This window comes from Cryptomeria japonica, chromosome 3 (assembly GCF_030272615.1).
Source record: "Cryptomeria japonica chromosome 3, Sugi_1.0, whole genome shotgun sequence".
NCBI lineage: Eukaryota > Viridiplantae > Streptophyta > Pinopsida > Cupressales > Cupressaceae > Cryptomeria > Cryptomeria japonica.
The window spans coordinates 786,776,719-786,848,807 of record NC_081407.1 but is presented as its reverse complement, the minus strand read 5'-3'; positions in this window follow the sequence as shown (position 1 = coordinate 786,848,807).

Here is a 72,089-nt window from a genome sequence, read left to right as displayed (position 1 = left end):
ATGTGAATGTATGTAATGCAAATGAATATGATAATGCAAATGATTATTTACATAATGAAAATGTGAGATGTGCTAACATGTGTTGTATGCAGGATGTGATGCAATTGTGATATCTATATGTATGTATGAAATGCTTATATGTGGTGATGTAGGTGCAACTATATGAAATGCAAATGTTTTTGGTGTGTCATTATACTCAGTCATGTGATAGCGGGCTACGCGGACTTGAAAAGGACAATGGAAGTCAATCAAGAAAGGGGGATGGAAGACAGAAGATATGAACGTGAAAGAGCTTCTTGTGCGTTATTATCATTGAGCTTTATTATGGCAGAATAGGTTATGACAATCGAGGCATTTGTTCGGCCCAGAAAGTCATTGTACCTATTTGCATGGAGATAAGACAGTCACAAACAAGGAATGCCCCAGTTCATACTAGACTCACAGTGTCCTCATATCCTTGGACAAGTCATAGCATTACTAAAAGACAATCGATAGACAGCAAATGCAAATAGGAGACGATACCCCATCCTCGCCTTTCTAGTCAAAGACATCCTGGAGATAGAATCTCTAGTCAAAGACATCCTGGAAAAGCTAAAAGGCATGTCACCAAAAAGATAAAATCAAAAGAAAACCAAGACTCGACACCAACATCCACTGTAGTCCTCAAGTTTAGTGTCTCTTGTCACTTGTTTAAGTCTTATTCGATTATGGTCACAATGTTCACTTTCACAAAAAGGATAGATAGCACTGAACCATATGTTCTCTGAGTCTGTTGAAAGATTTGATTTTGTTGAAGCTCATTGTTGCTGCTATGTCTCATTTGAAACTGACTGAATCCATGAAACTGATACTTTATTGTGGAGAAGATGGAACTTTATTGTGGACTGGCGATGTAGATGCTGCTTTATTGCAGATTGTGCGCAGATAGACTTGAAGGAAGCTGGAAGAAACTGTACTCCTTGAAACATGTGATGTTCTCAGTTCCACACCCATTACTAGACGTAGGATTTGCCTTAGCCACAGATAGGATCTGATTTATTATGGATGGAAAGGGAGTGAAAAGGGAGGGTTATGGATGACTAACCAATCTTAGGTAGATCAATAACAAGCCATGATGGAAATGCGTAAGTTTATTGTGAGTGAATAGGTTGTGAGTGTGTGCAAAGTGAAAGATGAAAGAGAATCCTGAAAGAGGGAGGAGCAAAGTCTCTACGCATGGCACTGGTGACCCAGTTTTCACCATGGTACTTGTCTAGGGCGCCACCGAAGTGGTTTTCACCGTTGGACGAAATTATTTCTCTTTACTTTTTTTCGATTTTTCAATTTTTTTGTTGTCACAAGGCACCTGTTTGCCAGGTTTTCACCAAGTGACAATTTTTTTTTTGTTTTATAATTTTTTTTGTATTTTTGAATTAGGATGTTCCGAAGAGCTTATGTGTAGAACCTGCGAAGGTGCGTGCTGTTGATAGGATCCTCCAAGGGTTCACCTTCTGTAGTTGAGAGCTGATATGCCCCAGATCCATATACCGTTGTGATGATGTAAGGACCAAGCCAGTTCGGTTCAAACTTGCCCTTCTTATCTCTGTCTTGTTGATTCTTGGGGTTCTCTCTGAGTACTAAGTCACCTACCTCAAATGTGCGAGGCTTGACTTTGTGATTGTAGCTACGACTCATTCTTTGTTGGTATGCCTTGAGATAATTAAAAGCAGTGTGTCTTCGTTCCTCCAGCAGTTCTAGTTCTTGTAAGCGAGAGACCCTGTAGTCTTCATCATTGATTATGTTTCTCAAGGAGACCCGTAAAGAAGGTAACTCGACCTCAATAGGCAAGATGGCTTCAGCGCCGTAGAGAAGTGAGTAGGGTGTAGCTCCTGTAGGTGTGCAGACACTTGTGCGGTAGGCCCAAAGTGCAAGATTGAGTTGGATATGCCAGTTACGGCCAGCGTAATCGACTGTCTTTTTAAGGATTTTAAGAATTGTTTTGTTAGACGCATCATCTTGGCCATTACCTTGGGGGTAATATGGTGTGGAGAAACGATGGGAGATATGGAAGCGGTCACAGAGTTCATGAACATCCTGATTTTTGAAGGGACGCCCATTATCAGTGATAATGGAAGTAGGAATCCCGTATCGGCAAATGATGTAGTTCAAGATGAAGGTAGCGATTTGTTTTCCAGTAACTTGTGTGAGAGGCACGGCTTCAATCCACTTTGTGAAATACTCTGTGGCTGTGATAATGAATTTATGACCATTGGAAGAAGGAGGGTGAATCTTGCCTATGAGATCGAGTCCCCATTGACAAAAGGGCCAAGGAGATGCAAGTGGTTGTAGTTCCTATGGTGGTGCATGTATGAGGTCTCCATGAATTTGACACTGCTTACACCTCTTGACAAACTGATATGAGTCTTTTTCCATAGTAGGCCAGTAGTATCCAGTCCTGATAAGTTTCTTGGCCAAGGTAGGACCACTAGTATGCGGACCACATATCCCTTCATGCACTTCTAGTAATGCAATCTGAGCTTCGTCACTCTCTAAACATCTAAAAAGGGTGCCATCTAGACCTCGTCGGTATAGGATATCAGCTAGAATGACGTATCAAGAGGATTGGCGAATGAAAGTGCGGCGTTGATTGTTCGATAGATCGGGAGGGAAGATATTGTTGCGAAGGTATGTGAATATGGAACCATATAACTGGGATTCAGGACCAACAACACATATCATTTCCATAGGAGTGATCTCGTATGAAGGAATTAGCAAGTTGTCTACCACGAACTCATAGCAGGTCTCATTTTGCGGTAGATCAATTAGCGAAGCAATTGTAGCCATGGCATCTGCAGCGCGATTCCGTTCTCTTGGTATCTGCTCAAACTCTATCTTTGTGAAGTGTTGTTTTAAATCATCGACCAATTGTTTGTAAGGCATTAGTTTTTCATCTTTTGTTTGATAATAATCAGTTGCCTGTCGGATGACCAGTTGAGAATCCCCAAAAACACGAAGTTCTTGGATCTTCCACTGAATTGCAATTCTTAACCCAGTTGTTAATGCCTCATATTCTGCTATATTGTTAGTGCAAGGAAATGATAAGCGGTATGACTTTGGTATAGAATCGCCCTGAGGAGTTATAAAGAGTATACCCGCTCCTGCCCCATGCTATGTGTATGAGCCATCAAAGCATAGTTGCCATGGCTTTGCATGTCATATTGTTAGAATGGACTCATCTGGAAATTCTGACTATAGAGGAACATCATCTATCATGGGAGCATCTGCCAATTGATCTGTGATTGCTTGTCCTTTGATTGCTTTTCTGTCCACATACTCGATGTCAAATTCACTCAGGATCATTACCCACTTGGCCAGTCGTCCAGTAAGTGTAGCTTTGTTGAGAAGATATTGTAGTGGATCAATTCTGGCAATCAACTTAGTCTTGTGAGTGAGCATATAATGTCATAATTTTTGTGAAGCAAAGACCACAGCAAGACATGCACGCTCGATTGGTGTGTAATTTAACTCATATCCCACCAATGTGCGACTGATATAGTATATTGCCTTTTCCTTGCCATCATCAACCTGTTGTGCTAGGAGTGCCCCCAGTGCTGTTGGAGTAGCCGATATGTAAAGTAGCAACGGTTGATCTGGAATTGGTGGCATCAAAACTGGTGGGTTCAAAAGATAGTCTTTGAGCATCTGAAAAGCTTGTTGACAGTTCTCATCCCATTTGAACTTGATGTTTTTGTGTAGCAGGTGCTGGAAAGGGTTACACTTATCTGCAAGTTGTGCTATGAATCTTTGTATGGACTGGAGTCTCCCTTGTAAAGATCGAAGTTGACTGATATTCTTGGGTGGCGGCATGTCCAAGATAGCCTTGACTTTTGCTGGATCGGCCTCGATTCCTCTTTTAGACACAATGAATCCTAGGAGCTTCCCGGAGGTTACTCCAAAGACACATTTCTTAGGATTTAGTCTTACCTTGTATTTTTCCAGCCGATCAAAGACAACTGAAAGTATGTCCAAGTGGGTGTCTCTGTCTATTGATTTTCCCAAAAGATCATCAACATAATCTTCCACGGTTATGTGCATGAGATCATGAAAGATAGTAGTCATCGCTCTTTGATACGTGGCGCCTGCATTTTTCAGCCCAAAGGGCATGACATTCCAACAAAAGGTTCCCCATGGACAAGTGAATGATGTTTTATGTTGATCTTCAGGTGCAATCCTGATTTGATTATATCTAGAAAATCCGTCCATTAAAGATAACATTTCATGGCCTGCTGTGAGATCAACGATCAAGTCAATGTTTGGTAATGGGAAATCGTCCTTTGGACAAGCCTTGTTAATATCTCTGAAGTCTGTACATATTCAGATGCTGCGATCTGGTTTGCTGACAGGTACTAAATTGGAAATCCATTCAGGATAATCAATTGGGCGTATGAATCTAACATCCAATAATTTCTCCAGCTCTGCTTTGACTAGTAATGCCACTTGTGGGTGCATTTTCCTCAATTTCTGTTTTACTGGTTTTGCCCCCGGTTTGACTGTCAAATGATGCATTACCAAATCCAGATCTAATCCAGGCATATCAGCGTAAGACCATGCAAAGTTGATTTTTCGTTCCTTAAAGAAGCTTATGAATTTTGCTCTCTCGGCCTCTGTCAATGATTGAGCCAAAAATATGTTGTGTGGAACCTCTGTTGTACCAATGTTTGTCTTTATAGTCCCCTCTACCAACATGGATGATTTTTCCTCATATGATGCTGGGAGAATGTCAAGCCTTCCATCTTCGGGTGCCTTAGAGAGGTTTTCGCCCTCAGATACGTCCTTTCTTTTTACTTTTTTAGAGTCAGATAGTGCCACAGTGTGGTTTTCACCATAAGACCCTTGTTTTGTTTTTATTTTCATATTTTTGCGACTAGAAGGCCCGACACCCTCACCAAAGTATGCTATGTTGTTGAGCTCTATGGCGTTTCCTTCTTTATGGTCTCCAAGGGGAAGATCATCTCGAATGCCAAGATAGTCGATAATAGCTTCGTCATTTTGAAATGTATCAAATTGTGCTAGTCCTTCATCATCGCAGTCAATGAGTTGGGGGTGAACAAGGGGAAGGTCTTTAGTGTTTTCAGAGTTTGCTGGACGAAGAGTGAAGATGTGGTTATATTCAGGTATGTCAAGGTAATCGTCGAGGTCATCGATGGCACTCTCCTCATCAATTTCGATCGTGAGCGAATCCAAATTGTCATCACTAGTAGAGCCTTCTGGGACAGGTGTCCTCATCCTATGTGATTTCAACCTAGGGCCGTGAAACGAAGACTGTGCGGGATCCTTATGGGTTGGTTCTTGACCAACTCTGAATTTTTTGTAAAATTCTTCCTCCTCTGTAGGTTCGTCTGGCTCTCTGAATGTCTCGGTGAGCTCATAGTCACTGGAGGATTTGTCTGAACCCCATTCCCATTCGTTGGAGTCTGTGGAATAGTAATCCTCTTGTTGAACTTCAGCGACTTTGATTTGTGAGGTCCTTTCTATTCTTTTATTGTGAATCTTGGAATTTAGAAAACCAAGTCCCTTTGAGCGTTCCCTTCTTGTAGTTAACTCAGGTTGTAAGGGTTCCATGACACCTTCTTTGCGTAATCCGAGAGGGCTTTTTCCATCATACCCAAATTTTTGTAGCATTTTAAAGCCTTCACAGAGTTCATGAACATCCTGATTTTTGAAGGGACGCCCGTTATCAGTGATAGTGGAAGTAGGAATCCCGTATCGGCAAATGATGTAGTTCAAGATGAAGGTAGCGATTTGTTTTCCAGTAACTTGTGTGAGAGGCATGGCTTCAATCCACTTTGTGAAATACTCTGTGGCTGTGATAATGAATTTATGACCATTGGAAGAAGGAGGGTGAATCTTGCCTATGAGATCGAGTCCCCATTGACAAAAGGGCCAAGGAGATGCAAGTGGTTGTAGTTCCTATGCTGGTGCATGTATGAGGTCTCCATGAATTTGACACTGCTTACACCTCTTGACAAATTGATATGAGTCTTTTTCCATAGTAGGCCAGTAGTATCTAGTCCTGATAAGTTTCTTGGCCGAGGTAGGACCACTAGTATGCGGACCACATATCCCTTCATGCACTTCTAGTAATGCAATCTGAGCTTCGTCACTCTCTAAACATCTAAGAAGGGTGCCATCTAGACCTCGTTGGTATAGGATATAAGCTAGAATGATGTATCGAGAGGATTGGCGAATGAAAGTGCGGCGTTGATTGTTCGATAGAACGGGAGGGAAGATATTGTTGCGAAGGTATGTGAATATGGAACCATATAACTGGGATTCAGGACCAACAACACATATCATTTCCGTAGGAGTGATCTCGTATGAAGGAATTAGGACGTTGTCTACCAGGAACTCATAGCAGGTCTCATTTTGCGGTAGATCAATTAGCGAAGCAATTGTAGCCATGGCATCTGCAGCGCGATTCTGTTCTCTTGGTATCTGCTCAAACTCTATCTTTGTGAAGTGCTGTTTTAAATCATCGACCAATTGTTTGTAAGGCATTAGTTTTTCATCTTTTGTTTGATAATCATCAGTTGCCTGTCGGATGACCAGTTGAGAATCCCCCAAAACACGAAGTTCTTGGATCTTCCACTGAACTGCAATTCTTAACCCAGTTGTTAATGCCTCATATTCCGTTATATTGTTAGTGCAAGGAAATGATAAGCGGTATGACTTTGGTATAGAATCGCCCTGAGGAGTTATAAAGAGTATACCCGCTCCTACCCCATGCTGTGTGTATGAGCCATCAAAGTATAGTTGCCATGGCTTTGCATGTGATATTGTTAGAATGGACTCATCTGGAAAGTCTGACTGTAGAGGAACATCATCTATCATGGGAGCATCTGCCAATTGATTTGTGATTGCTTGTCCTTTGATTGCTTTTCTATCCACATACTCGATGTCAAATTCACTCAGGATCATTACCCACTTGGCCAATCATCCAGTAAGTGTAGCTTTGTTGAGAAGATATTTTAGTGGATCAATTCTGGCAATCAACTTAGTCTTGTGAGTGAGCATATAATGTCGTAATTTTTGTGAAGCAAAGACCACAGCAAGACATGCACGCTCGATTGGTGTGTAATTTAACTCATATCCCACCAATGTGCGACTGATATAGTATATTGCCTTTTCCTTGCCGTCATCAACCTGTTGTGCTAGGAGTGCCCCCAGTGCTGTTGGAGTAGCTGATATGTAAAGTAGCAACGGTTGATCTAGAATTAGTGGCATCAAAACTGGTGGGTTCAAAAGATAGTCTTTGAGCATCTGAAAAGCTTGTTGACAGTTCTCATCCCATTTGAACTTGATTTTTTTGTGTAGCAGGTGCTGGAAAGGGTTACACTTATCTGCAAGTTGTGCTATGAATCTTCGTATGGACTGGAGTCTCCCTTGTAAAGATCAAAGTTGACTGATATTCTTGGGTGGCGGCATGTCCAAGATAGCCTTGACTTTTGTTGGATCGGCCTCGATTCCTCTTTTAGACACAATGAATCCTAGGAGCTTCCCGGAGGTTACTCCAAAGACACATTTCTTAGGATTTAGTCTTACCTTGTATTTTTCCAGCCGATCAAAGACAACTGAAAGTATGTCCAAGTGGGTGTCTCTGTCTATTGATTTTCCCAAAAGATCGTCAACATAATCTTCCATGGTTATGTGCATGAGATCATGAAAGATAGTAGTCATCGCTCTTTGATACGTGGCGCCTGCATTTTTCAGCCCAAAGGGCATGACATTCCAACAAAAGGTTCCCCATGGACAAGTGAATGATGTTTTATGTTGATCTTCAGGTGCAATCCTGATTTGATTATATCCAGAAAATCCGTCCATTAAAGATAACATTTCATGGCCTGCTGTGAGATCAACGATCAAGTCAATGTTTGGTAATGGGAAATCGTCCTTTGGACAAGCCTTGTTAATATCTCTGAAGTCTGTACATATTCGGATGCTGCGATCTGGTTTGCTGACAGGTACTAAATTGGAAATCCATTTAGGATAATCAATTGGGCGTATGAATCCAACATCCAATAATTTCTCCAGCTCTACTTTGACTAGTAATGCCACTTGTGGGTGCATTTTCCTCAATTTCTATGTTACTGGTTTTGCCCCCGGTTTGACTGTCAAATGATGCATTACCAAATCCGGATCTAATCCAAGCATATCAGCATAAGACCATGCAAAGTTGATTTGTCGTTCCTTAAAGAAGCTTATGAATTTTGCTCTCTCGGCCTCTGTCAATGATTGAGCCAAAAATATGTTGTGTGGAACCTCTGCTGTACCAATGTTTGTCTTTATAGTCTCCTCTACCAACATGGATGATTTTTCCTCATATGATGCTGGGAGAATGTCAAGCCTTCCATCTTCGGGTGCCTCAGAGAGGTTTTCGCCCTCAGATACGTCCTTTCTTTTTACTTTTTTAGAGTCAGATAGTGCCACAGTGTGGTTTTCACCATAAGACCCTTGTTTTGTTTTTATTTTCATATTTTTGCGACTAGAAGGCCCGACACCCTCACCAAAGTATGCTATGTTGTTGAGCTCTATGGCGTATCCTGCTTTATTGTCTCCAGGGGGAAGATCATCTCGAATGCCAAGATAGTCGATAATAGCTTCGTCATTTTGAAATGTATCAAATTGTGCTGGTCCTTCATGATCCCATTCAATGAGTTGGGGGTGAACAAGGGGAAGGTCTTTAGTGTTTTCAGAGTTTGCTGGACGAAGAGTGAAGATGTGGTTATATTCAGGTATGTCAAGGTAATCGTCGAGGTCATCGATGGCACTCTCCTCATCAGTTTCGATCGTGAGCGAATCCAAATTGTCATCACTAGTAGAGCCTTCTAGGACAGGTGTCCTCATCCTATGTGATTTCAACCTAGGGCCTTGAAACAAAGACTGTGCGGGATCCTTATGGGTTGGTTCTTGACCAACTCTGAATTTTTTGTAAAATTCTTCCTCCTCCGTAGGTTCGTCTGGCTCTCTGAATGTCTCGGTGAGCTCATAGTCACTGGAGGATTTGTCTGAACCCCATTCCCATTCGTTGGAGTCTGTGGAATAGTAATCCTCTTGTTGAACTTTAGCGACTTTGATTTGTGAGGTCCTTTCTGTTCTTTTATTGTGAATCTTGGAATTTAGAAAACCAAGTCCCTTTGAGCGTTCCCTTCTTGTAGTTAACTCAGGTTGTAAGGGTTCCATGACACCTTCTTTGCATAATCTGAGAGGGCTTTTTCCATCATACCCGAATTTTTTTAGCATTTTAAAGCCTTTGCCATAGTTCTCACAGGGTATAATAATCTGATCATGTGTGTCCTCTTCAATGTCTTTATAGAGCATTTTATATAAATTTTCTTCTTCTAGTTCACCCCATCTTTGGAAGATGGTAGGATCCCATTTGAGTATCATGATGGAGATTTGCTTGTTAGGATGTGGCCTCCCATATTCCTTTGGAGAACTCATGACTTGTCGTAAAAACATTGTCTGATTCAGAGTGTATTCTCCCATGCCTTTGTCTTGAAACTTTCCTCTAAGTTCACCTTGTTTGGATGTCGAGGGTTTTAATGACTCAAGGTCGATGTATGCCGAAGAAGGAGTAGCCTCACAGTTACTGGGAATGATAGTCTCAGTATGTGATCTCAAGTTATTGCAATATATGAATGGATTTGGATCACCATTGACCGTTACCTCGACTCCATTATGAGGAAACTTAATGCATTGATGATATGTTGATGGGACTGCCCTCATTTCATGAATCCACGGACATCCTAGCAATATGTTATACATGAGATCTAGATCTAGGACTTGACAAACCACATCCTTTGTAACTGGCCCTATTCTTAGGGGTAAGGTGACTGTGCCCTTGGACGAGCGCTCTTCATCATCATAGGCCTTGATGGTGATTTGGTTTGTAGAATTCATAGCCTTGTCAGAATATCCCAATTGTCTTATGGTACTCAAGGTACAAATATTTAAACCTGCTCCTCCATCTATCAGGACTCGCTTTATTCAATGTTTATGTATGAAGGCTTCAACATGTAAAGGTGCATTATGTGGCTGACTTATGGAGGTGTCATCGGCTGCTGTGAATGTGAGGGAGTGTGGAACGGATAGGTATCCCACCATGGCTTGAAACTGGTCCACGTTCAGATCAGTAGGGACGGCAGTGTCTCTCAAGATTTTGTCAAGGATGGCTTTATGTGTAGGGGATATGCGTAAGAGCTCAAGAATAGAGATGAGCGCGGGTGTCTTCCCTAATTGTTCTACAAGGTCGTACTCAGGCTTGGTTGATGAAGAATTGGTATTCTTAGTAGAGGCACCTGGCAATGTAATCTTACCTCGACGGGTTGTAACATGACATTCAGAGGTAGATTCGGACGAAGATCCCACACCCTTTAGGACAATCTTAGGTCGCTGAGGAGGATTCTCAGGATTTTTGTTTTTGATAGTAATAGTAGAGATATGATTGTCCATCGAGATGTGATTTATAGTAGAATCATAATTGTAAGGTGCTCTAGTGTAATTGGCTTGATCATCTGTGACTTTGCCTTTTCCTTTGTCATGTTTTGGGAATGGTTCCTTAAACATCTCATGTTCTTGATTAGATGAATGTCCCTCAATCTCAATATCTCCTCTATCAATGAGATCTTGCACAATGTTTTTCAATCGATGGCAATTACTTGTCTTATGGCCCTTGCTCTTATGGAACTCACAAAACTCATCATCATTCCACCAATTTGGTTTGACCTTTGGTTCATATGGAGGAAAGTCTAGAACTGTGATCACTTTGTTTGCTACAAGCTTTTTGAATACTGATTCAAGTGCTTCTCCCAATGGAGTGTACTTCCTTCGTGGTTTAGAAGTTGTTTGATTGTTCACTTGATTGTTGGTAGAACTTGATCCAGAAAAGACGAACTTTGGTCTCACTATGTTCGCATCAACAACACCATCATTAACTATATTCTTGTTCTTGTTCCAAAATTTTGGTTTGTCCTTTCCTTTAAAGTCCTCTTTGTTTTCTTTGAATAGCTTGATAACTCCTTGTTCAATTAAGACCTTTTTTGTTGCTAGGCCCTTTTCAATAACATCCTTGAATGTAGACAAACAAGCTTTTCTGAGATCATAGCCAATAGCCTTGTTAACATTTTGTGTGAACATTTCTACCATTTGTTTCTGCGGGATTTCGCAAGAACATCTGCTAGCTAAGTTTCTCCATCTTTGTAAAAATGTTGCGAAAGATTCTCCTTCCTTTTGTTTCATATTGCACAAGGTAGTAACTGAGACATCTATTTCTATGTTGTAAGAAAAATGTTGAATGAATGCCTCTGCCAAGTCGCCCCATGACTTAATACCGGGAGGTAATTGAGAAAACCATTCCATAGCCTGATCGCCTAAGCTCTGTGGGAACAACCTCATCAAGTATGTTTCTTCTGCCGCTACCTCAATGCAAGCTGTAAAGAATTGTCTTATATGTGCCTTGGGGTCTCCTCTCCCTCTATATTTGTCAAATTTTGGTGTCACAAAGTGTGGAGGAAACGGAGGCATTGGAATGCTCTTATCAAAGGGATAAGGACATATATCTCTCATAGTGTATGTAGGTTTTGATGTACTCATGTCCTCCACTTTCTTTTGTAAATCTCTTATTTGTTGCTCCAAATTTTTCTTGGGAGGAGATTTATTTCTTGTAGCATACCCCATGTTTGAAACACCCACTTGAGGAAAAGCTTGTTTCATGTATGGATGATACTGATCGTAGACATGTCCATATGGAGGTCTATATTGTTGCGGCACATATGGAGCACTTGGCATAACCTCTTGTTGGGGAACCCCATATCTGTTTTGTGCATATATACCATAGTCAATAGGCCTTTCATTTTCCATTGTGTTGCCCCCAATTTTGACATGAGGTCTCCTTGTGTCAAAATTTTGAGGATGTCCTTGAGTATCCACTTGTCTTGATTGATCCATACCTTGAGCATGTGTTTGAGCATAAGGCCTCCATGATGGTCTTTGAGTGTAAGTATCATATGTTTGAGCTTGTGTATGTGGGATTGCTGGTTTTTGAAGCAAAACTGATGGTGACTCAGGCATCACATTCGGTCCTCTATTTCCTCCACTATTCGGTCTCCTTTGATCCATGTTGGGTTGAGTTTGTTGGGAGGGTCGACTTTCCATAAGTTGAGATAAGTCAAAATCATGCGGTATTTTAGCTCCACTTTGTGCCATCATATGTAAAAAGTACTGTCGATCTCTCCTCATTATCTCTTCAACCAATCTATTGAAATGAGGATTCAATATGGATTCTTCTATGTCTGCTGATAGTATTGAAGAGTTGTCCACGTTGTCATTATGTGTAGCATTGTTGTTTATAGTGTTTGCGCTTTCCACATTTGGATTGTTTCTATAAACACCCATGTCTGGTAATGTAGTGTGCTCAGGATTGTAGAATAAATCATTGTCATACTCATAAGAACTCATGTTTGCGGATTCTTGAGCTTCTTTAGCTATTCTCCTAGATTTTTGAAGGCGGGTTTCAACCATGAACTAGGTGTTTGACCAAGATGTGAGAGACTAGATGAAAAATGACAAGACCAAGAGTTGTATGGAGTGTAAATGAATCTTGAGGTGTACTTGCAATGTCCAAAGTGTAAGACCAAGTATGTAAGTAGTAGAGTAGGTGTGACTTCCAAAGAGAGGATCATTTCTCTTGATGAGGTAAACTGACCTTGACTCTAAGTAAGACCAAATGAGACCCAAAGGTAAGAAACCTTGATGAGGGACCACTTAGCAAAGTGTAGTAGTATGTAGTGTGTTGAAAGAGTATAGTGAGGACAAGCAAGTGACCTTTTTGACTCAAGTTTTAGACAAGTATGAATGTAAAATGAGATGTGAAGCAATGATGGACTGTATGAAACCTTAGAAAAGGCTGAATGCTAGATGAAACCTGAAGAGACAACCTAGGAAGCTCAAGTATGCCGAAACTGATTTCTTTTGTTTGCTTGACTGTTAAAGTTTTCAATTCCTGACACAGACGCCTCTGTATACTTCACAGACGCGATTCCCAGACACAGATGCTTCTCTGTTTGACGCAGACGCTGATAAAAACACAGACGCTATTCTATCCTTCACAGACGCACTTATATGATGCAGACGCGGTTAAAACAGACACAGACGCGTTTCTGTAACCTTAGTGCAATTTTTTCGATCTATGAAGTTATTTTGTTGTGACCAAATCCGACTGTTTGACTATTTTTCGTGACAAGAGGACACAATGTTGATGACTCAATGTTTGCAAACTGTTTAGACTCCAAAAGTGTGTTGTTTGATGTAAAAAGTTTTGCATACACTTGAAGACACAAAAGACATAATGTTTTGTTGTTTTGTCTTGAATGTTTGAGTGTTTAGCATAAGACAAGCACAAATCTTAGGGCTGGCCAAGACAATAGTTGTTGATCCCACATAGGGTTTTACCCCCGAGGCTACGCTATTCAGAGTGGATACTTAGATGCTTGACCTCACTGGCTCCACCCTCGGCACTCACTTCTCGGGTCAGCCAAGCATCAGTCCCCATGAAAACTCCCCATGGCGAACTTTGTATCTCTACTAAGAACCGTATGTGTGTGGGCCGCTACCAGAGGTCCGACCTCCTACCTCAACAACTAGAAGGATTTGGGCATCTAAAACATAAAGGTGCGAGTAAGGGCATCCGCTCGTGTGGCCATACATGCGGCACTTTCAGCTCTGTAAATACAGAAGGCTCCCAGCCGGTAGGGGTTACGCCCTACAAATGATCAAATAAATTTGATCAAACGGGTTTATGGGGAGACATAGTGTCGGTATGAACTAATCAGCACACGTTATTCATAGTTTTCACCATGAATACATTTGATTATAGTGGCTCAGAAGAGGTGGGTTTTCCTTGCTACCACTTGGGTCGTTCTCTTCTCACTAGTAGTCCTAATGACCACACGGGAAGACAGGCCCTCTAAAGATTAAACAAAAAGAGCCTATTGCTCAAAACACAAAAGACAATGATTCAATTTTAGTGCACCAATGGAAGTGTTTGCTAAGCTATGAAAACAAGGCACACAACAAAATTACAAAACCCTAGCTAAGGCCCTGCAACAAAATTGTTAGTAGCTTGGGTTGTTTCAAATGATAACCCCTTCCTGCAAGCACACAAGTTAGGTAAATTTTAGAAAACCCAAAAGACTTTGTCAAAAGGGGCCTTCAACAAAAACGTTTTTGCCTCCAAAGAAAGCTGCACAAACCAGGTTAGCTAGATCTGCAAGGGTTAGCCGAAAATAAACCAGATCTGAAACCCTAAGTACGAAATCCGAAAACCCGAATCAAAGAAAATTGAAAAATTTGCAAAACAGAAAGCACAGACGCAGTTATACCAGACACAGACGTGTCTGTATTACACAGACGCGGTTCTGTGATGCACAGACGCGCTCAAATACCGCAGACGCTTTTCCCAAACACAGACGCGATAAGATCAAGCACAGACGTGGTTTTAATTCACAGACGCGGTTACAGAAACCTACAAAAATAAAATCTGGCAAAAACACAGGCGCGATTCACGATATCACAGACACTTCTGAAACACAAAAACGCGATCCGAACACTCGCAGATGCGGAAAAACCTAAAATTTCATCAAAAATTGTCCGATCTGCAACTTCAAAAATGCAAAATCTGCAACAAAATGTTAAATGCAAAGGGACAAGAGTCCCCTACCTGGCGCGCCAAAATGTGTATGGTGAAAATGGATGACAAATAACAACAATATTGAAAGGCTAAAATGAATCCAACCACTAAACCCTAGCCTAACAATGAACAAAGATCCACCATAACATATGAAGATTACCTAAGACAATGCAAATAACTCAAAATCACAAAGATTATACCATCACATGTCCAATAGGGTTTTGATCTCCATTCTTCCTATCTCTATTGATCTTGCTTGATATATTTGCTCTCAGATTTTGTATGCACAAGAGCTCAACAAAGAATGGAATGTGGTTGCAAGTAGGAACTTAGTGTAGCCAAGTTGCATGAAAGATCATTAGGGTTTGACAATGAAGAAAGCATCTCCTTAAATAGAAGACACAATAAGAAATGGAGGGTTAAGATTGAGAGGTGTAAAAAGAGAGGTCGGCTAGGATTAGAGGGTAGGTAAAAGAAATACCAAAATAATGAAAGAGGTAGGTAGTGTATGAATTAAGAGATGAATGACATGTGTCATGTGTAGAAAAAGATAATGAATTAATTAAATAAATAAAGATTTATTTAATTAATAGAAGAAGTAGGACAATTAAATAAATAAAATATTTATTTAATTTAGGAAAGGGATAATTTAAATAAATAAATGTATTTATTTAAATGAGAAATAAGGCTAGAAGAGGATAAATGAATTAATTAAATAAATAAAAATTTATTTAATTAATAGAAGAATTAGGCTTAGATAATTAAATAAATAAAATATTTATTTAATTAAACTGGACAATTTTGAGTGTCTACAGTATGCATTTCTTTTCAACATGAATGTATGCAATGCAAATGATCATGGATGTCTATTTTTGTTTCTTTTCATATGCAAATAAATGATAATGCAAATGAGTAACTAGAATGAGTAATGCAATTTTTTCATTTTTTTGTTTGCAATAAGATAAATGCAAATGAATGATAATGAATGATGTAATGTTTTCATTTTCCTATGTAATAAGATGGATGTAAATGAATGATAATGAATGCATGAATTTATATGAAATGCTCATGTATGCAGCTAACATCTCAAAACACAAGTACTTGATCAAAGAAATGATGAAAAGAGACCACTTACAAAGAAATGATGATGCTTCCGACTCTCATTCAAAAGATAAAGAGATCATTGTTATTATACCGAAAGCACTCCAAATTCACAAAATGAAGAATGAAATGCAAAATGAGATGCAAAATAAAATGCAATCCTAAACCTAGTCACTAGATTTGAACAACTTAATTTTCATCATTGAGCATTTTACAATTATAGCACGCAGAATAGAGTTCATTTCATTTCATGTGCAATATTAATTATCTTGTCCGCAATGACCCTTTTTTCATTCATATCCTTGGACAAATTACGCATGGACCCAAATTGCACAATAAAAAAATTTCCTCAAAATAGACAAAGAAATGATGGGAACCTCCCTGTAGCATTCAAATAAGTGGAGTCGAGGTATGTGAGGCAATTTCACCTTGATGTGAAGGCTCTTATCATAGACACCCAACTAATTTAGATGTTTCCAGATCATTGGGATCATTCCTTCAAGCAGCAAACAAGAAAATATTATGCCCCCAATCCTTGCTCCTCTTAGTCAAGATAGACTTCCTCGAGTTACTCAGAGGGATAATAATCGAAAACCAATATAAAAGACAACACACAAATAAAATTTTTATGCATAGCTCAAACTGTTTAGTGATTGTTTTTCATTATGTTGTTTTGCTTGTTAACTTAGTGATAAAACTCTTCAGTAGTCAGGAGACAGGTGACTGACTCGGAGTGGATGACCAAGTTTCACTGATATAAGGTTGACTTGGTTGACACTACTTAGGACATGTAATGTGCTTGGTTGATTACCTAAGACTAGGACATTGATTGGTTTCAAGCCATGAAGGTTCCAACGAACCAAGATGTCACAAAAGTGACTGAAATATGTACAAGCGAAAGCAAATATGCATGAAAGAGAGAATGCCAATGTTGTATTGATAGATGGAGTGCTTGGGTGCAAGAGGCGTCTCTTTGCCAGGTTTTCACTTGCTTGGCAGAAATTCATATATATTTTTTTTACCAAGGTGCCTGTTTACCAGGTTTTCACCAGGGCATTTTCTCTCTTTTTTCCTTTTTTTTTCTTCTATTTTTCTTTTTCTTTTTCTTTTTTTTCTTTTCTTGAGGACTTTTTCTGGTTTTTAGGATTTCATCAGGACATTTTCTGATTTTTATGATTTCTTCAAGATATTTTCTGATTTTTATGATTTCTTCAGGACATTTTCCATTGTAAAAGTTGTTGGAACAAAGAATATCTAGGTGAAGAATTTCTTCAGATGGATGGTGTTAATTGGTTCATGGAGCTATTCTCCTTCTGATGTTGAGAGTTGATAGGAACCAGAGCCAAAAGTTGCATGGACGATAGAGGGACCCAGCTAGTTGGCTTCAAACTTCCCTTTGTTATCTTGAAACTGTTGATTTTTAGGATTCTCTCTGAGAACTAAGTCACCAACCTGAAATTATTGGTGTCAAACTTTCTTGTTACATCCTCTAGACATTCTCTTTTGATACACTCTAAGATGATCAAACACAACTTGCCGACGCTCATCCAACAATTTGAGCTCTTGCAATCTAGATATTATATAGTCTTCATTAGTAACAAGACCTTGAAAGGAAACTCTTAGAGATGGTATTTCTACTTCAATGGGTAATACTGCTTTGGACCCATACACCAAAGAAAAAGGTGTAGCCCCAGTAGCTATTCTGATACTTGTTCTATAAGCCCACAGTATAGGATTGAGCTGCAGATGCCAATCCTTCCCAGATTTGTTCACTGTTCTATGCAAGATAGTCAGTAGGTTTTTGTTAGATGCCTCTGCTTGTCCATTACCTTGAGGGTAATATACTGAAGAGCAGTGTTGTTTGATTTTAAACTTCTCACAAAGTTCATCTAGATCTTTGTTCTTAAACTGTCCTGCATTGTCTATTATAATTGATGAAGGTATACCATACCTGTAGATGATATAGTTAAGAATAAATAGAGCTACTTGTTTTCCTGTTGCCTTGATGAGTGGAACTGCTTCTACCCACATAGTGAAGTACTTAGTGGTAGTGATAATAAATTTATGTCCATTAGATGACGTGGGATAAATTTGGTCTATCAGATCGAATGCCCACTGTTGAAAGGGCCAATGTGTCACAAAAGGTATGAGATCCCTTGCTGGAGCGTGTATAAGGTGCCCATGCAACTGACACTTTTCACAGGTTTTAGCAAATTTTATAGCTTCCTTCTCCATGTCTGGCTAGTAGAAGCTAGTCCTTAGTAGTTTTTGTGCTAACTTAGACTATTCGAATGAGATCCACAAACACCTTCATGAACTTCGGATAATGTGTGTTGAGACTCCTCAGTTTCTAGACATCTAAGCAAAGTATTATCTAAACCTCGCTTGAATAGGTCATTAGCAATGATGACGTACCGTGATGCATTTTGGATTAGGTTCCTTTTTTCATTTCGAGAAAGACTAGCAAGGACGACTTGGTCATGTAGGTAAGAGAAAATGTGGCTATAACGAGATGAGTCATGTCCAATAATAGAATAGACTACTTGGGACTCGGGAGAATCATAGGCAAGGTAATGTAGCTCTTCCACTAGCAATTCAAAGCAAAAATTAGACTCTTGTAGCTATTGTATAGATGCCAAAGTGGCCATTGCATCTACCACTCTATTTGATGTTCTGGGTATCTGCTAAAATGATACAGAGGTGAAATATTTCTTGATGTCATCCACCATCCTCTTGTAAGGCATCAATTTCTCATCTTTCATCTAATATAGGTCATTAATCTGGTTGATAATGAGTTGAGAAGCTCCATAGATGTGTAATTCCATGATCTTCCAATTGATGGCCAGCTTGATCCCATTTACCAAAGCTTCATACTCTGCAATATTGTTTGTGCAAGGGAAGAGAAGTTTGTAAGCTTTTGGAATTGAGTATTTTTGGGGAGCAATAAATAGTATCCCAGCACCAAAACCATGTTGAGTGAAAGACCCATCAAAGAACATCTTCCATGATTGATTCATCTAGAAATTCTATATGCAAAGGTTGATCATCTTCCAATGGAGCTTCCGTAAGTTGGTCTGCAATAACTTGTCCTCTGATGGTTGTACGTTCCACATATTCAATGTCAAATTTTGTAAGGACCATGACCCATTTGGCTAGTCTTCCTGTAAGCGTTGCTTTACTGAGAGGATACTTAAGTGGATCAATCTTGGCTACCAGCTTAATAGAGTGTGCCAACATATAATGCCTTAATTTTTGCGATGCAAAGACCAAAGGTAAGCATGCTTTCTCTATTATAGTATAATTCATTTCATGTGACACCAATGCTCTATTGATGTAACAGATAGCTCGTTCCTTTTTATTATCATCTTGTTGTGCCAGAAGTGCCCACAGTGAAGTATCCATAGTTGATATGTATAGGATCAATGGCTTACCTTGAATCAGTGGCATTAATATGGGTGGATTAGAAAGATATTCTTTGATTTATTATAAATGTCATTCACAATCTGCATCCCAGTTGTATTGAATTCCTTTCCTTAATACCTTCATGAAGGGTTGAGCCTTGTCAGATAGCTGAGATATAAAATGCCTTATGGACTGAAGATGACCTTGTAGACTTCTCATCTGACTGATATTCTTAGGTGGAGGCATGTCCATTATAGCTTGGACCTTTTCAGGGTCAACCTCAATTCACTTTTTTGAAATTATGTAACCAAGTAATTTTCCTGATGTGACTCCAAATGCACACTTTTTTGGATTTAAGTAGAGCTTGAATCTTTCCATTCAATCTAATATGAGGCCTAGCTCCTGAATGTGTGTAGATCTCTTCATAGTTTTTCCTAGGGTGTCATCTACATAATCTTCCATGTTTTTATGCATCATATCATGGAAAATAGTGGTTACTACTCTTTGGTAAGTTGCTCCTGCATTCTTTAGACCAAACGACATAACATTCTAGCAGAAGGTTCCCCACGCACATGTGAAAGTTGTCTTCTTTTGATCTTCAGGTGCTATCTTGATCTGATTGTAACTAGAGAATCCATCCATTAATGAATACATCTCATATCCAACAGTCATATCTACTATCATGTCAATGTTGGGCAATGGAAAATCATCTTTTGGACATGCCTCATTGAGATCCCTAAAATCTGTGCAAACTCTAATAGATTTATCTGCTTTTGATACAGGTACTATGTTGGATATCTATTCTGCGTAGTCTATAGCTCTGATAAATCCAGCTTTTAGCAACTTTTCTAATTTAGCCTTGACTAATAGTGCCACATGAGGATGCATCTTTCAGAGTTTTTGTTTGACTGGTTTAACTCCTGGCATAATAGAGAGATGATGCATGATGAGATCAAGATCTAGTCTTGGCATATCTGAGTATGTCCATGCAAAGTTGATCTTCTTTTCCAAAAACATATTGCTGATATATTTTAACTCTTCTGCTGATAGTGATTGAGCTAAATGAATGATATGCGGTATCTCTTCACTCCTAATGTTCATTGGCTGAGTTGGCTCGATTAATATGGAAGATCTCTCTTGGAAGTGACTTGACAGTATATCAAGTACCTCACCTTCAGGCACCTCATAGAGGTTTTCACCTTTGGGTACGTCCTTTATTTTCTCTTTTTTAGAGTCTGATACCACCACAATATGGGTTTTTCCATCAAATCTTTTATTCTTATTTTTCTTGTTTTTGCGACTAAGATACTTGATATCTACTTCAGTCATGTTTTCATTATGTTCACTGGTGGAAGAGTACATGGGTTCAACTACATTAAGATAGTAGGCTAGTGTATAGTCATTAACAAAGGTAGGTACATTCAAGGGTTGGTTATAAAGGGTGCAATCAATCAGTTCTAGATGTATTAAGGGTAAGGTTGGAACAGGGTTAAGGGAGTTCATGGTACTACCATCATTGTTTCAGACCGACCAGTCAAGTTCCAGAAGACTACCCATATGTGTCCCAAAACCAAGAAGAGTCACGACATGATTATCGTTATCCATGTTAATATTTATTGGACCTAATTCAATCGACCTACTTCAGACTGGGCTACATACCATGGTATAACAGTAGACAACATCTCATTGTTCATGACAGAGTAGTCATAATGTGTTGTTGAATAGTTGTTGTCATAGGTAGAGCTCCTATCTGAGTCATTAGAGTCATAGGATGGAGTTGCAGACCCATCTTCAAGTGGTTTAGTGAAGGTATATATAGTATCAACACCCACATCCTTGATGCTGCAAGTTCCTTCTTGATTTGGTTCATTGATTGCTTGCATTCGACACACTTGTGGACATGACTTTGACGATTCTGTTAACCCCTGTCGTCTGTTCCATTCAACTTCTTCTGGACTAATGACTGGTTCTCTTGCTCTAGCTTCTAGTTCTTCTTGTGTGATTCCATACTTGATTTGTCATGTCTCATTAGGAGAATTGGTAGGTGAAGGACTTGCTTGTGTCCTTTCTTTCTTCAGCTGTCGGTCATAGTCTTGTTGTCATTTTAATTTGATTTCTTCTATTTCCTTTTGCATTCTTAGGTGTATCAGCTCTTGTGCGTCATCTGCAATATCCCTGAGTTCTTCAATTGTTTCTGTAGTAGATGTTTCTAAGATGTGATCTAAACCCCATTCATACTCATTTGAATCAGTTTGTGAGTCATCTACTTATTGTCTACCAGTATATGTGACCAGAATGTTTAGTGGTGCAAACAATTCTCTGACTCTATATATTTCATCTCTCATATCCTCTAGAGCATCTACTTCATGTGGTATCATAGCTGATACAACTGGAACTTGATTACCATCTATTTCCTTTCCCTGGGTGGGTAATTCTTTTTGTTCACCGTCACATTCCTCCTAAGTTTGTTGAGTATTAATTTCTTGTATTGTTAGAGGTAGTACCTTTTTCTTCCACTTACATTGATGGCAAGGTGTGTGCTTCTGATTTGATGACTTTCTTGGATCATATCCCAGTCCAGCTTTATCATTGGTCGACTTAGTTTGTAGCTGAATAGGTTCAACAATACCTTTTTGACATTTGCTGAGAGGACCAGTACCTGAATATCCCATGCATTGAAGCATCATATAGCCTAGACCATATTGCGTTAGAGAAATCTCACAATGTCATATTTCTTTATCTGCATTGTCTTCTTTGAAGAGCAATTTAAGGACATCATCCCCTTCTATTTCACCTGCAAGAGAAGTAGAGGACTGTATAAAGGTTCCATCATAAATGACTTTTGGAGTTGAAGTTTGTGGCCTCATGCCCTCTGATGGTTTTCCCAACTATCTTGGTGATGGAGGAAGAGACGTGAGTGAGAGTATAGGCTCTATCTTGTAACCATTCATGCCAGTGTTTGTGATTTTTAATTTCTTTTCCAAATCTTTCAGCAAAGAATCTGAACTTTCAACTACAGAAGCTGCTCTATTATTAGGGACAAAAGCATCAGCACCCTGCATTAACACATTATAGGTATAGCTTGCATCATCCAGAATACCGACTTCAACTCCATTATGAGGAAATTTCAAGCATTGATGATACATAGATGATACTACTTTCATGTTATGAATCCATGGCCTACCTAGTAAGATGTTGTATGAAAGAGGAAGATCCAAGACTTGAAAAATGACATCTCTTTCCACAGGTCCTACTCTGATTGGTAATAGTACTAGACCCTTAGAAGTTCTTTCTTCTTCATCATAAGCCTTGATTGTTATCTTCTTTGTTGGATAAATAACATTTTCAAAGAATCCCAGCTATGTCAATAGATTGTAGGTACAACTATTCAACCCAGTGCCTCCATCTATCAAAACACGTTTAACATGGTGTTTATGAATCATGGCTTCTATGTGTAATGGCTGGTTATGTGGGTGACTCAGTGAATTATCATCTTCTTTAGAGAATGTGAGATAATGAGGTGAAGTTAGGTGACCTACCATAGATTGAAACCAATCTACGTCCAAATATTTAGGGACATTGGTGGTATGCAGAGCCTTGTCTAGAACCTCTTTATGAGTAGAAGAGATCTTAAGAAGTTCTAAAATGGAGATTTGATCATTGGTTTTCTTCAATTATTCGACAATGCTATAACCAGGGGAAGATGATGAAGCTAGTTATTTTGATTTAGCCATGATTATGTATGTTTGTCTATTTGGCAGTTTTGATGTTGTTGGATCAAAATTTGGGGGACTAGCTCTTGGGAGAGAAATCTTCCTTTGAGCGCGAGTCATAGCATTAGCAGCTTGTGCTTGATTTTGATGATCCTGGACTATGATCACATTGCAATATTCAGGTTGAACAGATTCAATCATGTTGATCACATTATCATTGTTAGTGTAAGTATAATTGACTCTAGCTCCTCCCTTGGATTTTGAGGAATCTCCTTGTTCATAAGTGGGTAAGGGATCTTTAAAGGCCTTATGATCAGCATTAGTTGTGTGATTTCCCACAACGATCTTGCCTACATCAATGAGATCTTGGATTTCATGTCGGAATTTCATGCAGTGGTTTATGTTATGTCCCTTGTTTCGATGGTAGTCATAGTACTCATTTTCTCTCCACCATTTGGGTCTAATTTCTGGGTCATAGGGTCAGGAATTGTTTGGCAATGTTATCAGATTATTTGCCAATAAAGTTTTAAAAGTTGATTCATATAACTCATCTAGAGGAGTAAACTCACGCTTAGGCTTTGAGACCTAAGGTTTTTCTTTAAACCACTCTCTTGTTTTCTTTGGGGGATTCTCTGTTGTAGTTTCAACTGCCTTGAGTGCTTGTGTGCCACTGGCTGAGTTAAATATTGTGGATTTTGTTTTTGCTTGAACAATATCTACCACTCCATCACTAACAATGTTCTTGTTATTGTCTTTTCTATATTTCTAGTATTTACTCTTTTCTTTAGAGCTAGAACCTTGCGATGTTTCGTTCCAAAGTGATATATCTCCGTTTTTGATAAGTACATCTTCCATTCTAAGGGTGTTATCTACCATTTTGTTGAATGAAGGGTGTACTTGCATCAAGAAACTGTATTTCAATTCAAGGACTAAGTTGTTGATGAAGATGTCCATTTTCTCAAGATCTGGGACAGTCCGTGAATATCTAGAGAACATCTTTCTCCATTGTTGGAGGAAAGTGAGAAAGGGTTCTCCTGTCTTTTGTCTAGTATTGCAAAGCTCTATCGTAGTGATTGGGTGACGAATGTTGTATGAGTATTGTTGTAAAAATAGTTGGATTAGTTCTTCAAACGTTTTTATCCCTTTGGGTAGACTTGCGAACCATTCCATTGCTTGACCTCCTAAACTCCTTGGGAAAAGGTGCATGAGGTACGTTTGATCGTGCATGAACTCCATACAATTGGCACATAACTCTCTAACATGATCTTGAGGATCTGAGGTACCATAATACTTGTCAAATTTTGGTATCTCAACTCATGAAGGAAATGGAGACATGTACAGGTTTTTGTCAAATGGGAATGGGCATATTATGTCCAAAGAATATTGTTTTGGTGTTTTATCTTTGTTTTCTATTCTTGTGATTGCAGTTTGTAATGCTTGCATTTGTTTGCTCATTTTTCCTCATGATGTCTCTTCCTCTTTAGCAATGACGGCCTCCACATTATAACTAGTATGGAGTTTGGCACCTTGTTTTGCTAATTCTAGGAAATAGTCTTCTTTTTCCCTAGCCATGATGACCTTCATCATTTTCTGGAATTCTTTATTATTCTGACATCTATGTACTTCATCTTCAGGAGGTTTAGGAAGCTTAGACTCAGTTGATGAATCACTGTCAGTGGCATGATTGATGAAGTCATCGTGAGTGTTTTGTTTATTAGCTTCTCTTTCTTGTCTTTCCCCAGACATGGTAGGGGATAGGGGCTGATCGAAGATTGGTATATCGTAAACTGGTATCTGTGACAAGGACAGTATCTATGACAAGAACAGTTTATTGTAAAAGGGGTTTTCTTTGAAGAACAGATTGTCTTTGGTTGAAAAGGGGATTTCTTTTTCTTTGTCCTTTTTGTTGCGATAACTTCTGGTCTGAACAGGCATTTCCAACCAACAGGACCAAGAGCAAGATGTGTTGCAGAAGTCAAGATCAAATTGTAGCTAGTATTTTGTTTAACATAGTAATTAAGAGAAGTAACTTAAGATCTAGTCTGGTTTTAGGAATGATTTATCCCGTGTAAGACGTTATCCAAGTTAACTTAGGTTTGATAAAATGTTCATTTGAACTAGCTTAAAGATGATCGACAAAATCATGCAACATAACGACAGGGGTACACTATCAAGGTTGTTTATTCTCAAGAGGATGGTAACCAATTTTAGGTTTGTTGTAGACTATTTAGACAATTTTGACAATTTTGACTTATAAGATTAGGAATTCATATGACAAAGGATTGGACAGAGACGAGATTCTAACAGACAAAGTTTCAATGACTGACGACTAACATTTTTTGATAAGGATTGATGTTTCAATGACTGAAAGAGACCAGTTTGGACATAGACTGAGTTTATCACTGATTTTATTTGTTGTTTTCTCCAGTTTTGGTATTCTAGTTTTATTTTTAGGGATGAAAACATAGAAAACATGCAAGATATATAATAATTCAATCACAGGACGCTAACCCTATGGAAGTTGTCTTAGAGAAGAAAACCTTTGCTTGCTAACTTAGGTACACACCCAATAGCTAATCAGAATATGGCTGCTAAGTCTCACACAATGGATTCTCAATGTTGTATTATTAGACTCCAAACACTAATGGGGGCACAATATGGCAAGTATCTTGGGAGAGTTACTATCTCTCGTGCACAAAGATTAACAACCTTTCGAAGTGAATCGGGGCAGCTTCTATCTTATAGTTCTTAGTCGGGAATTTCATTTGAAATTACCCCTTGAAGTCACGCAAGCATGATTGAGGCCTATAGCCCAACAAGGTACTGAAACAAGATGTAGTCACATAAATGTGATTGAGATCGAGAGGCCCTACAAAATGCTCGATATGAGAGATCTCAAAGAGAAAACTCAAATAATCCCATCCTCTAAGACTTTAATCACCAGAGGCCTATTTATTATAGTGAGTTGGAATGCTCAGGTCTAGCTGTATTCACTTGGGTCGTTCTCATAGGGTGATTACTTTTTCCCATTGTGATAGGCCCGCTAAAGGTACACAAATCTCAAAACTTAGAAAAAATCTTCGAGGGTCTAGATTTCTGATTGTCTATAAAAGACAAGAGCATACTCTCCTACCTCTTAGATTTTTATGAAAACACGAAAGATAGATTTGTTCTTTAACTAGATAGCAATTTAAGTGCCTAAGGAAATACTAAATGAATACACAATGTTCAGTCGATTCTCCTTAGGCAACCTGCAAAACCAATATGTCAGCAGTCATTTTCTTCTTGATTCTTTGGCAGGCGTATGTTTGATTGATAGATTCTTTGACAAGTGTCCTTAAAAAATTAAAATCCCAAAATTAGTTTCTAAAATAACATAAAAAATAACTATAAAAGAAAATTCTAGCATGCAAACTATAACTTAAGTTAATCTAAGAAGAATTTCCATTTTTTATGACTATCCTAGTTATGATAGTTTTGATAGTACTTCACTCTGTCATTTATAACTTTTGAGCCAGAAATAATTTGGAAACTCGCTTTGGTAGAAATGTGGAAAACTTGGTTTTACAAAATATATTAAAATTTGGGTTAGATCCAACAGTTCAATAAAATGTTATACTCTCTAAACTGAGACCATTTGTGACTGTCACAGAAAAATGAGTAAAATGACAGTCCTGCGCTCTGTAAATCATAACTTTCAAACCCAAAATCTTTAGGAAACTCCCTTCAGTGGACCTGTAGAAAACTTGAGTTTACACACTATATCAAAAATTGTTTGAGATCCAATAGTTCAATAAAAATTTATGCTCTCCAAATCGAGACCATTTTTGACTGTCATAGAAGAATGAGTAAAATAATTTGCACTCTGTCAATCATAAACTTCAAACCCAAAATCTTTAGGAAAATCCCTTTGGTGAACCTGTATACAACTTTATTTTAAACAACATATAAAAAATTGGTTGAGATCCAACGATTCAATAAACAATCATGCTCTCCAAACCGAGACCATTTTTGACTGTCATAGAAGAACAAGAAAAAAGAAAGATTTTTATCTGCAAATTTAACGCATGTTTATTAGTTATAAAAACTAAACATTAAATTTGTTCAAGAAACATTACAAATCTTGTAGTTGTGGGTTCGAGCCCCATGGTGGGCCCCAAAAATGTGTGTGTGAAAAGTGAACCTGTATCTATAAGCACAACACTTCAATCAAGTCATCACATGTATGGTTAATCAGATATAATCAATGAATAATAAACCATAACAAATTGACCCATTGCCTTCTAAAAGATGTGAGTATAAGATTGCTCTCAGATTATAAGCAATACCAGTGACTAGACAACATCAAGACGAAGGATTTAATCTATATGAGTATGATGAATGCTATATGGATGTAATATTAATCTAACAATATTATTGCAATATTAAACTAAATGATTTAATCAATATGAAACAATTAATATGCAATATCTCAATGACATCCTAGAGCAAAAAATAGCATAATAACAATGTATTCTCTAGCCTCCTTTGAATGAGAGATGAGCCTGAATTTATAGAAAATTCAGAAAGATACCAACGGCTAAGATCAAATGATGATGAGCGGTCAAGATTTTCCAAGAGGAAGCACAATCCAGGTGAATTGATGTGATTGGATGCTTTTCTTAGTTTTAAAGGAAATTGAACTAAAATTAAGATTAAATCAAGAAAAAACTGATTTAAAGGAAATTGAACTAAAATTAAGATAAATTCAGGAAAAAACTGATTTATTATCTATTTCATTCAATTTTAATATTTAATTGTTTTAATTGCTTTCTTTGAGATTATTTATCAATTTTTAATTTGTTTTTTCAAGATTGTTTCCAATTGATTTCTTTTCTCAATTAATTCCTTTCTTGGTCAATTAATTCCTTTTTTGATTTATTTTCATTTTTGAAGATTTGTGCTCATAATTGATTTATTTAATTGAATTAATTCCTCTTTCTTAATATGTTTCCTTTTTTGAAGATTTATGGCAATTTGATTTATTTAATTAAATATGATAGGATATTTAATTAAAATAAATAAGATAATTGTTTAAAATGATTTACTTGGAATGATTTAATTAATCAAATAAATATTTAATTAATATTGAGTGATTGATTTTGCCATGTGACATTTGATGATTAAAGAATTAATTGTGTGCTCAAGATTGATTTAATTGCCTTTGGTTAGGACCTTGGTGACATTGTCGAGATTAGGGGCCCATGGTTTAGATGACCATTTTTAGGGTATTACAAGTAGTCCTATATATTCTTCATTGCACAATAAAATTCATACATGACAATAAAATATACATAATCAAGGTTGACCCTAATCCATGTATTGATTTCCAAAAAGAAGTAGGATGTATATATTACTTTAACACTACAATTCCATTTACAAAATATTTTCCTGTTGATAATGATTTTTTATTAAAAAATTGGGGTCCTGAGTATTTAAACTCACCTTTAACAGAGAATACAAAGTCCTCAAATTCAAAACTAAAGCTTCAAAAAATATTTATGTTTGATTATCCAAGCTACATATTCTTCTTATAATGCATGTCTCAATGATGATTGGGACTCTTTAGACTCCAACCTATATGATCCAATTCAATCTAAGATTGACTCTTTTTTTGTAAATTTTAACTGGCATTAATATGACACCCTTTTATTTGATTTAAAAGGGGAAGTGGTTTTGGAGTTGGCACAATTGTTGCCATCAATGACAAAAGGGGATATTGTTGCAACTATGAGTTCTAGTTGTCATCGATGTGAACTTGTTGATTTAGATGTATAACTTTGTAACATTCTTTGGTCTAGACATGGTCAAGTATAATGCAACAATAGTAGGTTATCTCTATGATCACGTAGTTGTGTGGAGTCTATTTTTCAATTCTTGAAAATGCTTGTAAAGATGTATCATGAAGTTTTCAAAGCTTTGGTGTTTATTTTGGGGATCGACAATTTGTATTTAGTCAAGTGTGACTATTCCAGCAACTGTGTACAACAATGTGTTACATTCTTATGCCTACTAACTTAGTTTGTGATGTTGCTTGATTATTTAATGTTGTAGATACTTGTTGATGCTATCTTGGGCATCCATAAGTACTCCTGATGCCGCACATTAAAGTTTGAGTAATATGTGTTGGTGTCTTTTAGTAGAGTTATCATTTGGGACTGGTTCCTATGATCTTTTGGTCTATGCAACAGTGTGTGGTTGCATAGGAGTCATTTTGGATGTGTCAGGAAGGTGTTCCAACATGGTATGCTACCTCATATTTCATTTTTCTTCTACATTGCATTAGAGACTATTTTCAAGTTGACTATTTTGTATTTTCACAATAAATCTAATTAGGACAAACTAATTGATGTTATTTAGGTTGGAGATGGTATATAAAGGATGAAATCATTGTGTAGATGCAAATGAAGTATGTGCATGTTCTGAGAAGAAAATGTGAAGTAGTAAAGAGTTTTAGGAATATAAAAGAGTACTATTGAAGACAATTTTTAATGTGTTTTGAATAATAAACTATGATCAACATTTCAGTGGATGTGGTTATTTGTAGTTCAATCCCATTGATCTTACTCTATCATAATTTTTTGTATCTTGCCCTAAAGAAGTGATCTTGAATTCTACAAGTCATTATGGTAGCTTTCTCTAAGACTGTGCACTTTAGTATAGCAATTAATTTCAAGGGTATTGAGCTCCTTACTCACTAGCCTAAAAATTGAAACTTTAGTATCATATAAGGAGATAGTTCTCACCATGGTTTTTTCTAGTTTGGGTTTTACACATAAAAATCTTGTTGTTCTTGTGTGGTTTCAGATATTTACTTTCATGCATATGGTAGATGGAATGAATGCTAAAAGGTTAAATCTAATCAAGTTTTAATTTATGTTGAATCACTGTCCCTTCTTATCATCTAGTAGTATTCAATAGTTTATGCTATGTTTAACATAGAGAAATGTTTTAGTATTAAAAATTAACTATATTTACCGATATTCTTATAGAAATACTGGTTATAAGTTATTCATAGAGAACTATACTTTCACATTGGCAAAGAATATCCTTGATTATATTTAAAATAGACATACTTGAGTATACACCTATAGCAAAACAAAAAAACATAGTGAAGTGAAAATGAAAATAGTACAAAATTCTTAACTTTTATAATCATTGATAATTCTTTTATCATCAGTTTAAAATATAAAATTGATTAATAACTTAGTTTGAATAAATGAACTAAGAATGCACAATAGCGTATGACAATAAATTAATATTCATTTACTATATTGATTTAGATAGTATTCTATCACATACATGATTTATGTGGGTTTTAAATTGGTGTAAACTCCTTGTGATCTACCTAAGCTTGTGATAGGAGGGATATTTACTAAGACATATTTACTTATGTTTAATGCATGATTGAATGTGAAATAATAATTCTTGATAACTAGTTTGAGATAGAGATATGCAAACATACGACACACATATCCATTTTAGAAGTTAAATTTTTTATATTAAATATCTGTAGAAGAGTAATATTTGTTTGCTTGATGATGATTGTAATGATTTATATGTTGTGATTAATGTAACACATACACACACATATGTTGACATTATCTACCAATGTGACTTCAAAGTTATTTATACTGCAACCGGTATACTAGAAGGTTTATATCAAACTGATACATGGTGACAATCGGTATATACATGGAGTCAACCGATGTGCATATATTTATATATGGATATTCATAACTCAACATCAACCTGAAGATCCAAAGGAGATTATCCAAGGAGCATAAAAGGACAAATAATTTATATGTTTAACTCCAACCGGTATTGTTGGTCCAACTGGTATTCGTTGATTATGTAATGAGTTATCACTGGTCGTGATGAGTTATCCTCACCAACAAATTTTGGTGGTAAATTTGTGATGAGTTATGATTGTTTGACTAGATACATTGCACCTAGGAAATTTTAATATGATTTCTCAAGGCCGACCTGAAATCTAAATGTCTATATATTGACATCACAATGAATTATTTTGTATGAGCGAAGGAGATATGATATGTGATGTTTTGATGCAAAGGTAAAAGTGTTAAGTTGCAGAGTATGTTGGTAATGAAGTTTTGAGCATAGAAGAGGATCTATTCAAGCAAGTTGTGCTACTACTAGATCATGCCATATGTTGTTTTCTAATCACTGCAATAGTCAAATCCCCTAACCAAGTAAGCTCTAACAAGCTTCATTGTACAAATCTTGTAACCAGGTGATCCATTAGTTTGGCTTCAGAAATCCTCTACCGAGGTTACTGCTAATAGGGTACTACCTTTAACAAGATATAGCTTTTAACTAAGCTTTGGGATCTTTAATAGGATTCGCTCCTAGCAGAGCAAAATTTTGTAGACCCTAACTGGTCAGTTATCTATTACTACAGATAGTTAACTTTTGAGTCCCATCTCATCGTGGTTTTTCCCATTTGGGTTTTCCACTTATAAACACTTGTGTTATGGTGGATGTTTTACTTATTCTGCATGCTTTTATATCATTTTTGATTGCATGCATAGTGTTTAACAAACTTGTTAAGTATATCTACCGTTTAGTGTTTAATGTAGTACTATTTTTGGTGTCATTGATTCACCTCCCCCTCTTAGTTCTTTACAAGTCCATCAATTGGTATCAGAGCCTAACTTGTTTAAAGCCTAATCACTTGGAAGGAAACCTTAAATCCACCATGGGGGATATGAGATACTTTGAGATGGCTAGAGAGTTTGAAGCTATTAGAAATGAGCTTGAAACCATAAGGGTCAAACTAAAAGCTTGTCAAGTCAAAAGGAGAGAGCTAACAGAACAACGGTTGGAAATATCTGATAATAGTTTTTTAGATGAGGCCAATATTGATTCTTTAGCTGAGGAAGTTGAAAAACTAAACAGTGAAAATATAAATCTAAGGAGAGAGCTAGGAAGCCTAACTATCTATATGAGTCAGGAACTGGAAGCCAGGAGGACAGCTGAAGATCTCATCAAAGAAAGAGATCATGAGATTGCCAAGATCAAGCAAGAGAATGCCACTTTGCATGAGCATTAGCATGCAGAGTAAGAATAAAAAGAGACCTTACAACTAGATCTTGAATCAACATCATCTCTAAGAGAGACTTTGTCAAAATACAATGAAGATCTTACCAGGAAGCTCACCGAAGCTAATGAGAAACTAGAAAAACTCAACAAAAGTTCTACCTTGCTAGATGAACAAATCCATTCACAAAAGATGAAAGGTGATACCTCTGGACTTGGTTTTAACACATTTGAGAAAGGAGAATCTTCCGATGCAAAGAGAAACATTAATAAGGACAAAACTGCTCCTAAGGCTAATAAGCCTACTGGTAAGAAGGCATTTAATCCTGTTTGCTTTGTTTTCCTTAAAACTAGTCATATTGCAAATATGTGTAGAAACAAACCTAATGGAAATACAAGCTACACTACAAACACTAGGGATATGTCCAAGAAATTTGAATGTTATTGTTTCACATGCAATATGCATGGACACAGATCAGTTGAATGCATATATGGAGCAAATAATCCAATACCACACATGAATCCAAGACCTAATGGAAATTGGATGAGAAACTATAATAATTGAGGTAACATGAACTAGCAAAGACCCTATATCAACCGATTTAGTCCATTTGAGATGGAAAAGGTAATGAATGTCATTTGCACCAATTTGTAACAACTTTGGTCATGTGGCTATGAATTGCAGAAGGAGAACTGGGAGAGGCAATTAGGGACCTTGGAGATCATATGGAATGGCCTGCTATCATTGTCATAAACTAAGACACATGGCAAAAATTTGTAGATCCAGAAAGAACAAACCAGATAATCATTTTGAAGATCAGAAAGGCAAGCAGAAGGTAAATATTGAGGAAACCAAAGAAGAAATGAATTGAATATAGAAAAAAAAGAGTGATTATATTCCTGCAGAAGAAACTAATCCTTCACCAAGTGTGGAGAATCCTGCACCGGCGAACTAAGCCTTTCAATATGGCTAAGGGGAGCATAGCGATAAAATCTACTTCTGGACCCCTTGAGAAGAATAAGTGGTAAGAGAGTGTGAATGCATGTAAAATTTGATAACTTTAGTTTATCAACTGGTTTTTCATCTGTAAATATTGTATGCATCATTATGCGGTGTAAATAGGATTTGTAACCCTAACGGGTAAGCATTTCATGCAGTAGGTAAAAAGGATAAAAGTAAATTTTTCTTTGTTATCTTTACCCTAATGCATTTGAGAGAGAATTTTTTAGCACTTGCAGAGTGAAGAAAAGGTTGCTAGCATATTTTCATCAAAGTTGTATCATGATTTGCATGGGCAAGCTGATTTAAAGGTTAGTGAAGACTGAATTGGTGTGCACTTGAGTAATCAACTGGTAACCAAGGCAGCATGTGTAAACTAAGGTATTTCTTTGGAAAATCCTGATTCTAATCTAGTTTATCTGTAATGGCATCATCATCTAAGCAAGTAGAGAAATTGATGATCACATCTAAACCTATGGAGGTTGTGAAGTCGGAATAGATTGTGTCTTATAATGGTTTATCTCAAGTTCCTAATGGAGTTGTAGTGAAAGGAGATTTGTCTAGTTACATTGATTGTAAGATTGAGGATTTAGGATCATTATGGATCTATTCTCAGTTGAAATCCCTTTGCGATGAAAACAGAAAGATTCAACCCGAGTATATTAGGGTTTATGAGAAATGATTTCATAATACAACTTATTTTCTTGAAGATTTTGAAGAGGAACATATCTGAATTATTCTGAGTCATGTTCATGGGGAAAACATGTATCTAGAGAGGATGCACATTATAAGAAAGGAGGCTATTCAAGAAGTAATTGGTTTTTTCTCAACTGGTCAAGTGCTTAAGTTGAGGAAAATATCAAAAGAGACAGTAAGCACTCTAACCTCATCAACCTTTGATGGGCATGCTTTCTCTATCAATAACATCAGGGACCCAATGATTATATTGGCAACTATGGTTATTGGCTACCAGATATTCTATTCTAGTAGAATTAATAGTGTTCCATCTACAATAATACATACTAATTGTAAAATGATAGCTGTAAATGCCAATTATGACCTATGTGAGAGGCCATAAGGAGCCAATTAATGTTGAATCTTCAGTCTATCGAGAAGGACATCAGTCAAAAGTTTAAATTTGTTTAGTTGTTGATTGGTTTATTCTTTTACTTCCATAATTTTCTACTGGGAATTGGTGATCTTGAATGGTCTAAGGATCTACCGGTAACTGCCCAGATTAAGAACAATATTAATGTTGTGAGAAACACCTTCTCTATAGCAATGAATAAATATTTCAATGAGTTTCAGAAGAAAATGAGTATGAGGGTAAGGTTACCTAAGGATGTAGTGAAACAATTTGCTAAGGACATTATTTTCATAGTCACCACTGATTTTTGTCTAATCGAGGCTATTGAGCCTAGAGAAGAAGAGATGGAAGACATGAGCTATGAAGTCAATTATGACTTATTGATCAGTTATGCAAATAACATGTTGGCATCTCTTGTGGATAAAAAGAAGAAAAGATTGGATACTATTGAAGTTGAATCTACAAAACTTGAAACTAGTAGTGTTTCAACCACAAGTGGAAAAGGTAAACCAAAGAAGGTTCAGCAAGCACCTTCGGTAATAAAAAGCACAGGAGTGACACAAAGTGTCCAAACTAAATAGGAATCGATACCTAAGGTATATTTGAAAAAGAAGACTGCATCAAGGGAGAGAGGTCAGAAACTTATTCTTTAAGAAAAATCTGAGAGTACTGATAGTGAGGAGGAACCAAAGAAAATGAAATCAATTGGTAAAGTGACCAAACTAGTGAAAGAAGTGCCAAAGGCAATTGTGCCTATTAATATCTTAACTTACAAGCCCGAGACTACTTTTGAGAGAATGGTAAAGACATTAGGGAGAAACAGATTTGACAATGTCGAAGGTCATTTTGGTTCATTCTATGAAGATCAGAAGGAAAAAATTGTTCAAAAGGTAATCAGTTATTTGTGTCACTACAATAAATTACCTCATGATCTTGAAAAACATATTTCTGATTCTTTATATTCTATTCTTTTGATTAAATGGGAGGAAGCTGTGAAGCATGGAAAATAAATTATTGATGAAGTATTTGTGAAATATTTTCCCAATTTATCCAAGGATGAGTTAATCAAGTTACTTGATCAGTACAAAGCCCAATTTTCTTTGAAGTCAAGAATATTGAAACTACTTAGCGGAAATGTTCAACCTATTGACATTGAGACTCATCAAATTGCTCATAATATCCAATGGATGCAAGATCTTAATAATTCTTCCAAAGATGAGGAAGAGACTATTGATTGACTAGAAATGGATGAGGAAGAAATTGTACAAGTTTATGATGTCTATCATGTCAAGAAGAAGGATGACACAAATTCCTAATGAGTCATACTTGTTGATGATATATAGGATGCAATAGATTCATCTGGAGATGTGACTACACCTGATATGAAGCCACCAGGAACTTTAGACTCACAGGTCAATACAGTTGAGATACCGACAACTCAACTAGGAGTGGATGTTCTACCAGCAAAAGATCCATTAGTGAAACCCAAATCCCCACTAGTTTCATAGGCCACTCAAAAGGAATCTATTGAAAAGGTTGATACATAGATTTTTAAACAGGAGATGGAGATAGGACACGAGAAAGAGAAGATTGATAAGGTTACATCTTTTGAACTGGTAAGGACATTACTCATTCAACAGACTAATGAAGATGATGATGACTCATCAGGAATTTAGGGCCTATAATTATTGAAAATATGAGTGCATAAAAAATGATGAAGATTGCATCTGTCATGCAATCTAGGGCACAAAAGAAGAGACTTAAAGAGTAGAGAATGGAAGCAGAAACCATTTAGAATATTGTGGATATTCTGACAAGTCTACTACCAGAAACTGCTACTGGGTGTTTGTCAACACCTATTGGCAATCTTGGCTAGTTGGTTGCTGATGCATCGGGTCAACTTAAGACCCTAGAAGAAGCAACACAAACATATTTTGAGAAGAGTTATAGGACGAAGCATTGGAGAGAAGCTAATGAAAGATATCGATACATGGAAGATTTCTCTATCTCTTAATAAGGATTTATTAAGAAAAGCTATTGAATCAGGAGGAAAAATCTTTGCGTCTACTTCTAATGTTTCATTATTTTATTCTGATATCAATAACCGATGAATTGAAACATAGAAAGAGCTTAAGAAGATATGCAATGCATGTGTACCACCATAAGATTCTATTTTTGCTTTTGGCAAATTTGTGGATAATTTGCAAAATAGGCTAGATACCTACGATTTTGAAAAGGAAAAAAGACTTTGATCCCTCAAGGAGTTGAAGATTCTAGTCAGACCCCAAGTGGACATCTTACAAAGAGCCAAAAAAAATGCAGAGGCAATTTTGGCTACCCTAGAAACATGTGCACTTGACTCCATGGAGGAGTTTGGTACTTAGATTATGACCACGATTGAGATCACTGAGAACTTATTAGAGACATGGGAACATGCTTTTTCTCAATTGAAGAGTATCTTTGGTGACATTTTTCTAAGGATTGCACTGCATGTATCTTGATTCAAATTTTCATGTTTTTGTATATGTAAAATATTTTGATACAATTTTATATATATATATATGTATGTATTTTTCTTTTCAAGTTGGCATTGTTGTCAAAAGGGGAGTAAAAATATGTATGTGTTGTAAAATTTTGTATGTTGTATATAGTAAGGGGGAGTAGGAGTAAGAGTAGAAATATATGTGTACTTTATGTGTTAAAATTTTTGTAAGCACACTTGGTGATATTGCTATAACATTTTTCTAAGTGTTGACATCAATGCCAAAGGGGGAGATTGATGGCTTGATGATGATTCTAATGATCTACATGTTGTCATTGATGTAACACATACATGCACATATGTTCACATTGTATACTGTTGTGACTTCAAAGTTATTTATACTGCAACCAGTATAATAGAAGGTTTATATCAAACCAATATATGCATGGATTTAACCGATGTGCATATATTTATATATGGATATTCATAACTCTACATTGACCTAAAGATCTAGTGGAGATTATGCAAGGAGCATCAAAGGACAAATAGTTTATATGTTTAACTCCAACTCGTACTGTTGGTCCAATCGGTATTCATTGATTATGTGATGAGTTATCACTAGTCGTGATGAGTTATCCTCACTGACAAATTTTGGCAGTATTTTTGTGATGAGTTATGATTGTTTGACCAAATACACTACACCTAGGAAATTGTGATATGATTTCTCAAGGCCGACATGAAATATAAATGTCTATATATTGACATCACAATGAATTATTTTGTATGAGCGAAGGAGATATGATATGTGATGTTTTAATGCGAAGGAAAAAGTGTTAAGTTGCAGAGTATGTTGGTAATGAAGTTTTGAGCACAGAAGAGGATCTATTTAAGCAAGTTGTGCTACTAATAGGGGTAAGTGCACAAAGATGGTGGTCAAAAAGGGGGGTATAAGTGGACACTTTTTTTCTAAAATCAGGTGAACCTGAACTTGGAGGCAAAATTTGAAAGTCATCCACTCAAGATATGAAGATAATTAAAGAACAAATATTGTAATACGTTGAATCTAGTTTCCAAAATACTAAACTTTTTCAAATTTGGATAAGATTAAGGGGGTCAAATCCTTCACTCACGAAAAATAGACCCTGATTTTTTCAGAAAAACATAACATAGTGTCTTATGTGCACATCAAAAAAGTCATAGTTAGATTTGGTATTTTGGAAAATCCTTTGGCAGAAAGATAGTTAAGAGTGAGCACTAGAAGATGGGTATTTTTTTGTAATTTTTTGTTGAGTATTTTTTTTTATGATTTTTCCAATCGAGCACATCCTAAAAATTAGGTACCTGTTCATGCACGAAGCATAAGTTGCACTAAAAATATCAAAAATACATTTTATTTTTTTAAATTGTAAAGAATGAAGTGCACTACAATAATATATAATTTTTTAAAAATTTGGATAAGTATATCAAAAGTTATTAAAAAAATGGTGGACATATGTTTGTGAGAACTATGGAGACATTGGTAAAACAAATTCAATAATAATATGTTATTGTTGTTCATATTTTAAAAAAATTATATGGTTAGAAAGCTCAGAAGATGTGTGAAAATATGGTGGCAATTTTAGAAATACCCACTTGATGAAGTGTAAACCTGATGATGGCAAAGTTGAGAAACCAAGTTGATAAAATAAAACACGTCAAAAAGGAGGGAAATGGAGGGAAATCAAACTTCCAAACCATAGCTTTGTCAACCAGGCCTATTTCCAAGCCTAAACAGTCAAAAGCGTGTACGCGCTATTTTAACTATAAAAAGCGCGTACGTGCTTTTAATGTTTGAATTTTGGGAGTGTGTATAATATGATATTGTATATATAATATATAATATTTATATATATGTATATAATAATATATAATATATATATATATGTATATAATAATATATAATATATTAAGTATATATATACACACATATGTGTGTATCTATGTGTATTGTCTCCCTCTCTCCCCCACTCTCTCCCTCTCCCCCTCTCTCTCTCACTCCCTCTTCATCTCTCCCCTTCTCTCTCTCTCTCTCTCTCTCTCTCTCTCTCTCTCTCTATCTTCCCTCTTCCCTCTCTCTTCCTCTCCCTCCAATATATATTCTTTTTGTTTGCATATATATAAGGTGATAAGAAGATTGACAAGGTGGTCAGTTTTCTTTTTCCTTTTAAAGAAGATAGGATATAAAGTAGAACGATTGAAGAAAATGAACGTATTGGTTTCTTTTGATTGTGTGGATGTATTGGTTGGATAATATTTATGGGTCATATGGTGTACTAAAGGGTCATATGGTTTATTATGACCCCTTAGGTGTTGTTATGGGTCATATCATGTTCTATGATCTGTTAGGACACCATATGACCCCTTAGGACTCCATATGGTGTCGTTATGGGTCATATGGTGTCCTAAAGGGTCATATGGTATTCTATGACCCCTTAGGATACCATATGATCCCTTACATGTCATTATAGGTCCTATGGTGTGCTAAGGGATCATATAGTGTCCTATGACCCCTTAGGATACCATATGACCCCTTAGATGTTGTTAGGGGTCGTATTATGTTCTAAGGGTCATATGGTGTCCTATGACCCATTAGGACACCATATGGTATCATTATGTGTCTTATGTTGTCGTATGACCCCTAGGACACCTTATGACCACTTAGGACACCATATGGTGTCATTAGGGGTCATATGGTGTCCTAAGTGGTCATATGGTCTCCTATGACCCCTTAGGACACTATTTGACCCCTTAGGACTCTATATGGTGTCATTATGGATCGTATGGTGTCCTAAGAGGTCATATAGTGTTTTATGACCCCTTAGGATACCATTTGGTGTCATTATTGGTTATATGGTGTGCTAAGGGGTCATATGGTGTCTTATGACCCCTGAGGACTCCATATGACCTCTTACGTGTCATTATGGGTCATAAGGTGTCCTAATAGGTCATATGGTGTTCTGTGATCCCTTAGGACACCATATGATACCTTAGGGCTCCATATGGTGTTGCTATGGGTTGTATGGTGTCCTAAAGGGTCATATGGTATTCTATGACCTCTTAGGACAACATATGATCCCTTAGGTGTCATTAGAGGTCACATTATTTCCTAAGAAGTCATATGGTGTCATATGACCCCTTAGAACACCATATGATCCCTTAAGATGCTATACGACCCATAACGACACCATATGGTGTCCTAAGGGGTTATAGGATGCCATATGACCCCTCAAGATACCATACAACCCATAACAACACCATATGGTGCCCTAAAGGGTCATATGGTGTTCTATGACCCCTTAGGATACTATTTGGCATCATTATATGTCCTATGGTGTTCTAATAGATCATATAGTGTCATATGACCCCTTAGAGGTTGTTAGGGGTTGTATTGTGTTCTAAGGGTCATATGGTATCCTATGAGCCATTAGGACACCATATGGTATGATTATGTGTCTTATGTTGTCGTATGACCCCTAGGACACCTTATGACCACTTAGGACACCATATGGTGTCATTAGGGGTCATATAGTGTCCTAAGGGGTCATATGGTCTCCTATGACCCCTTAGGACACTATTTGACCCCTTAGGACTCCATATGGTGTCATTATGGGTCATATGGTGTCCTAAGAGGTCATATAGTGTTTTATGACCCCTTAGGACACCATTTGGTGTCATTATGGGTTGTATGGTCTGCTAAGGGGTCATATGGTGTCTTATAACCCCTTAGTATTCTATATGACCTCTTACATGTCGTTATGGGTCATATGGTGTTCTAACAGGTCATATGGTGTTCTATGATCCCTTAGGACACCATCTGATCCCTTAAGACTCCATATGGTGTCATTATCGATCGTATGGTGTCCTAAAGGGTCATATGGTATTCTATGACCTCCTATGATACCATATGATCCCTTAGGTGTCATTAGAGGTCATATTATTTCCTAAGAGGTCATATGGTGTCCTATGACCCCTTAGGACACCATACGACCCATAACGACATCATATGGTGTCCTAAGGGGTCATAGGATGTCTAATGACCCCTTAGGATACCATACGACCCATAACACCACCATATGGTGCCCAAAAGGGTCATATGGTGTTCTATGACCCCTTAGGACACTCTTTGGCATCATTATAGGTCCTATGGTATTCTAAGGGATCATATAGTGTCCTATGACCCCTTAATGTTGTTATGGGTCATATTTTGTTCTAAGGGTCATATGGTGTCCAATGACCCATTGGACACCATATGGTATCATTATGTGTCTTATGGTGTCGTATGACCCCTAGGACACCTTATGACCACTTAGGACACCATATGGTGTCATTAGGGATCATATGGTGTCCTAAGGGGTCATATGATCTCCTACAACCCATTAGGACACTATTTGACCCCTTAAGACTCCATATGGTGTCATTATCGATCGTATGGTGTCCTAAGAGGTCATATAGTGTTTTATGGGTTGTATGGTGTGCTAAGGGGTCATATGGTCTCTTATGACCCCTTAGGACTCCATATGACCTCTTATGTGTCGCTATGGGTCATATGGTGTCCTATGACCCCTTAGGACACATGCATGGATCCCTAGGATACCATATGATCCCTGAGAATACCTTTTGACCCTAGAGAGGGAGAGAGGAGAAGGAGAGGGAGGCAATGGGAGAGAGATACACCTAAGAGATGAGGAGACTGAGATAGAGACTGAGAGGTAGAGACAAGAGATAAATGAGAGAGAGAGAGAGAGAGAGAGAGAGAGAGAGAGGTATAGAGAGATCTAAGAGGTGGATAGAGGGATTGGGAGAGAAAGAGAGACCTAAGAGGTGAAGGGAGGAAAGGTGAGAGAGAGAGAAAGAGAGGGTGAGAGATATAGAGAGTCTGAGTGAGAGGGAGGAAGGGGTGGAAAGATATTACAAGAGACCAGAGAGAGAGAGGTTCGAAGAGAGGGAGAGAGGGAGAGAGTGAGAAAGAGAGGTAATGAGAAAGGAAGAGAGGGAGGGAGAGGGGAGAGGGAGAGAATGAGAGAGACACACCTGAGAGAAGGAGAGAGTGAGATAGAGAGAACAAGGATGAGAGGGAGAGACTTCAGAGAGCGAGAGAGTTTATAGAAGAGGAGAGAGAGAGAGAGATATATAGATAAAGATTGATAGCCAGAGATGTGATAGAGAGAAGGAGAGAGACTTGAGAGAAAGAAAATGGAGCGAGAGGGGGAGAGATAAAGAGAGTTAGAGGGAAAGAAATACTTGACAAAGGAAGAGAAAGGGAGGGGGAGGGAGAGGGAGAGAATGAGAGAGAGAGAGAGAGACACTTAAGAGATGGGGAGAGAGTGAGAGATAGATATATTTGAGAGAGGGGGAATGTAGGGAAGAGATGAGAGATATAATGCTGATATGAGCATGCTGATTACTGAAATTTGACTAAGTCTGAAATTTATAAGAATACTCAAAAAAATAGAATCTGCATTATAACTCTTAGAAATCTGGAACCGCTCACAAGCATCCTAAGAATATATACATAAAATATAACTTAAAGTATAAGTGACATTTTATGTATATATCCTACTGAAAAACCTAATGGAATGTAAAAGTGAATTGCATTTTATTGATAGACAGAACCACGTACGTGGTTTTAGTTTTTAAACTGTGTACATGGTTAGTGTGCTTTAAACCACATATGTGGTTAGTATTCTTTAAATCACATACGCGGTTAGTATGTTTTAAACCACACACGTGGTTTACCTTTGGTTAGGCTCTACAAAACGAGCCTAAACACGTATGGGTTCTTTAAATTTGAAATACCTCGTGCGCGTTTTGGTGTTTTTCATGTTGTTTTTTTGGTGTGTCCACTTTTCTGACCACCATCTTTGTGCACTTACCCCTAGATCACACCATATTTTGTTTTATAATCACTGCAACAGTCAAATCCCCTAGCCAGGTAAGCTCTAACAAGCTTCATTGTACAAATCCTCTAACCAAGTGATCCATTAGTTTGGATTCTGAAACCCTCTACCGAGGTTACTCCTAATAGGGTACTACCTTTAACAGGGTATAGCTTTTAATTTAGCTTTGGGGTCTTTAACAAGATTCGCTCCTAGCAGAGAAACTTTTTGTAGACCCTAACTGGTCAGTTATCTATTACTGTAGATTGTTAACTTGTGAGTCCCATCTCACAATGGTTTTTCCCATTTGTATTTTCCACGTATAAACACTTGTGTTATGCCAGATATTTTACTTATTATGGATGCTTTTATATCATTTTGGATTGCATGCATATTGTTTAACAAACTTGTTAAGGATATCTACTGGTCACTGTTTAAAGTAGTATTTTTTTTGTGTCACTGATTCAGCCCCCCTCTCAGTGCTTTACAAGTCCATCAATATTAAATTATTTTCAACCTTGTCAATTCATAATGTCTACATCTCTCTCTACTTGTCATAGTTTGTATTTCATGTCACTCTCTTATAATCTACTACATGGTAGCATTCTAGCTGATTTGGGTCACCTCACAAATCTAAACTATCTTTACTTAGGTAGAAACGACCTTAAAGGTATCATTCCCTATTATTAAGGAGCTTTGTCTACCTAAGCTGAATTTGCATTGGAAGGAGATAATCTCACTAGTAACATTCCCTTCGAACTGGGAATGCTCACTCATCTGAAGGTTCTTTACCTTTGGCAAAATAACTTATTAGGAACTAGTCCCTCTTCAATCCTATACCTAATAATTAAGTACTTCACACTCTTTTGATCTAACATGCTCCTTTCTTCATCAAGAATGTGGGCATGGGCATTACATCCAAAGAAATGAAAATGTGACACTATAGGCTTTCTACCATCTATTCTTTTATTGGTGTTATGGTCACAACTCACTTTGTAAGTGATGTATTCAAAATATATACTATACTACCAATTGCTTCAGCCCAAAATTTGGCTTCTATATGTTTAGAGTGTAACATTGATCTAGTTGGTTCTATCAAGTGAGAGAATGCCACTTTGCATGAGCATTGGAATGTAGAGAAAGAAGGAAAAGAGACCTTACAAAAATTAATAATGAAAATCACATAATCATAAAAAATATTGAGTAGCTAACACTATATTATTTGAATGGGAGTAGATAGAGTAACCTCATCTAATGGAGGGATTATCTTCATTCTCCTACTCATAAGGACATGAATCACAAATGACCATTTTATTGTGATAGTAGACACCTAAAATTTACGACTCTAAAGTAATGTCTAGGAATCATCTTAATGTATAATTAATTTCATCAACAAACTCATTTATTTATCAGAATACTAGTTAAATACAAATAATTAATTATCTCAATCAAATAAATTAAATATCTTTTACAAAATTATTAAAATATTTAAAGTATTTCCACTCAATTATTAAATAAATTATCAATTTTAGTTTTTCTTTTTATATATTATCCTTAGGATATGTCTTCTCAGTGAATTTTCATCTTTGCTTTTATATCATCCCACAAGAAATTTGAGAATGCACTTCTTTTCTCTTCACCAACTTGATGATGCTAGAGGGGTCCTAGTACTCACATGCACACTAACATACTCTCATAGGAGACATAATTATAGGTGTCTTTACTCCTATCACATGTGTGGTTCTCCTGGTTGACTTTATTTCAACAACTTCCCTTAGTTGTAGCTAGCAACTTTTTTTGTACCCAACAACCTATAGGTCAAATACACCTAAAGAGTAGGGTGCACTCATTAGATATGAACCAATTGAGGATAATTATACCTCTAGAAATGCATAGGTGAATTATAGTAAGAAACACCTACCTAATACTATAATTTCTTTAGCTACTTTGTTTTTATAATATTTTTATTCAAGTTTGTTCCTGCCTTGTAAATGTGTATTTTTTCTCTATAGTGACTTTAGGGTGTGCTTTCTTACCAACTACCCTTTATGTGAATATTATACTTGTATTTTAGTAAATTCAAACCTTGTACAATTTCACACTTTGTTTGGAATCCTACTTTACTGTGCTTCTCATGGATCATTTAAGCCTATTTGGGTCTTATAATATCCTATTGTTGTCATATATTAATGTTGAGACTAGACCCTATGTCATGGGTACTAATAATTTACCTCCACCTTCTCTAGTACGTAATTGAGAGGACTAGGGTTCTCAATTCCCTAGTCTAAGTTAAAGGAGTTGAGAAAATACAACACCATAGGAGCCCAAATAATCTTTGCAAGCTGAAAAACCTGTTACAAGGAGAGGCAATGAAGCAAATCACAGAAGGAAAGAATACATAGGAAAAATATGCTCCAAAAGATGAGAGCTCAATAATATCCAAAATGTATTGTCAATAATAATCCTTCTTCATACAATGAAAAGAAAGAACTCAACCTTTAATAGGTCAAGAAACCCTAAAAGGGAAAACCTAGGTTTGCACATAATAATTAATTAAAATAATTAATTATATGCATCTAAAGTTAGCCTAAGTGTAAAAGAGATAAAGGGAACTTAAATAATTAAACAAATAATGTTTAATTAATCAAGTAAATACCTAAATACTCTAACACCCCCCCTTAAGCTAGACTTAGGGAGAAGCTAAAACCTAGAACAACTACTGAAAGCAATAAACATGGGTCCTGACAACAAGGCCTAATCAAGTACCCAAATACAATGAAATCTCTATGAACTAGAGAAATAGAGAAAACCATGTGGGAACAAAACTCTACTCCAAAAAGAGATGGAAAATAATATCACTGAAGCATGAAGAACCTGCAAACTTTGCTGAAAAATAACTGCTGATCTGAAGAACCTCCACTGAACTAGAACAAGACTAGGTAGAGAAGACTATAATTTGCATGAGTGCCCTCAAATGACACTACTCGAATCAGGAGGCAAACAAGGTAAAAACAATTGAAATTGAAGATACAGATGGCATGAGACACCAAAACTTGAAGAGCTAATCAATCAAACCACACAAGTAGTAGAACCAATAGGATAAACCTCCCCATAATGCGGAAGTGGGAGAGGGACAAGAACACTGAAAATGATAGCCAAAAAAACTACATGACGAAGAACCAAGAACATCAAAGGTGTTGAGACACATCATCATGAGGCGAATGTCATGGAAAGAACACTCACTTGACAAGGGAAGATGGCAAACAACAGGCAAACATCAACCCCCTCATGGCACTTGATCAATAGTACATGTACAACAAGACACAAGATATGCAAGATTCCAAGTAAACAATGCATGATGGCACTTTATCTTAGTGCGTTTGCATAAATACAAGCTATAATGATAAGAAGACTGGAAATAGAAATGTGAACCAAAATAGAGACATCCTACTTAGAGAAGAGATCCCAGGACTTGAAACAACCACGATATCCACCAGAGTGCTGAAAAGAAAAAAATTGAATAAAATATTCATGGAGCAGAATCTGGAAATAAAATTCAGATGGCTAGAAAGTACATAGCACATGCTTTCCAAAAATATAAAATTTTCAAAAAACGGAGGTCAGATGCTCATTCTATGGCTCTCAGAGTGAAACAAATAGACCTCACTTTGGCTAGAAAAAACATAGCCAAATAGAAAAATTGGAAAAATATACCAACACCACGAGGTCCGGCTCGGAACTAGCTTTCCGACACCTATTTGTTTTCAAAAAAATGACTTCGTATGTCCAAGATAGAGCCAAAAAACCAAAACCCCCTAAAAAAGCCAAAAAAGGGAGTTTGGTGGCTTGTTTGTGCGGAGGTGGCCAGGGAGTGGTGCTCTGGTGGCGGCCTGGTGGTGGCCCGGTGGCTAGGTGGAGCCTCCCCTGGGGAGAGCTGTATTGGCAGGGAGCTCCAACAGAGGCGATGACAGGGGAGGATTCTAGCGACGGAGAAGGCCAAGGAGGGCTGCAGTGGCGAGGAGCTCTAGCAGAGGCAGTAGCTAGGGAGATCTGTAGCGGGGGCTGAGCACAGCAGTGGGGGCCAAGGAGGAGCCCAAATTTTCTCCATACAACACCACAAAGGAGTTGAGAAAATACAACACCACAGGAGCCCAAATAATCTCTGCAAGCTGAAAAACCTGTTACAAGGAGAAGCAATGAAGCAAATCATAGAAGGAAAGAATACACAGGAAAAATATGCACCAAAAGATGAGAGCTCAATAATCTTCAAAATTTATTGTCAATAATAATCCTTATTCATACATTGAAAAGAAAGAACTCAACCTTTAATAGGTCAATAAACCCTAAAACAGAAAACCTAGGTTTGCACATAATAATTAATTAAAATAATTAATTATATGCACCTAAAGTTAGCTTAAGTGTAAAAGAGATAAAGGGAACTTAAATAATTAAACAAATAATGTTTAATTAATCAAGTAAATACTTGAATACTCTAACATAAGTGGACTAGGGTGTCTAACTTGCCTAGTCCATTCAAAAGAAGACCAAATTCAAATGTGAGTGAGTGTTGATTAATGTCATTTGTGATTTGAGCAGAATGTATTTATTTGCCTATTAGATGTCAGACTAAATTCATAAATAACTTGATAACACTATATAAGGCAATCATTTATATGTTCATAAGCTATCAGACTAAATTCATAAATAACTTGATAACACTATATAAGGCAATCAGTTATATGTTCATAAGCTATAACTTTTAAAGAGAAAGTATTCCTCAATTAGATTCAATCAAGAGACAATCTGAGTACAATGAGTAGCGAGCTATAATGACCTATCTTCAATTCTGATTTCATAATGGACTATATTTTTTTATGATGTTATTTCGTCAACACTTTGAGGATTTTTCTTAAAGAGAATTACTTCACCACCATTATCAATTCTAAGTTATAATCTTGTCAATTGAACATTTTAATTATGATTTAGCCTATGTCCTCCTTGGGGATAAGCTTTTTTTTTTCATCAATCATAGTTGTTGTGGAGGTGGGAACACCAACAAGGGGTTTTACTTAGGAAAGCCACTATGGATCACAACCACTTTTTTTTTTATTTTTTATGTGTAGGTACAAATTAGATAGAAAATAGGATTGCACAAGTGCAGAGCAAATAATGATAGACAATCTCATAATTTGAAGGAGCGAAATCCCTTGGACTAAATTGCCTTACTCTAGTGTCTTTCACTTTTTAGATTATTTTCAAAGAGCTAGACCTAGATAGCATTATGATGTAGAATTTGGAACCTTTTGGATCTCATTACTAAAGCTATGCTTGTATGTTGATTTCTATTATTGTATCTTATTATTTATGCTAAAACTTGTTGGCTTCCTATAATTTAAACTAGTTCATTTACATACACTACATAACCTCAACTCAACCACAAATATAAAAGGATTCATAAAACCATCTAGTGTTCAAGTCTCCTATTAAAATTGTACCTCAATCTAACTTTTTCTTCTAATAATATGCATCTATGGATACTTGAGTCTTAGTTTATATCCTTAGGCTACAATCTTATTTTCAACATCTCATTTTGATGAAAATGACATATCTTATACTTTCTTAACTTTGATTTTTAGTTTTAGGTCGGATATTTACATGAAATTTCCAAATATATATTCAATCATTACATATGTCTTATTGTTTCATATAGATATTCATTTAGTTCAAGCCCTTTTTTACATAGTCTTGCATCTTCATAAGTGAAATCTCTAAAAATATTCTACCATGCTCTTATTTCTTATGTTTCACACTTTCTTTCCTTTTACATTTTCTTTCTTAACGACTTTGAAATATTTTTATGTTTCACATATATTTTCCTTAAAGAATTGGTAAATATCTTGAAAGTTGTGATAAATGTCAAAAAAATTCGGTAGAGGTTTCACATTGTACCTTTGATACCCCTTCTGTGAACAAAAATGAGGTAAATGATTACCCCTCTCCAAAAAAATTTCTCACTAATGAGAACATTTTAGTGTAAGAAGAGGATATTATTAACATTTCTTTCAATGATCTCTCTCTTAAGATGGATGATTGAAGAGTGATGTTGATGCTTCTCCTAAAACGCACTCCATCATGAGGATAATTTGGAGAAATAGGATTATACTTTTTAGGCTTGTCCTAATGACACCTCACCTTCTATTCACTCCAGCAATATCCCTACTAGAGATGAAGCACTGATGAATCATGTATGTCCCTCCTAAAAATTTTTATTACTTTTAAGGATATTTTGGTACAAGAGGATCATATCACTAACATTTTTCTCAATTAGTTCCCTTCTAAAAATGAATCATTGTTAAATAAAGATTTAGATCAAAGTCAAGTCATTACAATTCATATTTTGATCATAAAAATGAGAATGTGAAACCATTGATTGTTGTCCATATTTTTAATAATGTTGAGTGACATCAAAATAAACCAATGTTACTATTAGAGGCATTAAACAAATTGCCAGCGACAAACTAAACAAGTGGTTGTTATCAAAGATTTTAAAAAGGTCCAACTAGACCTCCTAATTTTTATTTCTAAAATTGATAGAAATACTCACCCAAAGGAGTAGAATTAAATAAAAACCTCAATATTGTGAGGTTTCTCACATATGTAACACTTGAAACAATAAACAAGATTCAATTATTCTTCCTACTTCTCAATCCTTTTATCATTTTGGTAAGGAGTATGGCTGTAGAAAATCTTCATGCTACTCTGGCGAGGATGTCCGTTTAGAACGATTCAAAATTCACATGCATAACTATTGGTGTAAATAAATATTCATTATGGATATTATTTTACTTAAGTTAACTTAGGATAATGCATCTCTTCGCAGTTTGGATTTGAGACACTTAGGGAAGTGTGCACATAGGGATAGAGCTTGTAGGAGAAACTCCACCTTTTGTGGTCTTATTTTGCTGTTACACTCCACATTCGGTGGGTCATCCACCTCTTGTGGAATATTATATTATTTATCCTACCTACCCCTAGTATTTCTTACCTACCCTTGTTTCTCATTGAGCCACATGTCATGATTGTGTGCTCATACATCCATATGGCCTTGCCTATATAAGCAGGCATATATTCATTGTATTGTGAATCCAGTTGATCATTTGCATATTGATGAGAATACAATTTGTTCTTGTCATTATTTTGTGTATCTTTTATACTTTTCATTGTGCCCTTGATCTTGGCAAAATCTCACATTGTATCAGAGCCATTGGGGCTTCATTGATTGCTTTTTGTAGACATCATGGAAGGCTTCTATTTTCGGATCTGAGGGGATGCATTTTTTACCTCACCATTGCGTCCGGGAGGTTGTTTCCATAAAAATCAAGTATAAATTCGACCTATTTTGGTAAAAATCATTTTTTGGGTGTGGAAGAAATTTTCTGCACAATTTGGGCAGTATGGTATGGATTTTTCGGATTTTTTTTCAAAAAAAATAAAAATTATTTCCCAGTTTGAAAAGAACTTTTTTTGGAAAAAAATAAAAATAAAAATAAAAATTTGAAATTTTTTTTGGGATCCGTACATTCTGCCCAATCAGCAGCACCCAGTCAGTGCACAGTCAAGCGCCCAGTCAGTGCCTAGTCAACAGTTTCTTTGGAAATTTTTAGACCCCTCTCCGTTGAGCAGTTTGGATTTTTGGGTGCAATTTTTTTTTATTTGGGCTAATTTTTCGTGCTCTTCACAGTGTTGTGGTTATTTTCTGGTTTTGGTGCACAGGGTTTTCAAAATTTTCAGATTCTCTCAGTTGTACCTGTCCAATCCTCAATTTTGCAACTTCAAAGGCCTCGTTTGAGCTCATACGACCTCCTTTTCATGTGCCGTTTTTTTTAAAGTGCATTTTTTTCATATACGTTCATAATCTATGATTAGATTTTAGATATTTTAAGTGGAAATTGTACTTTCAGATATTGGTCTTATTTGGCCTATTTGGTACTTGTAAATTGCTTGGACCTTAGTTTAGATCTCTTGCACTATTAGTTTGAGTCTCTTTTGGCCTTATTGAGGCAATTGTAAAATTGTTATCAGAAGTCCACTTTATCATTTTTTGCAAGTGGCCCACTGTACATGCACTAAGTATAAAGTGCCAAATCATCACTTTGGGGGGGGGGGGGGGTTCTTTGATTGAGTTAATTTTGGGGGGGTGTCTTATGTGATTGTGCCTGTCTTTCCTTGTGATCTTTCATTTTTGTTGCAATGAGTCCTCATAAATTTCCACCTTTAACTCCACATAATTATGCATCATGGAAAATTAAAGAATTTAGCAAATTAATGGAAAAAGGGCTCACACATTACATAGATGGAATAATAGTAGCAACACCTGATCCTAAGGCTAATCCTAATGCTCAATTAGAATGGATCACTAAGAATTGCATGGCTCTTGGAAATTTGTGCAAGTATGTATCAGATGACCTCATCTTTCATATTGAGAAGTGTACTACAATCAAAGATGCTTGGGATATGTTTCAGAAATTGTATGTTCAGGTTGATGAAATTAGAGGTTATAAGGTTGACAATGAGCTCACCAACTTGGATCCCAAGAGTTTTGATACAATCCAAGATTATGTCACCAAAGCAAATGAGCTAAGAGAAAAGCTTAAGGATTGTGGAATTGACAAAAAGGATGCTCAATTGATATTCAACTTGTTAGACAAGCTTGCTCCAGAATATGCAACATTTGTGTCTAGCTTCCAAACTCATCATTTGACAGTGGGGAGTTCCTACATCATGCCTTCATTTGATGCTTTCACAGAAATGTTGATATTGGAATAATCTGAGTTGTTGAACGTGGGGCTTCTCAAGTCTTCAAAGTCCAAGGATTTGGTGGCTAATCAAGGGAATCAAGGAGGTCAAGGCAAAGATTCCAACAAGAAGAAGAAGCAATCTAAGTCACAGCCACAACAGGAAAAAGGAAAACCATCCTCTCCATCACAAGATGATTTTTCTTCCTCTTACACAAAGGGGACACCACCTAAGAAGGATAAACCAACTTGTGCATATTCCAAGAAGTATTGTCATGATGAGCATCGATGCTACACCAAGCAAGTTGATGAGTTGACAAATCTTCTTAAGAAAAATAACATCAACTTTCCATCCACCTACACAAAAAAGGATTCAATTCCTTCCTCTTCCTCACAGTCTAAGGGAAAAGGGCAAGCATTTGTGGCTACTACAGATTCTTCATAGTAGTGGATACTTGACTTGGGTGCCTCATATCACATGGGTTCTACAAAGGAGAAGTTTTCTTCATTGGAGCCATCTAAGGTACCTCACATTTACATAGGTGATGATACACAAGGAGAGGTTGAAGGGAAAGGTTTAGTTGACATGGATGATGGAACATTTGAGAATGTTCTTTATGTTCCTAACTTGTCTACTAGCCTTCTCTCTATTTACCAAATCACTCACTATGGGAATGGGAAAAAGGTTGAGTTTACACCTGATTTAGTTGTGGTAAAGGAATTTGATGATGATGCCTTGGTAGTAGTGGGACAAGTCAATGACAACTCAAGGCTTTATTCATTCTCCCACTTTGTGTCGAGTTCTCCTTCTAAGGCCTTGCTTACTCATTCAAATTTAGAAAGTAAGCTATGGCATGAGTGGTTTGGTCACCTCAACTACTGCTATCTTCAGCAACTTAGCACTAAAGACATGGTCACAGGTCTACTTTGAATTATTTTTTCAAAGGGTGTATGTTCAGGTTGTTCCATGGGCAAGCATCCTGAGGAGAAGTCTGATAAGGGGAAAGCTTGGAGAGCTTTGGAAGCTCTTCAACTTGTTCACAGTGATGTAGCAGGTCCATTTTGAGCACCTTCATTGATGACTACTCATACTTCACTTGAGTCTACTTTCTCATTCATAAGAGTGAAGTATTTGACAGATTTCAGGACTTCAAGACTCGTGTAGAGAAGCAATCCGGGAAAGTGGTCAAGATTATTCATACAGATATTGGAAGGGAATATGTGAACAAGTATGAGACCAATATGTTTCAACTGCAATAGCTCGATGGTGAATTGTGTAATCTATCTTGATCAATCGAAGGACACAACTATCCAAGAGGCATTTTGTGAAACTATTCAAGTTTTCTTTATGATTCGACATTTCTATGTGTATCAAACTATGAACTTATGCTTTGACAATTGCATACACTCTTCCATTCACTACACTGTGACAAATAGCTCACATGTTTTCTCTATGCTTCCATGATTTTGTGCATGTTGACCGAAGCAATTGGAACTATGATATCTGATGCATATCTCTCTACCATTATACTTCGATACATATGCATACTCTATTCAAATCCCCCCACTTTGGTCCATAGGCAGGGAGGGTGCTAAGAAAGGCCATGAGACTAACATTTTTTTGGGGCATTTTTCTTAATAGTTTAGTTGCACTATCCATAATTGCACATCTTCCAAGTATGTCTATAACCAGTTCCGGAGATTTTCTTGTTTTGACACAATGGAGAAGGATGTTGGGAAAAATTATGGAATTTATCTATACACCAGCCAATAGAACTTTCATTAAATTTTTGAATGTTCATATCTTACAATCATCGCATGTCATGAGATGACATTGATTTGAGGTGCTTTGTCAAACATTTCATCGTGCGTTGTTTACATTTCCACATTTTGCATGCAAGTTGTAGTTGCAACACTGAACATAGATTTTTGTCAACTAACATTTCATTGTTCTAGGACATCTATTTTGTAAGCATGTCGGCTAGTGTATTCATAACAATAATATATGATAGGGACTTGCCATTTATATGATTTGAAGGATATTTGAACTATTTCCAAAACTGTTATCCATGTATGCATTAGATGTATCTATTGTGTGGTGGTTGGAGATCCTTCTCTTGTCCCTCTAGTCATTATGCTTTCATGAATATCCTTGTGATTCCATTGTTGCGCAAGAAGGGAGGTTGGTGGAAATGGTTGCATAACCGTTACACCCGCCAAGTGCATTTTTTCTTGAAGAAAGCTTTTTCAAAGCCTTTTTGACTAATCCATTTTAGTGCAAAATCTACAATCAAGAATTCCATGAGATAACATCTCTTTGAGGCAATCCATAAATGGTTCAGGCACTTTGTCTATAGCTTCACATTTTGCATGCATGTCTACCATGGCAATTACAACAGTGACACTTTGACTAGAATTTCTTTGTTCTTTAACTCTTGACAAACGCCCAAGCCTTGTTCCAAGACTTTTTGGTTTTGCACTGCCTAGGAGCATGGAATAAAGGCTCTAGAATTTGTTTTATTTTTACTCTTGTAAACTATATTTTCCTCTAGAATTTTGAGGCCATTCTTAACAAATCCATTTTTTTAAGTCTTGCTAACCCTACACTTAATGTACAACTTCAAAGTTAGTTATAATAACTAACTCTTTTATGCTTGAGAATGTATCGGTCTTTGCTATACTTTACAAAGTTGGTAAATTTGCCAATGGTGATTTTCCCTATTCCAGAACCGTTACCTGTCAATAACTATTTCATGCATATATTGAAATGGTGTCTCCTTTATGATAGTTATAATAACTAACACATTCTCCTTTTGAACTTATCCACTTCTTTATGAACTTGGCCAAATTTCCAATCATAACCATGTTGTGTGTTTTCAAAACTTAAGTTGTCTCACCAAATTACCACATTCATTAATTGGTGTTGTCACATATTAAACAAAGTGTACCAACTAACCAATGAGAGTTTTCTAATCCTCCATGTTATTGTTTTATTCTCTTTCAACAAGTTGATATTGACTTTTTCATCTCTTTGCACAATTTGCCGATTATATGAAAGTGTCAATAATAAAAGCACCCTAACCTCCCTTTGTCAGTGATTCATCAACTTGGATGAAATTTCGATGTCCCTTCATAACTCTTATCATTGTTTTAATTAAGTGTCAAAACTTGCTGATAGTTTCTACAAACAATGTCTCATCGAACTTTTTGCTTTCTTTGATAACACTAATCAATCATTTAGATTACTTTGCCAAGTAGGTGAGACGACCGAAATATTATACTTTGTTGACATGAAATCCCTCATCTATAAATTCTTTTGACCATGAGCTTATCAATATGAGGAGTTTGACATCAAAATTTTAAAATTTGACAAGTTCAAATTAAGGCTAACATATCCATACATAGGCCCCATTTTGTCTTCTACTTTTCCAATTTTTCTTCCAGATTTTTAGTTTATAATTTCATATTAACTATGATATTGATGATGGATCGAAAAATATGATCCAAATGTTGACTCTCTCTCTCTCTTTATATATATATATATATACCTATGTGTGTGTATGTATGTATGTATGTATTATGTATGTAAGTACATGTAATGCCCCACCAGGAACCCTAAAGGAAAACAACACTACTAGGCATCTAAAGGGTGAAATAATTTATTTTTTAAAGATTAAATGCATTAATTATCACATTGCACTTTTAAAAAACACAAGCAAAAGTCCAATAAATGAAATCTTAAAGGGTTACCAACGAAGATAGCTTCGTAACTAAAACAACATCTTTAATCACATTATCCATCTAATTAGGGAACTCAATTACATTTAATTAAATCACATTCATAAAAATGAATTCCACATTGAAATATTTAAAGTGTTACAATATATTTACTTGCAATGAAGCATTTACACGTAAGAATAAAGATAATTGAAATAACATACATTCAACTCAATTAGGATTATAATATTCAATAATTACATGGATTTCAATAGTACAAATAAAATACATAAACACAATGCCAATGTTACATATTTTACTGATACAATAACCACATGGGTCTCAAATGCACAATAATCTTGAACATGAGCGGATACACGAATCATGAATCAAAGGTACACTAGTGAAGCCAATCCTCGCATGAAGGTATGAACAAGAATATCTGATGGGAAGTGGCACTACCACCCAACCATGTGATCCCAAAGTGGGATCATCCCACTGTGCTATTAGATAGCATAGACCCTCAAGCAAGCAAACAAGACAAGAACGATAGTACCACTTGACTCCACTATACTCATGTCGCTCGACTCACAATACACTAGTGACACTAAAAAGAGAGTGTCATCACATGGCTTAAGATGGTTACCCTACGTAGGCCTCCATAGGTCTCTGACCCCATCCTGGGTTATCCTAGTAACCTCTCACGAACCCCCAGCTCCATCTAAGTATCATGCAGACCCTACCAACCTTTCGTGAAGACAAGTTGGTAGGTTTTCCATTCCAGGCCTTCCCACTACATCTTGAGCCTATATGACCACTCAACCATGTGCGGAGTATAATATCTTAATTAGCATTATAACTACCCACCCCCTAATGAATTATTAGATTATCACTAATTAACTGACTTTCGAGGGGTTATCCTGCCAACCACTTTGGGTGCGGCCCCTGCTCGAAATCCACTCTCTCATAGGACACTAGCAAAAATAGTCTCTCTACGAGGACCCTATGGCAAAACTAATAGCCATATTTAAATTGACAAAATACAGGTGAGGGATACACAAATCAATAACCCAAGATTGACCATTTGGAACAAAACACACAACATTTCACATCAACAGGGTTACACAACAACACCTGATCGATAGGGTACATCAACCATTACAACATGACAACAACTCAAAACCAGAATTGCAACGTAAATAAGCTTTTACCAAAAATACCATTTACATTAAAGATCCTAGTACAGACAATCTTTTTAAAACAGTCAAAAGTATTAAATACTTGCAAATATCGATATTCAAGAAATATAGAAAATACAACTAGGTTGGTAAAAGAGATTTAGAGTTTTCATTTGTCCAGCAAGGCTAAAATTAACAATATTTGAAGAACAAAAATTACCCCCTAACATATATTCATGATTAATTAATAAAAGAAACCAAAATATATGTTTTCAATAAAATAAAATAAATTTTGAATTAAATATATATTTAATAATATAATATATGTATATGAATATATATTAATCGAATATATACCATATAAATATATCACATTAAAATATATATATTAAAACATAAAAACTAAATTCCACAAATATACTTTAATTCTCAAATAATCCAAAACAATAAAATACTATAACTTTAATTATTATTAATTTTAATAAAAATAATAATAATAATAATAAACTTAAAATAAAATTATAAATTCGATTAATTTAATAAAAATTATAATTAAAAAAATAACTTACTGGTGGGGCCCACAATCCACCGCTGCAGCAACAGCGTGCTATAGCAAATAAAAAAAACTTTTTTTTAATATATATATATTTTTAAAGATTAATAACAAACTATAATAATAATCAAATACATCACTACTAAAAAAAACATAAAAACAACCAAAACTCTCTGACAGAATAGAGAGAGAAAACACACTTTTTTTTGACAATTTTTTTCTGCATAAGCCCTATTGGCTAAAAACCCAAGAGATTGACAAGTCTCAATAAAAATTTCAGGAAAAATCACAATGGCAAAGATGAGAGAAAGATGAAGTAATTACATCCATATAACAAAAATCAATTACATCCATATAACAAAAATGGAGGAATTGATTTCAAGCAAAAATATAACATGACATAACCACAGAAAGAGATTGGAGGTGCATTTTAAATAAATAATGAACTTAGATTTCCATTAAATCTCATGGCAACTACTCCAAAACAACTAAACCATTATACAAATATTTCACAAAACATACATGAAGAAGGGGAAGAAATATATATTTTTTTATAAACAACAAAGTAGAGGCTATTGAATCTGTGAAGCTTTCCAGGAAGCAATTTGTGGAATAGCTTCAACCCTGCAACCAGATTTTCAAACCAAATCCTTCTTCCAAACAATTTTAAAACTTTGCCTTCCAAAAACTATCAATCTCTCTTCCCGTGAACTCATAGGCATAAATAGAAAAATATTTCTACCTAAACTTTTAGGTTGAAATTTTTTCTCCCAACCAATCAAAACAAGCTATTAAACAAGTAAAGAAATATGATTTTCTTTATTCCTATGAATTAAACTTTTTCTTTTAACAATTAAATACCAAAAGTCAAAAAAGAAAGGTAGAGAGGAAAAAACTTTATTATTTATTTTTCTCATTTACCATTTCTAAGAGATTTTAACTTAACATGACATTTTTAAATTTAATAGAAAGGAATATACTCACTAATTTATCCAATATATATAAATATGATTTAACACAATATATTAAGCCATTTAAACATGCAATTCAAACAACCTAATCAATTTAATTTACATCAATTTCTTGAGGCATATTTAAACAACTAATTACGCCAACAAAAATATAACATCATTAACTCAATTTAACAATCATTTAAATAATTAGAATCATGGAAAATGAGGAATGATCAAAAGATGACTCATAAAGTGAAAATACTAAAACCCTACGACTCGCATATCGGTCAAACGGATAGACAACCGACTGACAACACTCACATGACTATAACTGAGGGTAAGAATTAGGGTCAAAAACTATCTCCTCCACTCCCATCGGACAAATATGGCATGCTTAGACCTGTGAAGCCAAGTGGAGACAATATCCCATACCTACTTGGTACTTGTACCCGCATCATCGAACCACACATGCATATAGACAAATATATATAATCAGACATGACACACACATTGATGGAGAAGAATCATGATGTTCCCTATCTCACTGGAGTGAGTGAAGGAAAATCATCCCCCTGCATCCCATACACTTGCAAACATGCAACATATAAATAACACATCACATATGTAAGGTAAATTTGCTAGTCCATGACGATAATCCATAAAAATCGCATTAATCATAACTACTGAAATACTATAAGAAATCATACATCACACATATCCAGTAAAAACATGAAACAACATTGAATAAGTTTGAATAAAGTATAGCAGTAATGTATCAACTGAAAAGTCAACTACAGTAAAATATAAGTCTAACAAGTTCGTTCAAGAAGGGGTACTACATTCTCTCCCCCAAAACTAGGCTTACTCCAGGAAGCCTAAAATAGATAAGAATAGAGCTCTCTCATCTTGGCTGCATCCTCCCAAGTCACCAAGGTCTCATCATTTAGGTCCCATAAGACCCTTACTTGGTCAATGGTATGACCCCTGAGGGTCAAATCGCAACACTGAAGAATTCGCATGCGCTCCATGGAAAGTTGTTTGTCCTCGACCTGCAAAGCGTTCCAATCAAGAACATGTGTCACATTAGGGTGATAAGGTCGAAAAACTGAAACATGAAAGACATCATGGATGCAGGATAGACTTGGTGGCAAGGAAAGATGTTAGGAAATAGGTCCTATCCTCTCAAGGATCTCAAAAGGGCCAACAAAATGAGGCGCCAACTTAGAACCCTTTCCATAACGGATTAGACTCTCCCACAGATGCACTCTCAAGAACAAACGGTCTGTTGGCATATGCACACTCCAATGAGACATTGTATGTGATTGAAGGTTTCTTCATTGATGGAAACCTTGCAATCCTATGGCACCAGAAAAGGAATTATACTGGTATCAGTAGATCACACTCTACATCGGCACTCAGGACACCGACATCGACACAAAGAAAAGAAGTATACCGACATAGAGGCCGACAGGATTTTGTTATATTATATTTTGTTTATTACTGTAAAAACTTTGTAAGCCGACTTGGCAAATTGTAAAATGACTCTTATATATAAAAGAGATCATTGTAGACATTTGGTATGAGTGAGGAAGTGTTAAGGAAAAATATTAGGTAGACCTATTATGCGAAATATAGGCTAAGGGTCTATGTAAGAAGCAGAGTAGTAACCGGTACTCGATCAGGCATTATAGATGCTATTGTAAAGCATTACACAATATTGGATCTGTATAATCCTCATTGTAAGTCAGTGAGACTTCCCATTGAGCAGTGAGCTCTAGGCAGTTCGCCTTCTTGCATGTGCAGGCCCCTATTGTAATTAATATTATCTTATTGGCCAGTGAGTGAATATTGTGGGTCACAAATCCTACCAAGGTTTTTCCCACACCGGGTTTCCTCATTAAAACCTTGTGTTATGGTGTGCTTTTCATGTGGATGTTCTTGATTCTGTTTATTGCATTATTTCTTGCATACTGGTACACTATTGTAATATGTTCTGCATGTTTTAATTCAAGAAATTCTACTCACCAGTTAGATATTGATTCACCCCCTCCTCTCAGTATCTGTGGGATTCCTAACAATTCGTATCAAAGCCTGGTCCTCTATTTTCAGTAGCCTAACAGCTTGAGGAAGATCTTGATACTGGTAAAGATGGAAAATCTAATGAAGCAACTTGAAGGAGCTCTTTCAGACTATGATGTAGAGAAATTGAAAAATATCAAACTAGAAGATGATTTAAGGGCAGCTTAGGATATCATTTAGGCACTTCAAGAAAATTTTACTATTGCAAGAAATAAGAGAAGAGAACTTTGTGAAAAATTGCAAAATGAGAATGATGAAAAGGAATCACTTAATGATATGATAAGCAAGTTGAAACAAGAGAACATGACAACAAAGAATGAGATGCAGGATATGACTATGAGATTTTGCAAAGAGATTGAGGATAGGAAGAAGAATGAAGAAGAATTGACTAGAAGACTAAGTGATGCAGCAAATGAGAACACAAGACTTAGCTATGAAAATGACATGTTGAAGATAGATCTGATGCATACTCAGAATGACTCAAATGAACTGATGAGATAAAAAGAAGTCTTAGAAAAAGAACTAGAAACTGCAAATCAACATAAAGAAAAATTCAAGAAAAGCTCAGAGGAACTTGGCACCTTGCTGAAGAATCAAAAACCTAAAGGTGACACTTCTGGAATTGGCTTTGAAGTTGGTGAAAGCTTCGATACTGCAAATACTCAGGATCACAGCAAACCGGTAAGACAACCTAATGCTTATAAATTCAATGGAAAATGCTTTAACTGTAATAAGTATGGTCATAGAGCAAATGAATGTAGATCTAGAAATTATCAGAATGTCAACACACCCACCAGTCAATGTTCTAAATGCAACAAAGTTGGTCACAACTTTGAAAATTGTAGAATGAATGTGAGATGTTATGTTTATGGAAGATTTGGACATTTATCTAATCAATGTAGAACACAAACTGACATAGGTTATGGGAAAGCTATTAAGAAGAATAATGTAACTTGTTATGCATGTAACAAGATTAGGCATATTGCAAAATTTTGTAGAAGTAAAGGATCACTGGCAGACAACAAAAGTTCTATCTTGAAAGGTAAATAAAAAGTTGAAGAGGTTAAGCAAGAATTCTCAAAACAATGGATTAGAAAAGCTAATCTAAGTATTGTGAATACTCCTCCACCGATAGAACAAATCAATGCTTCACCGATAGGATAGAGTGATGCTTCACCGACAGGATAGAGCAGTGCTCCACTGATAGGAAGTTCGTCATCTAATTGAAGAAAGTTTCCTTGAGGGTTTGGCAATCTAATGACACATGTGCTATTATTCACTCAGTTAGAGATAAGAAGTTGTAAATTACTTTTTACCGACAGACAATGTTAAGTGAATACTTAATAGGCATGCATTTAATGTGGTAGATGGCAAAAAGACACTATAAAATTGAGGTTTTGGCTGCATTCCATTTCACTGAGATTTCAAACCTATGAAGAGTGTGAAGATTCCGAGCTAAGGCATTTCAAACAAGAGGCAAGAACACTCCAAGCATTCATCCATCCTAAAGGTAGCAAAAGGTATTTTATCATGGCATCCACCTCTGTAATTGAATACATAGAAAACCCTACTATTATCAAAGTGATAAAAAGACCTAGGCCCATATTTCAGTTAGTTCCCAAGGTAGCAAAGAAAGATGATACCTTAGGTGCTTTTTCTCAAATTCCCAAGGGACTTGTCTATGCTGAAGACCCCAAAATGTACATCCACCATAACATTGAGGAACTAGGAGATGAAGAGATTAAAACCATGTTTAAAACTGTGATATGTGATAAAGCTGACAATGTAAAAGATGAAAACAAGATCATTGAAACCCTAAGATTTACAAAGATCCTTAGCATTCCTGAATTCCCCAAGGATGTGATTAGGATAGTCTTAAGTAGGGTACATGGTAAATTTTTCTGGTTAGATGCAATCCACTAGATCACTAAGGAAGCTATGAAAGCTGTCACAAGGTTACTGACCACCGGTAAAAGGCTAGATAAAACCAAAAAGGTATCCAATGACCTAGTTACAAACCTAACTAGTGCAACATTCGACAAAAGGTCCCTAAGAGTTAATGATGTAACAGACATTAATGTGAGATTTATCAGCATGATATTAGGGTATAAAGCTACTCATGCAAATAGACTCAATTTAGTTTCAAGTTTATGCATTAAGAGTACTTATGATATGGTCACAAATAATGCAAAGATTGATATATGTGAGTGGTTAAAGGATGAATTAATTAACAACCTTGGAAAGATTAAGAAGGACAAGAAAGGAACTTTCAGGTTTGGAAATCTATTAGTATGTCTGATGCTACATATAACTAAATAGGTTCTCAGTATAGGTTACAAAGAACTTGGATATGATATACCGGTAGGTAAACAGTTAACAAAACTATTCAATAACAAGGGAGAAGAAAAGGAAAACAATATTCATGACTTCTTTCAAGCATTAAAGGCCAAAATGAAGAAAAGAATCAAGTTATCACAAAAGATTGTCGACAAATACAAAGATGAAATATGCTTTGTAATCAAGAGGGATGAAATCTGGATGGAAGCAGTCATCCCTAGGATAGTTTGGGTAACCGAGATGGGATATGAAACATATGATCATATAATTGAAACATATGCTAAAGCACTTCTGGAAGCCCCCAGAGAACCTAAGGAAGAAATATTTGGTAGTGCAGAAACTATTGAAAGCCAAATACAATCAAAGAAAAGAGTGAAAAAGGTTCAGCCAGTTGTATGGAAAGATTCCAGATAAGCAAAGGCCATCAAAGAAGATGTGTTCAAGAAAACTGGTATAACAGAGGATGAGTTAGCAGCTCCATAACCTGAAACTCACCTATCACCGGTAGGCACTTCTTTGGGGAGTGACATGCCTACAACTTTCAAAAGAGTTGTAAGGAAAAGAGATCCATCACTGGCAACCACACCCTCACCCAGGAGGACAAGACAAAAACAAAAAGAAGTGAGATCTCCGGTAAGAAAGGCTACACTAAAGAAGAAGAAACTGACACCCAAAAAGAAGAAGAGGACAAACAAAGACTTGGCCCCTCTTGATATACTGCTGAATGAAATTACAGAGGAAGGTAAATTGAAAAATATAGAGAAAATATATGACACTTTAATAGCTGATGAAAAAGAACAAGTTGAAAATAGTGTTATATTGCATATGGACATGTATAAGAAGTTTTTGATGGAAGTAGTCAATGATATTCCAGATGAAGTATTTAAGAGACTGGAAGCAAGAAGACAAGTAGTAATAGAACTAGACAAGAAAATAAAGATTGAAAAGCTACTTGTTGTATATTCGGTAAACTCACCCAAAGAAATTGATGACCTAATTGCTCAAGCCAACCAATCAGTATTTTCTACTGCACACCGGCACATTCCTTTAATGGTTGGAAGAGTTAATGAGGTGACTGAGGAAACAAAAAATGGATGGGATATATTCCTAGTTGAAAAAGAAAAACAAGAAGAATATAGGAACCCCAAACCCATAAAAGTTTATCAGAAAGATAGAGACAAGGGTAAAGGTAAAGTTGGTGGACCACCTAGTATCAAGGTTAGAGACAACTTACCCCCACCTCCTTTGATTACTCCACTGGTAAAAATAATAGCTATAGAAGATCAACCGGAAGCTAAGAGTATGGATGTAGAGGATGGTAATCCTAATCCTAAAGTCTTATATACTGTGGATGTTGATACTCAAAAGATCAACATAGTGGTAGACAAAGATACAGCTAATAAGACTGACATGGCTAGTGAGCCTTCGGTAGCTGAGCAAACTGAAAACACACAGGAGAAACCAACAGAAGACAAAGAGCAAAACATAGAGACTTAGACTGAGACAATGCAACAAATAGAGAAAAAGGCTCTGAAATAGGAACAACAACAACAGGAACAAGAACATAAGGAAACAGTGCCACCGACAACTAGAGAAATAGAAAAACCATTGCTTAAAGAAATGCAGACACAAACAGACCTACCAGAGGTCAATAGAAGCTTGGTTACTTCCATTGGTGGTACTCAGAATGTTGTTTCATCATCAAGCTACAAATCAACTAATGTGACTGAGGTACTATTAGATTCAATCAAAAAGATAATAGACTATAGCTCACAAGCTTATAAGGCAATTGATGATACCATACCAATTTTGAAGGTAATTGCTCCTAACTGTAATATAGACAATACAGATTCTTTAGGACAACTTGATACACTGTGTAAATATATCATACAAAACATTGAGAAAATAAAGGAAGAGTCATTGAAGGATAAAGTAGAAATTGAAAAGAAGAAATTCTTTGATGAGCAAATAAAGAAGTGTAACAAAAATTTTGACACACTTCTACCAGAATTGTGTAATTTATTGAAAGAGTATAAAACTTTGTACAAAGACACCTGTAAGACAAAAATTTTGACTGTAGATATTGACAAAAAGATGAGAAAGGTACAGGATGAGATCAATAAACTTGCAGATAATTTTGTTAACTCACCTGATACACTATCAGTTTTTGAGGAGAAGATAACAAATTTTGAAGAAGATTTACTTAAATTGGAAAGAGAGAGAGAAAGAATAGTGAATAAGGAAAAACATTTGAGATTAAAACTAAGTCCAAGATTGGACTATCTAGCATCACTATGGAAGGAAGTATTTGAGGCACTAATACAAGGACAGAAAACATTGGCAGAGCATTTGCAGCATCTCACTGATATAGTGAAGAGAACAGAGACAACAATAAAGGATAGCAAGAAGTTTATGGATAGTATAAACTTGATTTTGGGAGATCTTTTTCAAATTGTAACAACCCAGTTACAAGGTTGAAACTAAAAACTTGACAACCTTTGTCATTGATGCCAAAGGGGCAGTAGTGGGATGAGAAAATTCAATATCACAGGAATCATATGCTCAGGGGGAGCACACACATTTTTGGTAACATTTTTGGACTTCACATTTTTGGATACATTTTTGAAATTTCTCATGAGTGTTGCCATCAATGCCAAAGGGGGAGATTGTTGGCATTTGCACACTCCAATGAGACATTGTATGTGATTGAAGGTTTTGTCATTGATGGCAACCTTGCAATCCTATGGCAGTGACAAAGGCATTATACTAGCATCAAGAGATCACACTCTACACTGGCACTCAGGACACTGGCACCGACACAAAGAAAAGAAGTATATCGGCACAGAGGCTGACATGATTTTATTATATTATATTTTGTTTATTATTGTAAAAACTTTGTAAGCCGACTTGGCAAATTGTAAAATGACTCTTATATATAAAAGAGATCATTGTAGACATTTGGTATGAGTGAGGAAGTGTTAAGGAAAAATATTAGGCAGACCTATTATGCAAAATATAGGCTAAGGGTTTATGTAAGAAGTAGAGCAGCAATCGATACTGGATCAAGCATTATAGATGCTATTGTAAAGGAGTACAAGATATTAGATTTGTATAATCCTCATTGTAAGTCAGTGAGACTTCCCATTGAGCAGTGAGCTCTAGGTAGTTGGCCTTCCTGCATGTGCAGGCCCCTATTGTAAGTAATATTCTCTTATTGGCCAATGAGTGAATATTGTGGGTCACAAATCCCACTGAGGTTTTTCCCCCATTGGGTTTCCTCATTAAAACCTTGTGTTATGGTGTTCTTTTCTTGTGGATGTTCTTGATTATGTTTATTGCATTATTTCTTGCATATCGGTACACTATTGTAATATGTTCTACATGTTTTAATTCAAGAAATTCTACTCACCGATTAGATACTAATTCACCCTCCCCTCTTAGTATCTGTGGGATTCCTAATGTGGTCACCAACAGAAAACTGACAATCTACCCTATGAGCATCTGCATACTTCTTTTGCCTATCCTATGCAACTACCAAATGCTCATGAATCTGCTCAACCTGTTGCTCCATCTCTCAAAGAATATCCGGTCCTATACGCACCCACTCCTCTAATCGATCCCAACTCAAAGGAGTATGGCAAGGAAGACCATACAATGTCTGGAAAGGAGACATACCTATGGAGCTTTGATATCCATTGTTATAAGAAAACTCCACTTGATAAATAAAATCCTCCCAATGTTACTATTGGTCCATAACATACATGCGAAACATGTCCTCCAAAACCTGATTCACTCACTCGGTTTGGCCATCTGTCTCTGGATGATAAGTTGAACTAGAGCTCAACTAGGTCCCCAAAGCATGGTGAAGTGATGTCCACAAGGCTGATGTAAGGACATGATCTCTATCAGAAATGATCTTCCTTGGAATCTCATGCAACCTCACCACATCTTCCAAGAAAACTCGAGCCACAGAAAGAGATTGGAGGTACATTTTAAATCAATAACGAACTTAGATTTCCATTAAATCTAATGGAAACTAATCCAAATCAACTACAACCATTATACAAATATTTCACACAACATACAAGACGAAGGGGAAGAAATATAATTTTTTTTATAAAAAACAAAGTAGAGGCTATCGAACTTGTGAAGCTTCCAAGAAGCAATATGTAGAATGGCTTCAACCCTACAACCTAATTTTCGAACCAAATCCTTCTTCCAAACAATTTTCAAAATTTGTCTTCAAAAAAATATCAATCCCTCTTCCCGTGAACTCACAGGCATAAATAGAAAAATATTTCAACATAAACTTTTAGGTTGAAATTTTTTCTCCCAACCAATGAAAAAAATCTATTAAACAAGTAAAGAAATCTGATTTTCTTTATTCCTATGAATTAAACTTTTTCTTTTAACAATTAAATAACAAAAGTCAAAAAAGAAAGGTAGAGAGGAAAAATTTTTATTATTTATTTTTCTCATTTACCATTTTTAAGAGATTTTAATTTAACATGACATTTTAAAATTTAATAGAAAGGAATATACTCACTAATTTATCCAATGTATATAAATATGATTTAACACAATATATTAAGCCATTTAAACATGCAATTCAAGCAACTCTATCAATTTAATTTACATCAATTTCTCAAGGCATATTTCAACAACTAATTACGCCAACAAAAAAATAACATCATTCACTCAATTTAACAACCATTTAAATAATCGGAAGTATGCAAAATTAGGAAGGATCAAAAGATGACTCACAAAATGAAAATACTAAAACCCTAGGACTCACATATCGGTCAAACAAAAAGACGACCGACTGACAACACTCACATGAGTGTAATTGAGGGTAAGAATTAAGGTCAAGAACTATCTCCTCCACTCCCATTGGACAAATAAGGCACACTCAGACCTATGAAGCCAGGTGGAGATGATACCCCGTACTAACCAATACTTGTACCTACAATGTCCTGCATCATTGAACCACACATGCATATAGAAAAATATATATATTGTATATGATGAAAATGGATAACAATAATATTGAAAGGCTAAATGAATTCAACCACAAAACTCTAGCCTAAAAACAACAAAGATCCACCTAAGACAATGCAAATCAAACGAAATCACAAAGATTATACCATCACATGTCTAATAGGGTTTTGATCTCCATTCTTCCTATCTCCATTGATCTTGCTTGATATATTTGCTCTCAAATTTTATGTGCACAAGAGCTCAACAAAGAACGGAATGTGGTTGCAAGTAGGATCGTAGTGTAGTCAATTGATCAAGTAGTTCATTAGGATGATTGATTAGGGTTTGATAATGAAGAAAGCATCTCCTTAAATAGAAGATACAATATGAAATGGAGGGATAAGATTGAGAGATGTAAAAGGAGGTCGACTATGATTAGAGGGTAGGTAAAAGAAATAATAAAATAATGAAAGGGGTAGGTAGTGTATGATTTAAGAGATGAATGACATGTTTCATGGGTAGAAAAGGCTAATGAATTAATTAAATAAATAAATATTTATTTAATTAATAGAAGAATAGGGATCAATTAAATAAATAAGATATTTATTTAATTTAGGGAAAGGATAATTTAAATAAATAAATGTATTTATTTAAATGAGAAATAAGGCTAGAAGAGGATAAATGAATGAATTAAATAAATAAAGATTTATTTAATTAATAGATGAATTGGGCTAAAGTAATTAAATAAATAAAATATTTATTTAATTAGACATGACAATTTTAGGTGTCTACATTTTGCCCCTCTTTGAGACAATGTGGCTTGTCGCGTTGTTTCAAAGAAGATAAGATGAACTGATACAGAGTTGCCCCAAGATGGGAATGATATGCCCCCTCGAGAGATTGGATGAAAATGTTTGAAAAGATTACAGACAATATCTCGATAAGAAAGAAAGGCTAGAATAGACTGACCGGATAAAGTGACAAAGTCACAGGATAAAGAAGACTGACTTCGGGAAATGAGGGCTAGGGCAGTCTATAAGGTAGACCACGAGGGAAAATACATCCTCATTGTCATCTACACATCCACAAGAGCAGAGTGCAGAGAAAAAATAGAGCACCAGCAGTCAGCAGCGATGGCCTTTGTTCACAGGTTCGTCCGTGTTCACTGATTCCAGAGGCCAGCAGAGGCAGGAGAGCCGGTAAGTACTACAAAACCTCTTTGTACTTTGATGCATTTATTGTTGTCATTAATGCATGGTAGATAGAGAAATAAATGCGCTTAGAAATAGGGTACAAAAATGTCCAAAAATGTCTAGGCGCATCTGTGTTGGTGCTAGGCGCGTCTATGCTCGCGAGGTGCGTCTGTGTTTGTGCTAGGCGTGTCTGTATCAGAAAATGCGTCTATGATGAATGCGACCACGTTTGTGATGTATAGGCGCGTATGTGTCTTTCAGGCACGTCTGTGTCTTTCAGGCGCATCTATGTGAAATAGGCATGTCTGTGTAGTCTGCAAGCGCGTTTATGTCAAGAAAGCACGTTTGTGTCAAAAAAATGTGAAGTTTTGTCTTCTAGGTCAAATTGGCAGTTCTGTGATGAACATACGTTGTCAATTGGATAAGCTGCTGAGAGGATACACTCAAGAAGGTCCTCTAGGGAAGACTAGGATAGATCAAGGCACGTTGTGATGAACAGTGAGTACCAAGAGAGAGTACTTTGTGATGAACAGGGAGTACTAAAATATAAGCAGCATTTTGTGATGAACAAGGAGTGCAAATGTGAGCAGCAGTTTGTGATGAATAGGGAGTGCAAATGTGAGCAACACTTTGTGATGAATAGGGAGTGCCACACATGTAGTACTTTGTGATGAATAGGGAGTACTACTAGGATAAATGAAACACTTTTTGATGAACAGTGAGTGTTACTAGGATAGAATGCCATATGCATTTAGATAAAAAGTAGCATTTTGTGATGAACAGTGAATGCCACAATGACTGACATGATTGATTTGCTTGACTGCAGGAGAATTTACCTATGTTGGAGTCATGGGAGAGATTCCCGTCAACACAGAGATTGCGACCTAAGTTGACATTTGAGGAGCGAGCTGAGATCGAGGCTATGGGATTGAGACATGTGCTGTATGTGCTTGAGTTTCAGGTGAACATGGGGCTGCTGACTGCACTGGCAGAGAGATGGCACTCCGAGAGTTGTACATTTCATTTGCCGATGGGGGAGATGACAGTCACCCTTGAGGATGTATATAGGATTTTGAGGATACCAGTCAATGGGGAGCTGATTCCCTACGATCGAGATGGAGACAGGGAGGCCGTGAGACGAGTGTTCTAGGACCCAAGACTGGAGATGAGGGCAGGGCATGTGGCTTGGGATACGATGACTGCTACAGGATTGGCACTGCCAGCAGTGATAGGAGGAGTGATCAGTGGGTTCCTGTGTCCTAATAGAAAAACACAGAGATTGGCTGTGGGCTGGGGAGGAGCATTGGAGACATTGGTGACATAGCACACCAGATATGCTTGGAGACCGTGTGTGCTGGCACACCTGTACTATGAGCTGCATTAGTTTGTATACCATGGATCAGTGGGATTGGGCTATAGGGTGACATTGTTGCAGGTGTGGGCTTATGAGCATCTGCCAATGATGAGACCGATACACTTCAGAGGTAGAGGTCATGGATGCAGTTTTGTTCACTTGTACGACATGATCACCTCACAGCCACGAATTGGCAGGTTAGAGCACTAGTGGCAGGTGATAGATGATATTGATGTGGTCATATGGAGGCAATACCTAGGATGCAAGCAGTGGGAGGATGATGTAATAGAGCTTCCCTACACCTTCCAGAGTAGGTACTTGATTGGGCGGATGCCCTATGTGCTGGAGAGGCAGCTAGTGGATAGGGTGGGCAAGCAGTTTGGTAGGATTCAGCGGATGTCACGGGGCTCAGGCATGTATGCACGGACTGTGAGAGATCAGGTGCAGTTTGGACCCCTGTTATCATATGATCAAGCTGTTACATAGTTGGTAGAGATGATGCCCCTACCCTGGGACATGTGGCCAGAGATTGAGGATGCCGGCATGGATGCCGAGTATACAGCTTACTGGGCCGAGCATCCCTTCCCATGTCTGATGGATCCAGGAGAGCTATTAGATGGAGACGATGGTGGGGATGATGATGATGATGGAGCTGATGGTGGCAGAGGCCGACGAAGGAGGAGGGGGGCAGTTGGAGAGAGGAGGGTTGCACCGCGGAGGGAGGGTGGAGAGGAGAGGCAGGCTCGGGTAGTGAGAGGTCACGGTGGATTGTTGCTACAGGTGCCAGCAGCACAGGGTCCCAAACAGGTGCAGGTACAGGTGCAGGTACAGGGACAGATACAGGGACAGGTACCAATACAGGCACCAGTATAGGCACAGGGGTAGGGGCAGGCACCCGTATAGGGGGAGCCACAGGGGCCTGAGGCCAAGGAGGATGAGTTGATGGAGTTGAGGGAGATCTGCCAAGGATAGGTAGATGAGATCGAGGAGTTGGAGAGGGAGAGGGAGAGGCTTAGGAGGTGGCTCAAAGATACTGAGCAAGAGCGGAATCAGGCCATTCAATGCTATACCGAGGCTGAGACAACACTGAGGGTTGAGAGGCAGGCAACAGAGGACACAGGGGCCGAATATGCTTATGTTCTGTGGGTAGGGGAGGAGATCAGTTATTAGTGAGATCTCTATTATGGTGCAATGCCAGCTGATCAGCAGGCGAGGAGCTTCCATAGACTATCGCGGATAGCGACAGCTACGAGAGGGAGCTAGAGGAAACAGGCATCTAGTGGTGGGGTTATGGGTCCTCCACCACCACCAGATAGAGGGGACAGGAGGGATGATCCTGGGGCGGGTCCTTCAGGGGCTCAGATTCCATCGAAGCTAGGCAGCTCCGAGGGAGGGAGTTTATCATAGCTATAGAGGGCTCCCTATGTATTATTATTGTACCATTTTTGTATGATGATGTAGACACCTTCGGGTGATTGTAGCTATATGATTTTTTGACATCATTGTATTATGACACTTATGATATATATATATATATATATATATATATATGAGATGATTCATCTTTGCGGCAGCTATATGCATGTGTACCTATGTGATGAGATGTTCTTATGTGATGTATGTTTTATATGATGCTTATGTCATGGATGCAAATATGTACATGATAAAATGCAATATTTTTGTTCTTTTATGTTTTATATGTGTATGCATGATGCAAATGTGAATGTATGTAATGCAAATGAATATGTTAATGCAAATGATTATTTACATGATGAGAATGTAAAATGTTCTAACATGTGTTGTGTGCAGGATGTGATGCAATTGTGATATCTATATATATGTATGGCATGCTTATATGTGGTAATGCAAGTGCAACTACATGAAATGCAAATGTTTTTTGGTGTGTCATTATACTCAGTCATGTGATAACAGGCTACGCGGACTTGAGAAGGATGATGGAAGTGAATCAAGAAAGGGGGATGGAAGATAGAAGATATGAAAGTGAAAGAGCTTCTTGTGTGTTATCATCATTGAGCTTTATTATGGCAAGTAAGTTATGACAATCGAGGCATATGTTCGACCCAGAAAGTCATTGTACCTATTTGCATGGAGATAAGATAGTCACAAACAAGGAATGCCCCAGTTCATACTAGACTCACAGTGTCCTCATATCCTTGGACAAGCCATAGCATTACTAAGAGACAATCCACAGACAACAAATACAAATAGGTGACGATACCCCATCCTCGCCTTTCTAGTCAAAGACATCCTGGAGATAGAATCTCTAGTCATAGACATCCTGGAAAAGATAAAAGACATGTCACCAAAAAAGATGAAATCAAAAGAAAACCAAGACTTGACACCAACATCCACTATAGTCCTCAAGTTTAGTGTCTCTTGTCACTTGTATAAGTCTTATTTGATTGTGG